We start from the raw sequence: 72,089 nt of genomic DNA, 5'->3' as shown, positions 1-72,089 counted from the left end.
AATAAATTTGAATGCCTTTAGGTAGAGCATATATTCTCCAGTTTGCCAAAGGCCTACTACTCCCTATTATTTTTTTATTTCACCCTTCTTGCTTATAAATACATTTGAATTTACTACTCCTGCCCAAACCATCATGAGACTTAATAATAAGAATGTGGTTCTTATTATTACTACAAACTAGTGAAAATGCTGATGGGTCCATTAATTAAAGGCTGCCATAGTAACATAAGCAGAACATCCATGCAATAAGACTGATGAATGAAAGATTTTTTAGAATAGGAAAATAATCACACAAGAGGGAAAAAAAAAACACCTTCAAAATAATAAAATAGAAAATTATTCTAGAAGTTTAGGAGATGGGTCTCAAGAAATAAAGGTTACATACTGGAGATATATAGGAATATCTTTTAAATCTAACAGGACACCATATACATAGTTAAATAGTCAATATGTGCTTGTTAAATAAGCATTTTTTAAATAAGCATTTTAATACATAGCTTCCTAAGAAAATTGTAGATCAGTTAGGTATTTTGTGTTTCAAATTTGGAAAAAAATCCAAATGAAAAATGTAGAATTAAAGGTGAATTAGTGTGTTTAGTTTGTATGCTTCTGATCACTACTGATCAGACTTGCTTGCTCTCCACTGAGAAGTAAATGTCTGAAATTCTAAACTTACAACATAAAATCATTTGCATTTTAACTGAAAATTATAAACAAGGTTAGAAGAGAGGTATCAATGCAATAAAGAAAGAGTAATTAACTCTTTTTTGGTACCTCCTAAGAGGTTACTTTTTTATGTTGGGACAGCAGGAGTGTTTAGACCAGTTTCTATGATGAATGGGAGAAGGTGGGTTCAGCAGTATTAGGGATTTTTCAGAAAGCCCTGAAACCATTTTTATGCTTCTTCAAGTTTTATTTTTTGAAACTTCAACTTTTCCAAAACATTTTCCCCTTAACTTAAGCCTTTGTTTTCTCAAAGGAAAGTTAATTTAAAAAAGATGTTTTTTCTAAGTTCAAACTTGTATTATACAAATAAGACAGATTTTTGTTTGAATTTAATTCTTATTTGTTTCTATGAAGGAAATCAAATTCAAAAGGCTGAGCTAATACATTTTCAGAATTGAATATGACACAGGCTAAAACCTTTCAAATTCTCTTCTCAGTTTAGATTTTACATCATTTTATTTCTTCCTTTTTCTTTTCTTTCTTTTTTTTTTTTTTTTTGCTTATTATTTATTTGATTTCCAGGTTTAAAAAAAAACAAAAAACATACCAATGAGTAACAATCTGAAACATATATAATGAAAACTTAGTTCAAGTTCACTTTAGAAAGGTTTAAGTTGGCAAAATCTGTTGTCAAACACTCTGCTAGTTTCTAGGATTTCTCACTGAAGAAGGAGCAGAAGTAGCCTAGTGTCCCGGTGTTAGAATCCTCCGCTGAGCTACAAGCACAGGGCCAAGCAAGCCCTGCATGTCTACTACCTCTGTTTGTTTTCTATTATTTTACTGTGTACCATGGCCATGATAAAAATAAGGCACAGTCATGGATTATGGTAGAACTGCACTAAGAAAAATTTCTCAAATAGAGAGCCTTTTAAAATTGCTTAATAGTGTCCTCTATATCTGCCTCACTCTCAAAATCAATACCCGCACATGATGTTTTTTATCCATTCATTCACTAATTTTATTATTAATTTATTTATTAATTCTGACATTTTCTGACCATCGAAAGTGTGCCAGATGCTATCGCAGGCACTGAAAATACTATGATATAATCTCTAACCTCCAGCAAGTTACAACTTTATAAATTAGGTGAAAGCATAAAGAGTTATCACCAGAGAATGAAGCATAGCCTTACTAGAACATAAAAATTAGCCTGTCATTGAGTATGCTTATCTTGGATATATAGGCATCTTAGTATTATTTCAAAAGCAAATGGAGCAGTATTGGATTGGAGCTAATTAGACTGCCCCATGAATTTCCCAATGTGCAGGTATCAGGACGGCTGATTGTGGTCTCTGCTGCTCTTTTGTGGCACCATCAGCAGCGGCCTCACTCTTGAGCATGGCTTGGCTGAGCTCTGCTCACATGCACTGCCAAGCATAAAAGAACCACCAAACATAGCTTCTTTTCATCCACAGGTAGAGAAAGGTAAACTGATTCACCTCAAAGACAAAATGCAGACCAAGAGGAGTTTGTCTTTGGCTTTTCCAGCCTGCCACTTCTGCTCTTTTTTACTCTTTATCAGAATCAGATCCCCTGATGCCTTCAGGACACAGTACATACCCTTCCCCCAACCCTCTCCTTTTCCAAAAGCAGGAAAGAATCCACCTTTGCCACATGGTAGTTTGTTGGTTGCCACTCATAGTAGACAATTTTTATTCTGGGCTACACAGCAACTGAAGATTTTCTTGAGTTGAGAGAACACCAAATTTTGTGAATCTTGGGGGAAGAGAGGAGAAGGAGCTAGATGTTCCTTCTCCCCACACTGTGATGTCAAGGAGCTGGCATGAAGCAGTGACACTGTGAAGCAAGGACAGCTTCAGGGGCTGCTAGAGCCAGCAGAAGCAGCAACAAGTATCCAGTGGCCACCGGTAGTATGTACTTTACAAAGTTGGTGTGGTGTGAGTTGCACTATTATTGGTTGAATTGTATCTCCTAAAAGATATTGAAGACTAACCCCCAGTACCTGTGAATGAGACCTTATTTGCAACTAAAGTCTTTGCAGATGATCAAGTTAAGATAAGGTCACTAGGGTGAGCCCTAGTACAATATGACTGCATCCTTATAATAGGTAAATTTGGACACAGAGACAGACACACAGGGAGAATGCTATGTGAGTATGAAGGCAGAGATGGACGATGCATCTACAAGCCAAGGGACTACAAGCCAAGGGACTGGCCAGCGAACCACCAGAAGCTAGGAGAGAGACATGGAATAGATCGTCACTCATCAACCTCAGAAGAAACCAACCCTGCTGACACCTTGATCTCAGACTTCTAGCTTCAAGAATTATGAGAATAAATTGCTTTTGTTTAAGCCCCTCAGTTTGTGATACTTTGCAGAAGCCCTAGCAAAATACTATGTGCATTTATACTCGTCCTGATTTTCCAGCCTTTCTGATGGTTTATTGAGCTACCCAATGTCCTTCTAATAATTTCCTTACGTTAACTAGTTAGTTTCTTGTTTTCACCTTAGGACCCTGATCGATATCTCTTTTGGTATCCATTCTTCTTTTCCAACAGCTTCAATTTCTACTTCAGGATTGACATAGAAAACCAACATTACTACAGTCTCCAGGGTGGAGCACTTGACCTCTGCTTAGCCAATCAACAGTGACTGGTTTCCGAGTGGGCAAATCCCTGAAGATGATCCAATCTCAGTGAAGTGCCAGACATTTTCTAGAATGCTGAAGCAAAGATATTCTCTTCACTACTGTACATAAATAAAGATGTCTATAGCCTAGCAATATTAGCAAGCTCACCTCAGAGAGAAGCCAGCCACACAAGGCAAGAAAGAAAGAAAGGACCCTATTCCTTGGTGATATTATTGATCCACTGGACCAGGCTACACCTGAAGTCAGCCCTCTGTATAGACTTTTCATCACAGGAGCCAGGCAATTCCCCTTATTGTTTAAGCCAATTTGAAATTGATTCTCATCTATCTCCAGCCAAAAGCATCGGAACAGGCACGCTCCATTTATACTTTAAGCAGGATTCACAGAATTTGGATAAATTTCTAAGTCATGTGCTGTTTAAAATATTGCACCTAATTTTGGAGTGAAAACTCTTTCAAAACAATGTCAACAAATTATGAGCAGTCAGATGACATTTTAAGTTAGAAGAGGGATTATCATCTTACTGCTGAGATGATGGTATTGACCCTGAAGGAAATAAAAATAGTAATGACAATGATGATGGTGGCAGCTATCACTTTTCAAGTGCCCACTGTGCATGAGGAATTTGAGGAAAGCTTCTGAAAAACAGAAACATCAGATCTGGGACATGAACAGTACACTGGAGTTTGCCAGACACCGCAGGCTCTTGGCGATAATAGAAGTGCCCAAAGCCTACATCAAACTCCTACCTTCCTTCCCTGTCTGATACCTGCCTGATCCTGAGTCATGCAACACAGGTACAAATGGTCCTGTGATCTTGGCCTTCCCATTATCTGGAACAAAAGAAACAGAGTCGGAACTCCATCTGTCTTGAGGGAGGGTGAAGTAGCACCAATTTTTCTTCCTAGTGGGGTTTATTATGTACTCTGGTTACTCATGTGTGTACTTAGTCATAATTCCCTCCCTCATCTTCTAAGACTTGTTCCTTATTACGTGTTGTTGGAATAGTATTCTGGTCCCTAATGTACATGCCAGTCCGCTGTCGTGACTAAAGATCTCTGAAGCTTCAACCAGCTGCCATTTAGGGGGTTCCCCTTTACACAGAAAGACCTGCTTGAATCTAACTATATCTCCTTTTGGAAAGTGAGCAAAGCTCCCACCCAGTGATCCCTGAAGCCTTCCTAATTACTAAACTTGCCTTTCAGCCATTGATTCTGGCCTGCCTCTTGTCTGAGTTTACCCCTTGGCTACTATGATAGGGATCTGCTGACTACCCCTCTTAGGGGATGGCCCCACTGCTGGTGGGCTCTGTCTGCCAGTACCTGCTCCATTAGCTGTGCTTTCATCCCTCCTCCGGCTAGAACTCCAGCAAATGTCATAGCTAAAGGCATCATATTATGAGACTTCTTCCACCAACAAGCCTCTTATAATTTTAGTTCTTCTTATATCACATCCTGGGAGTTCAGTGTTCATTTTCTTGAATTCTCTTCATTTCTTGTCCCTTGTAACATCACCACTAACCTGGGTCTCCTGTTTCAAAATGATACAGTCCCCTCCACCTTCTCTGACATGTAAGGGCTCAGTTTCTTTTGTTTTAAGTTCCTCAGAACCCAAATATTTACCACAGAATTGAGGGTCAGGAAAGCAGGAATTAGAGAACAAACCAAGTAAAAAATAAGGATGCGAATGAAATGCCCAGAGAAGTGACATCAGAGAGACTCAAAATAAGGAGAAGCCTAGATGTGTGGGGGAGGATATTAGACCTACATGAGAATTACTAGGTAAAAAAAAATGACCATTCCAATTCAACAATACATAGTAGCAGGTAATATCATCAGCAGAAATGCTTATTATGAACACTAGGAACCAAGAAGTTAAAAAAAGAAGAAAAGATGATTGTGCCATTATTATGTAAGTCACTTTGAAAATATTAAATGTTTCTAAATTAAATGGTTTTCATTATTTATAGCAGTTTATTATGTTTTATAGCACTTATGATCAAACGCTCACAAGGTTAAAAAACTAAAGGACTGAATACTCAAAAAAGTTGTATTAGATTCCATGGATAAGAAATCACACTGGGCATTGCAGAGATAAATAAGGATGTGCGCATGGAGTTCAAAAGTGTAAGTACACACTCAACAGTCACATAAGGCAGAATATGGGTATATTTCTTAGAGTACCAAGTGTTGGAGGTGACATGTAGTTGAGTCAAAGAGGAGTTGGCTTTTGAGATTAGACAGAATTTAGATAACAGAATTAGGAAAAACGGCACAGTATCACATCAGTTTCACATTAAGTGTGCTAGTTTCTATGCTATTTTAGTTTGCCCTCACTTTTTGCTCTGTCTGCCTACTGTTAATCCATTTGGGAGCAGAAAAGAAAAGTTTTAGAGAACACCCTCAACACATGATTCAGGGACTCTGTGGAGGATAATAATAACCATGTTTGGCCAACTTTGAATATGTACTTTTCCCATACTAAACATACAGAATAAAATAAATGTTTATCATCGACAGAGCCCCCTCTTTACTGGATTTTTTTTTATAAACAGTTATCTAACTCGCTTTCTCCCTGCATTTGGAAAACTGTAAAGTTCACGCTTGTCTTCATTGACAGCATCTTGGTCGGGAATTCATTCCAACTTTATTACAAAACAGAGTGATATTTCCCAGAAAAATGGAATATATTTTGACCACTCCAAGCATTGCCACCTTAGCAGAATATTTCATTCTGTTTTTTTGCAATACCCATGACTGGATCAGAGCTTGAATTCTAGAGTCTCACACCGTTGAAAACTCACAACTTGCAGATTCTGGCTTTCCTTGTGGTGAATCAGAAAACAAAAATGTCACTTTTTGTAACTCTGGGTTTATCCTATTGTCACCCAACCAGATGCACATTCTTTGAAAAAACTCTCTTCTTTTTAACAACCATGAATGCGAAGACGATGGCTTGCTGATATGATATTAAATGCAGAATATTGAGTCTGTGAGTCTATTAAGGGTATCCCTTGTGGTGTGATTTGCTGATAAAATGGTCACTAATAAAGAAGCTGCAGAAAGATAACTTATTTTATAATACCGGGAAAGTTTATTGCTGAAAATCTATTTGGGTTAACAGATACTTCTTTTTTTGTTGTTTTGTTTTGTTTTTTCAATTGTTGACATTTCAGGGTTGACATTTAATATTATTTTATATTAATTTCAGGTGTGCATCATAATGGTTAGCCATTTATATAGTTTACAAAGTGATCCCTCGATTACTCTAGTACCCACCTGGCACTATACATAGTTATTACAATATTGTCAACTATATTCCCTTTGCTGTACTTCATAGCCCCATAAGGTTACTTTTGAACCCAATATTGATGTTCTTATAGCAAAGTAATTCTTTAAAAGTTTGTTTTTGCTTCTCTGACTTAGAATTAGAAGTGGAAGTCTATTTCATTGTGCCTTATTTCCCATAGAGTTAATGCCAGGTTTCATCAGTACTAAACTCAGCCCAGATCCATTTAGTGGACTGGCTATGGCCAACCAAAAGGTTACTTTAAATTACAAAACTTTCAAAAAGTTGTGTACAAGAGTCAAGCTTAGAATGACATAAAAGTGGGGGACAAAAATAAAAAACTTTTTTTGGCCATTTCATGATAAAAAGTTGGCCCAGTGCAATTTTTGTGACCTTGTGTGACATTTTTCTCTCATCTTTGGTGGATTAACTTTCTATTTTTATATGTGTAAAAATCAGACAGCATATAAAACAAAAACTAAATATTTCAACATTCATTTAAAAAATGTTTATGACATTGTCAACTACGAGTAAGTTTTGGTGCTAGAGGTATGATATTAAAAAGAAGGCATGGTTTCTGCCCTTGTAGAGCTCGCAGTGAAAGGGTGAGACAGGCAAGTAAATGAGCAGAAACAATCAAGTATGTTAAACGTTGTTCATTATCCATAAAATAAATCAAGAAGCAACGTTAATTACCAAATAAGGCAAAAGAATTTTAAATATTATTTCTCTTGGAAGAAAATCTGCACACAGATTTTGCATTTCATTTGATAATTTATAATTTGTCTTTTCCATAGCAGCAAGCTGCTATGTTTTTATATTATGATCAGAATTGTAAAGAAAGCTGTCAATGATTCATCATTACTGGCTGGGATCTTCTAAAAGAACTTGCAGCTGATCATTGAAGGAGACGTCTATTAGAAATTTGATGTGGGACTAAATAAAAATTTAGTTTCTATCAGAAAAAGTTGTAAGTATATAATTTAATAAAAAAAAACAGAAAAAACAATAAAGCATGCTTTAATAATATAGAAATTTCGAAATAACTCTGCAAGCAAATTGAAATTTAAAAGCTAGATTTTAATTCATGTATTGACTTTTTCTTTGTTCAGAACTTCTGGGACCCCCTAGAGTGAGGAGTGTAAGACTCAGGTCTCTCCTTTAGTAGTTTATTGTCAGGCAGAACAAAAGACAAGTACACAATCCCAATACCCTGCCAAGGCAGAGAGAAAAGACACTCCACAGTCAGTAAAGAACATTTGTAAAACACAGTTGTTGAAAGAGCATGGCTGCTTCAAGAGACTGAAATTAATATAGGTTGGTAGAGCAGAGGGTGTGTGCAGGAAGATGAATTAGACAGATAATTAAGGGAAGATAACGAAGTACTAGAAAATCAGGACAAAGTTTAGATTTTAACATTGTTAGATCATTTTTTAAGAAAAATCTTTCCAGTTGCATGGTGGAGAACTGATCACAGAAAGAAGACTGTAATCAGAGATACAAATTGGAGGCCTTTGCAGTTATTCAAGTGAGAAATGATCAGGTCCTGAGCCTAGATAGTGGAAACTGGAAGGAAGGGATGGCTAGGTAATGAATCAGAAGTGAGAGATGAGAGGATGCTTCCACATTAAGTTGTATGATGGAGTGGGTGGTGGGGCATTTAATGAGACAGAAATTGTGGAAGATAAAGAGTTGGATTTTAAATGTCTGCATGTAAAATGTCTGTGTGAGGAGAATTCTGGAAGGCAGCTGGAAACATTGGCCTGAAGCTTCAGAGAAGAGATCTAGACTTGAGATTAAAAATTGTGTGAGAGAAATCACCCAGCAAGACCATGTGGAAAAAAAAAAGAGGGTCAAGGACACAGGACTGGTAAACACAGCATTTAAAGGCTGGGCAGACAAAGAGGAGTTATGAAAGGTGACCAAGAAGTAGAGAAAATAAAAAGTAGGAAAGCTTGGCCTCATGAGCGTTTGGGTGAAGAGAACTTTCAGTAAGAAAACATGATGGATAGGGTTAGTTGCTGTAGAAAGTGAGTGAGGTGTGTTCACTGGGTGATCTTGGCGAGAATAGTTTCAATGGGAGGTGGGATCCGAAGTCAGTGTGCAGTTAGGGTGAGGAGGTTATTAGAGATGAGGAAGAAGAAACAAGAAATGTAGACCTGTATGAGTATCTGCCTTTAGGAAAGCAGAGAGGGGTTAATAAATGTACAGGCCTACATATTTATGTTTTGGAGTAAAGTAACACACGCACACGCACATACGCGCACACCCCACACCAAGAGAAGCCGTTTCATTTGTTTTATTGCTCTAGCTTAAGAGTGATAGAATGATGTTGGCATGTAAACTCCACATACTTCTGTTTATTTCATTAAGAGAAGATCTTACTTTTTAAATAGAGGCCTACTTTTTTGAAAACAAACTTTTTACAGTTTTCATCTGCAGGAAATGTATAAAAGTTAAAGTGAATAAAAGAATGAGTGGACATTCATTTTTATATGAACAAAGATCAAAAATGCTCTTTAAAAATAGTAGATTATCTCATCAGTGGAAGGAACTTTAGAATCCATTAACCTATTTTCCAGATGAGATAACTGAGGCTCAGAAAGGTCAGGTGACTTATCTAATGATAGGACCAGGACAAAAAAACTTTATCTCTTAATATCCATTCAACCACAACCACCCAAAAGATTTCTTCTTCCTAAACCAATGCAAGTTACTGTTGGTTATAAATGGAAAATAATAATTCTGTCCAGAGGTTTCTTGCCAATAATTGGAAAGGCATACAAAGTGCATTAAGCTCTAGGAAAATTAACTGTATTCATTGAAGGCATTTGTCTTCTAATTCTACACTTTTGTATTTCTATTTACATCTTAATATTTTGTTGGTTGCTCTCTATATCGTTATTCTATGTCATCTACTTTCCAGTTATTCTGGTTCCCCAATTTTACACACACACACACACACACACACACACACACACCTGTGTCTCATAAACTTACTCCTCTTTTCATAAAGCTGTCTTAACCTCTGCCACTTGAGTGTTTGGGCTTTACCTGGTCACCATGTGGTGTGTGTGCTCCTGCATGGAAATGGTCTGAGCTTCTTCATTTGGGGACAGTCCCTTTCCCTAAGCCTTGCTCCCACAATTAAAACAAAGGCCAGCCTCAAAGGACCACCACTTAAGGGGTCCTCTATGGGATTAGAAACAGGACATTCTACCACATGTTTTTTGTATTGGTCCTATGTCTGAGAGGTCCTTGCACATGACATTAGAATTAGAGATACTTAAGAAAAAGAGAAAGAGAGAAGTAAGAACACCCTTAAAGTTAATCCTGCTGTTGACAGAAAGCAGAATTAGACTTTGGAAAATGTCCATTCTTTAATATCTCATATTGGTCTCATTTATGTAAAATGATGCAACTCACATTGTACTTTGTCCAGTGGTGCATTTAATCCCCATGAAAGAACTAAATGAATCACTGCAGCAAGACTCTTGCCTCCCAAATGACTCTTTCTTAAATTAGAAATGAGTAATTATTAAAACGATAAATAACTATGAGTTTCTCAGAATAGATAAATTTCCTCAAGTCGTGAGCCAGTGCTCACAGGATTCCCCCATCCCAAATCCTGGAAACGCTAAGCGTCTGGCACCCCCATTCTTGCGTTCAGGAACTGAGACATTTAAATGGGCATGAGTGGAAAAATCCACATTGGCTCACAGGATATGAATACAGTTTCCTTGCTTCAAGTGGTATCTTAATGGGAATTGTGTTTTGCACTCCAATTAAAGAAACCAAGCCCAGGAGAAAGCCTCTAACTTTCAATAACTGTACATAAATAGACTTGGAGAGTGAACAATTGCCTTGCCAGTTTCCCAGGCCAGCCTCCAAGGACATCAGACCACTGAACCAATCGCATGAGAAATATCACTCATGTGTAGTACCATGGTGGTTTTATCTTAAAAGCTGGTATTAGCCATTCAGTCAAGAGTATATTATAACCAAATAAAGAATGATTATTATTCACCATGATAAAGTTAGTCCAAGGCAAATGTCAACTTTGTTTGAGAAAACTGATACTTTAAGGCAATTCAGATATCTTCAAGAAAAAAGTAATTTGTCCTGCCTCTTTGTTCTTGTAGGAGTTCATTGTCTCTCTTCCAAGCTTCAGGTATCTCTAGTCACTAGGAAATGTCTTGAAAATTAAGCTAAAATCAGTAAATAAACAGGCTAATGTCAAATAAATTGCTTTCCCAAGCTCTGGTCATGATCCATGAGCATGGATGAAGAATGTAACTGTCAAGCATTGTTCTCTTTAGTCCTAGCTTGATGAGTAAGAAGTTGAGTTACAGTTGTTTTGCTGAGATCAGCTGTCTTCAGGAACTTGAGTAACTGTCCCCAACCCAGGGTGTATACAGAAAATAGAAGGCCTTAGGTAACCCAGAACTTAGCAAAAAACAAGAATGTCTTTGTGATAACCTACTCATCTTATACAGCAGCAAACTGTAATTGAATACAGACCAGAAACTCTCCTCCAAGTAAGAGCATTAAAATGTAAAAATAACCAAATCAGTGCTGTGCTGGGCCAGGAATGTTTTGTGGGACGAGCTTTCCAGCTATCACGATGACCTCAAAAGATTCTAGACAAACCACAAACATTCTGATTTCTCTCGGAAGCCCATTATGGATCTGCCATCCACGCATTTGGCTAATTATTTCGAGAGTAATTTATGTTTCAGTCTAAACTATCTTTTGAGGATAACAAGTATCATATATATACTATTCACTGTGTGAAACAGTTCATTCTTGTTTGAACTAAATTTCTGTCTCTCAAATTTTATAGGTTATTTTCCTTATCCTATTAAATCAGATTTTATAAGCAAATCTGTGTTCTTTTTCTCCATAGTTGGGATTTTTTTTAGGTTTTATAGATCTCTTTTCAACTTCTGTTGTTTTAGACTAAAGAGTATTTTTTATTTTGTTTTTCAACAATTTCACTAAAAATATCAGGTTAACTTATAAAGGTCAAAATCTCAGAAATCAGGTCCAGATCTTTTTTGTTCACTTCTTGGCAGGTAATTCTTGCAGTGAACATGTAGATAATAATCTAGAAAAAGGTAAAATATACTTCAGTGTTTCTGAGGAGCATTTCCAGGCATTATGATTTATTTGACTCTTTACCATACAGGCAGATTCATCAGTTTTACAAAAAGTTTCTCAAATTATCAGCTACCCTCCACCCTAACCCCATTTTGGTTGCAGGGGGAAAGAATAGTTATTGAGTGATTATATCACGTGAGAACATTTACTCTTTATATTCATGATCTTATTTCACCCTTATCACACCTCTGAGAAATGGGAATGATTATCTCCATCCTACAAATAAGCAACCAAGGTTTAGGGAAAGGTTAAGAAACAGGCCGCTGGGAAAACTGGAAAGCCACAGGCAAAAGAATGAAACTAGGTGTTGTCTATCACCACACACCAAAATTGAATTGAAGTGGATTAAGGACCTGAATATAAGACCTGAAACAATAAGTTGCATCAAAGAAAACATAGGAACTAAACTCATGGTCTTTGGACTTAAAGATTTTATGAATTTAACCTCAAGACAAGAAAAATAAGTGAATGGGATTGTATCAAACTAAAAAGCTCTGCACAGCAAAAAAACAACAACAACAACAACAACAACAAAAAAAACATCAACAAGGTAAAGAGACAACCATCTGAATGGGAAAATATATTTGTAAGCAATGCCTCTGATAAGGCCCTGATATCCAAAATATACAAAGAACTCATACAACTCAATAACAACAAAAAACAAACAATCCAATTAAAAAATGGGCAGAGGACCTGAACAAACACTTCTCCCAAGAAGACATACAAATGGCCAACAAACCTATGAAAGGACGCTCAACATCCCTAGCTATTAGGGAAATGCAAATCAAAACCACAATGCGATACCATCTCACACATGTTAGAATAGCTATAATCAATAGGACAAGTAATAACAAATGTTGGAAGGAATGTGAAAAAAAAGGAAACCTCATACACTGCTGGTGGGACTGCAAATTGGTACAGCCACTATGGAAAGCGGTATAGAGGTTCGTCAAAAAACTAAGAATTGATCTACCATATGATCCAGCAATCCCTCTACTGGGTATTTACCCCAAAGACTTAAAAACCTTTACACACCAGTGTTCATAGAGCACTAGTCACAGTGGCCAGGACATGGAAACAACCAAAGCGTTCTACGATAGATGATTGGCTAAAGAAGCTGTGGTACATATATACAATGGCATATTACTCAGCCATAAGAAGAGATGAAATACTGTCATTTGCAACAACATGGATGGACCTTGAGATAATCATGCTAAGTGAAATAAGCCAGACAGAAGAAATTGAAAATCACATATCATTTATATGTGAGCCATAAACCTAAAAGCAACAAATGAATAGGACAAACAAACAGAGACTCGTGAACATGGACTGTAGACTGGTGGTTACCAGAAGGTTGGGGGGAGGGAGGAGGTAGTTGGAGTAAAAGGGGTCAAATATGTGGTGACAGAAAGAAATCTAACTATGGGCGGTGAATAGACAATGCAAAATATATATGACTTACAGTTGAATTGTACACTTGAAACTTACTGGATTTCATTAACCAATGTCATCATAATAAAAAAGGAAGAAAGAAAGAAACAGGCCAAAGTTCACAGCTGTAAGTGGCAGAACTGAAATTCAAACCAGTTAGTCTGAGTGCCCAGCTGAATAGTTGAAAATATTTCTAGCCCTGCCATTGAAGGGATTCTTATTCCTTTAAGTTAATGCTCATCTTTTAGGATATGGGTATATCTTTATCTTCATGGTTCTTTTACACCAGCTGTGCATTTTAATTATCTTAGGTAAAAACCATAACCACAGGAACGTATCTCCTACATCTGTCTCTGAAGCCTTTCCTCTATTTGGCAGTCCTATTTGGAATGAGATTATAGCACATCCACTCCCATTAATCCCATATGAGTTAATGCAGCAATGTTACTAATTAAAAATGTGAGATGCTACCAGTTTTCAATTTGGATGGATGAAATTGTATATATGATTATTTTCCACTTGTAAATTCAATCTTTTATCCCCATGAAGCATCTGCAATGAGAGAAATAAAAATACTGTTGCTAAATATTTGGGGGATTATTTTGTAAGCCAGTGAAAACAGAATCTTTCATTTGTCTCACCAATGGTGGGAAGGTTTTCTTTTTTATTTTCCTGTATGGGTCCCCTGAGAATGAGTGTACATAACACAAAATAATATTCCTTTAATTTTTTTCCAAAAGCACTATTATTTCCACATGGTGACATTCATCTCCCTTTTCCAAAATGCCCCCAAAAAGCTCCCCAGACAGATTCAATACAACTCAAAAGCATAAGGGATGGCTATTTTAACTTGTGTACTAAAGTCTAAAGCAAAATAACTTTTAAAATGATGCACATGGTCACAACTGTAGATTTTCTCCAAATTATAATGTTTTGAAAATTAAAACAAATTTCTTCACTTTCTTGGGCCTTTGACTGTGAAAATGTGAACTCATCAGGACACCTGGGCCAAAACATCAATGCTTCAGTCTCTCTCCATTGTCAGGGGGATTTGGGGTACAACGTTACTGGTTGCTGAGAATAGCCAATAGCTAAATCAGAATTTTGAACTATTCAACATCTACTAAAATATCTATGCTCTTCACTAAGTGTGATACAGGCAGTTTTTCCTAAATGCGATCATCTTATCTGACTTGTAGATGATCCTGGTCAAATAAGTTTAGGGAATGTGGTACATTTTCCCTCTTCTTTCTGATTGACAACACAGACTGCCATAGTAAGGGAATGCAGTAAACAGCTGAAATTTCTTTAATTCAATGGTTGCTACCTTCCTTGACAAGGGAACTCTTTATCCTATAACATCCTATGAAGCTAATATTCAGTGGGATATTAATACACACTTGGGAATAACACACTTGGGAAACTATTGATCATCAGGGGAAAGGGCTGAAGAGCTTACTCAGAAGTGGTTCAAGACAAATTTTTGTCTCTTATATTGTACAGAAAGAAGTCAGTTGGAAAATGTGAGATGGGAATAATCCTTTTTCCCCCTGTCTCAGAGGGAGATGGGAAGAAGAAAATGAAATAATGGGTGTGAAAGCACCTCTTCAACAACAAACTTGCAAACAAAGTAGTTACTATTCTTTTTTAAAAAAAAGAAAGTAAGAGAAAAATTAGATGACTTTTTTGTTGTGGCACAATGGGTTCACAAGTCAATGCTTAAGCTGGTGCCTAGGAGAGGGGTTCTCTAACATCAGATTTTACAATCCTGAGCTTTATTTCCCTAAGGATCTCAATGTAACCTTCGGACATGGCCTCTCTGTTTTTCATAATGTGCCTGAGACAGAAAGCCAGAGTTTTTGTTTCATACGTTAGCATGTTTGTGAGCCAAGATTCAGAACCACCAGAAACACAGGAGGTAGCAATATCTCTATCCACTAGCTAAAAGAAAAAAAAAAATCTCCAGGGATCGCTAATAAAACAGCCAAGATTCTCAACAGGATAGGCAAGAGAACTAGTTACCGAACAGGAACTTTAATGTCCAGAGAATAACTGATATATATTATTTTAGTTATGTGAACTATAAACTAAAGCCTGTCTTTTGAATTATTTTGAAAAGCACTACTAAATGTGGCTTTCCTTTCATTTGTAATGATAAGTTATCCATGTTCCCAGAAAAGGAATGAATAGTAAATAAACCCATCATGACAATTTGGTCCCTTCACAGCCAATTTTAACCTTCTATTCTTTGTTTGAAAAATATTTTTTCACGTTAATATTTAATAATACTTTATACTTATGACTTCATACTGACATGGTATCCTATTAACTTTAAATCTTATAATAGCCCGTCTACTCAGATGTGTTTAATTTTAACCACATTTCTCACACTGAGATCCAAAAGAGAGGTTTACGATACGTTCCTGAATCCTTAATGATAATTAAGGGGACAAATGGACTGAAGTAAAATAATAATAAATAATATGTGTTGAAGATACACTATGTGTCAAGCCCTGTTTATGGTTTTTTGTTTGTTTTCGGTTTTGGTTTTTGTGGGGGTTTTGCTCTGCAAGATACTATTTTTCCCATTTTACAGATGAAGAAATTGAGAGAATCAATTTAAAAACAGGAATCAATACCTTTTGTAAGCTTAAGCAGCTAAAAAATGGAGCTTGGATTTGAATCCAGAACAGTTGCCTCTAAGACTGACCTTTCTGCAGTGAATACTGCTGCCTCTCCAAATCACCAGCAGTGTGATCCTACGTTATGTCATGGCACATTTTCCTTTTAAAATTGTGTTTCACAAGCTTTGATTATGAGAAAATAAAATAGCTTTCTCGACCCTACCCCCAGGGAATATTTTGCACAGATTAGTATCATCTATTGGGCACTTATTCCTTTCGTGGCAAAATTCCTTCTCACTTCATGTATTAAAACAGCTTTTCAATGCATATCTTCCTTCTGGGTACCCATGACAAATGTATTGTTTCTAAGGACATAGGTTCGCACTATGAGCTTTTTTTTTTTTTTTTTTATAAAATACTTTTTTTTGGTATATAAAATACTTTTATAAAGTACCTGGATAACCCTTTACTTTCTTTGCTGATTTTCTAAACTTTTAAAAAATAACATCACATAATTTTTGTCCTGACTTTTAAGTATTCAAAATCATTTTTACTGTTATCAATCTTTAAAAAATAGTCTTAATACAAATGATAACACCCAACTTTATGGTTTTCAGAATTCATACATCAATATATTTTGGGGTCCCTCATGGGCCAGACCTGCTCTTGTATGCTAGAGAGAAAGTGATTAATGGTGGAAATCTCTGTCCTGAATAAGCTTGCAGTCTAGAGCTGAAGGCGGCAGATAAATTATAACTGCAATACAGACAGAGCAAGAGAATTGTGTTAAAAACAGAGACTCATGGACATGAACAATGAACTAGTGGTTACAGGACGGGGGAGAGAGAAACAAACAAACAAACAAATAAATAAATAAAATGTTAAGAAAGAAAAAAATAAAATATGACTGGAAGGGAATAAAAAGAGTATTGTGCTAAGGTAAGTAAAAGGTGCAGTTAACCAAATCGGAGGTGTTAGAAAAGAATTACTGCGAGGGCTGATATCTAAGCTGAATCTTGAAAGATGGATACCTGTGGCTTAGGCAGATAGATAAAAATGAGGCAAGCCCACATAATCATTAACATACATGTGACACATGGGATAAATGGTAAAGGCTCTGCATTACCTGAAATATATTTTCGTTGAACGTAAATAATTTTCTCAGTTCCAGGTTTTGGGGCAAACGTCAATATTTCAATTTGCCATTCTTCAGAGCCTTTTCTATGTTTAAAATCGAGAAAGTAGTAGATTTAGTGGGAGCAGAGCAGGAAATAACTAAAGATCTGATGAGACAGGATATTTTCCTGGAATCTAGTTCCGGTGATCAGATCTGTCACATCAGCATACATACAAACTGAACAAGAAGCAGTTCCATTTATGAATTCTGTTTAATAGCCTTTTGGGATTGCAAGATTTTGAACTTTCATTATATTCTATCTCATGTGTTTGCATATTTAATTTACCTGCTCTTTTTTTCTATTGAGAACATGCCTTCTCTTCACTTATTTTTTTAGAAAAATAATATTTTTCTGTATTGCACTACCATTTTAAAAGAGAAATAATAATGTTCAAAGGTGACAGTTATGAATTCAAAATCTTCAACTTTGTATAACTACATTCTACATTCTCTTTATTCCTCATTACTGATCTAGTCTGCTAAAATTAGTTAAGAATAACATAAAATCATCAATGAACAATAATGTAATGTTATTTTTGCCACCATTAAACATTATCAAATATGGAGATATTCAGACTTTTTATGGTTCCTTAAGAGAAAATATAATAACTCTATGGGAGCAAACATTGAGAGTTTTATTTTTAATTACAAAATTATGTTGCTACTAATTGTTTGTAATAAAGTATTAAAAAGAGTGTGAATATAAAGCCCTTCAGAGAAATTATTCTGGTAGCCCACCTAAAGTCAGTCTCATTCAGTTGTCTAGAAGCCAAGTGTTTCTTACTTGGAAACTAATGACAGCGCATGCAAGTTGTGACATGGTTTACTTCTTTCATTTTAAACAAAGGTGACTTTCTCAGAAAGAACTGGCTTGTGATATGGCTTGTGATACATCTATAGCACCACACCCTCTTTTTTGTGCAGAGTGGATTCGGTCATTGCAATTCTTTAGAACAGCCCTTTGGGGTTGAATATTTTGGGGTAACTGAAATGATCTTATCCTTACTTTACTGTAATCTGAAACAGTATATTGGTAATCACCTATGTCATTCTCTATGTCATTGCTGTACATATTGCCTTGAAATGTTGTCTGAAGGGCTTTTGGATCGCCATATTTTGTTGGGTTTTAACTCCTTGAAGAACTTTGCAAATTGTTTTCCCTTAATGTTTCAGCCATTGTATCTAAGTAGAAAATTTGCCCAAAAAACTAAGATCTATAATTAATTAATTCAGTTCATAATATTCTGTCACCAACTTGCTGAGAAATTATGTAGTATAATCAATTAAAATAGAAAAACAGTCAGAGATTCAGTAATAAAAAAGGTAAAGAGTTATTTGCTTAAGTGATCTTGCATTATCAATCCTAGTACAAATGACTAATGAATTTGTTGTTCATTACATTTAATGTGTTTGAGGCCAATGACCAAGAGGATGAATATTATAAAACATCAAGAATTGTTAATAATCAGTATCCTAGTATAGATACATTAGGGAGGATAATAATTTCTTAACTTTAAGAAAATGCTTTGTCACGATTACAGCAATTAAGTATAAACATATTGAATGAGTTCCTGCTCAGAGCTGCAAAAAAAAATAAAATTCACTCATACTTGTGAAACTTAAGCACATCATTGAAGATGGTAATGAATTTAACATTTCAGTTAAAACCAACAGATGATTGCAATCAACCAAGATGCATAAGCATTAGCCTAAGTGTATTTGCTGTTTTCTCATCTGTAGAATACATTTGCTAAAAGTCACTTTTCAGATATAAAAATATAACAATGATAAAAAAATAATTATAAGTGCTGCTATTACTATGCTTAATATTTTATATCATTTAATTCTCAAAGTAATGTTATAGAGCTATAGGAAGAAAGTATTATATAGCCATATCTATAACTACATGTATATACATATATATTATATTAGAAATAATTTTATAATCACAGACTGGTTAATTGTGAATCCAAGAAACTATTTAATTGCTTTGTTGATGTGGGATATATTTTGAGTTCTGCTTTCTCCTCCTAATCTAATATAGGAAAATTCACTAAACTGTGTCTAATTAATTCCAAAACAAATAGCTGGATATTCAAAACTAAAATATCAAGCTGGTTGTGGAAAAAAGTGAACATAACTGTTTTGACTTCCTCGAACATTTAAAATCAATTGTGTTTGTAGTAGTAAAACTAAATGTATAATATACATTTTTCTCTTGATCGTAAATATTTGCAAAGTTCTTTTGCAATTCAAAGGAAGGCACTGGCTTCAAAAAAAGCTAACCATATTAATCATCTTAATGGATGATACTTCCTATGATAATATATTCCATCTAAACTGCATTTTCTCTGCTATATAAAGGACAAAGGAAAACTGTTACACTGTTCAATAGAAACTTAGCAAATACTAAAATTTAAATGCTTTATATTTGATAACAAATATTTTATTCAATACATTTCTATAATATTATAATCCAGATAACTTATTTGGGTGAACATTATGGGAACCACAGAGTGGTGGTACACTTAATACCCTGAGGAAACCACAGATGACCATCATGTTTAAAAAAAAACAAACAAACCTAGTATATTGTTGGCATACAAATCCTATGGAAGCCAGGCACAATGATTCATATAGTGAAATAGGTAATGATCATACATTTCCTGAAATTCTACCTCTTCCATGAAATCTTTTATATTTACTAATTAGAAGAGAAGAGTTTTCTTAGCTAAGTAAGCACCATCATTTCCTCTAAATTCATTTTTCCTTCAGCTTATGTGTTATGACACACTTTCTTCATATGTAGTTGCACAATGTTAGCCAGTTAACTACAAAGGGACAAATGGATGATCTGAATAATTTTTTAGCCTCTCAGGCAATAAGTTTGTAAGAAACACAACCATGTCTGTTCATCTCCTATGTCTGAGTCAGCCTTGCTTTGCCAATTGTCATTCACTTATTGGGAATGATGAAAATGATGGTGAGGAAGATGGCAATAATATCTGTGTAAAGGAATGAAGATAATAAAACATATATTTAGAGTCCTTTTGTTGAAAAGCATAAGCTATGGGCAAAATTGGCAAGTAATTTTAGATAAAGTAGTGAAGGACTTTTTTTGATCTGCCTGCTGAGGATGTCTTAACTCTGAGAGACCATATAATGGAATTGGATCGCTATTTCTTTGGATTTCTTTAGCTCTGTGACTTTGGGCAAGTTATTTAACCTTCGCGAGGCTCAAGATCCTCATGATAAATAATAACAATCTTCGAAGGTTGATATGAGGCCAAGAACCATCAATCATTAGGCAGATAAATAAAAGAATGCTTATAACATCCTCGAATCTGGTACATGGTTAGCCTTCAATAAGTGGTGTCTATGATTATTAGGAATCAAGAAATCTATATTGAACGTCATACAAGACTACAAATGATTCACTGTTAGGTTCTAATGACATCTAACCTCAATTTTGTGTTTACCTTGTGCCAAACAGTGTATTATCATAGGTACTATCTCACTCTTTACACTAACATCCTACTGAGTATTTTATTAAGTAGACTATACAGTTAAGGAGGAGTAGAGACAGAGCTCAAGCATTGGGCTCTGTATCACCATCTTTTGCTAACTCGGCCCCAAAGAGCTTTCACATCTGACTGGAACCTAAAATCTATTTATTTTCCCAATAAATAACTTGGCATTATTTTTCTAACATTGTCTTGCTCTCCAAAATTCTACCAATAATTTTGGATAGGTAAACACAAATTTCCATTTTGAAATTTGACTAGGTGTATTTTTTAGACATTAAAATTAAAGAAATAGTCATAGAGTTTTCAAAAATGGGGGCTTTTTTGAAGTAAAGTAACTGTTCACTTCAATTCTAGGTAAAATTACTCCCCCTTAGAATAGTGCCTGGCACATAATGGGCATTCAGTAAATACCTGTTCCAGTCATTCCATAGCGTTCTGAGCTGTGTACTATCTTCTTTTTTTATTGAGGTATAACTGACATATAACATTGTATTAGTTTTAAGTGTAACATAATGATTTGATATGTATATATTGTGAAATGATCACCACAATAAGTCTAGTTAAATTTGTCATGACACATAGTTATAAATTTTTTTCTTGTGATGAGAACTTCTCAGATCTACTCTCTTAGCGACTTTTAAATATACAGTTCAGTATTATTCCCATGCTGCACATTACATCACAGGACTTATTTATTTTATAACTGGAAGTTTGTATCTTTTGACCACCTTAACCCCTCTCCCTTTCCCCAACCCTGGCAACCACCAATCTGTTGTCTGTATCTTTCTTTTTTTCTAGATAATATCCCTAATTCATCCACTCTCATGATTTCATATTAATTTCATAAACTCTTTGAAACTCATTTTTCTCTCCCATAAAATGGGGAAAATAATGTCCTCCATAAAAGTTTTCTTATGACAATTAAATGAGACAATAAAACATTTGGCATGCCCAGAATAATTAATGCCTAACACATGGTTGTCAACTAATACTTGGAACTATTATTATTGTTAAGCACCAATTATGTATTGCTGACTTCTAAATCTCTGCCACCAGCAGAGATTTATGCCATCCTCCCCCACTAACCTCTCCAGAGTTACTTCCTCTCTCTTCCTACCTTTCCAAATTCTACCCATCCTTCTCTCACCCCAGTAGCCATTGGTAAGTTCTTTTACTACTCTACTGATAATGATGATGATGATGAAGACAGTATTTAATATTGATTGAGGGCTTAGTATGTGCCAGGTACCTAGCTGTAAGATTTATATATGTTGTCTCATTTAAGTCTTATAACAACTCTATAAGGTAAACACTATTATTTGCATCTGAATGAAGCTGAGGCGGAGAGAGTTTTATAATTTGACAAGATCAGAGGTTCTGTTGTGGGTTGCAGAGCCTGGTTTGAAGGAATGCCTGCCAACCTCCAAAGTCCATGTTCTTAACTGCTAGACTGCACTCTCCCCTGTTGTTCATATTGATTGTCCTCTACAAGTTCGATCTTTGCTGTTTACTGCATTTTATCCTTATTAACTCTTCTGTGTATGTTTGCTCTCCCATTAAGATGGTTGTTCTCCATTTACCTCCTCGAATCTCTTTTCTGTTTTACTCTGGATCTCAAGGGGCTAACTGGGCTGCATGATCCACTTCCTTACCCCTGGCTTCCTGGTGGGTTGGGTCCATGAAAGGCACCAGTAGTAGATGGGTGATTAGGAAGAAAAAGGTGGAGTAATCCTCTTACTCCCATCACTGCACCTTCCCTGACTCACCAAGTTTCTCTACAGCAACAGTTCCTTCTCCCAGATCTCCAGGGCCCCAACATTCTGGTTATACCATCTTCCTTGTTTATTCTGGCACAGTGGTGGTAAAAAGCTTCTTGCTATTCCTAGTCCCTTGGTTTTTTCAACATTCCTTGTTGGCTTTCTTAATCTTAATCATGCTATTGTAAATAATTATCTCTCTAAGATAGTTTCAGTTAAATATTTTTAATATGCCATCTGATTCCTTACTGGAACCCTTATGGATCCACCGCCACCTCAAATTTTGAAAGGAAGTCTTAAACATAGGAACTATTCAATGATTATTGATTACTTCTCTTGTTAGTAAAGGAGTATGCATATGCATGTGTATACAATGTAATGGACTTCTGAACATGACTCTATAGCAATGACCATCTTTCTTCTTCTGATTTGCTTATGGATCATTATCAACTGTGCCCAGAAATCTTAATCACTTTTAAGCATCAAGTCATCATAAAGAAAGAATGTGTAGAACATGCTTAGGAAGTTTTAATTTGATGTTTTACAAGGATTTCCTGGGAACTGCCTTTTTTCTTCAGGGTGTATGATTCTGAAACTGTGTGTTTGTTTCATTGTCAGGGGTGCTTTCCCTTGGGACCATGAACCACCCTTCTCTGGAAGGTTGTTGTCAGGGCTAGTTATTCCTGAGCCTGTCCTTCCTGTCAGACACAACTTCATGCTTCTTACAATGATCTAAGGAAACTCTCCTCTTCCAAGCCCAATTCCAGTCTGTTCAAACTAAACCCAACTTTTTTCCATCAAAAAGATAACCTGAATTTGAAAATAATAATAATAATAAAAATGGTAGTAAATGAATGTAACATTTATCTTTGGAATTAAGGAAGGATTTTCAGTTGGCTAATTTTCTGTCATAAAAACATTGATTGCATTCTTGAATCTAGACAAGGCTATTATCATACAAAGAAAGTAAACCTACAAAAAATTTTATTCTGATTTGTGTGGCAGTAAAACCTTATTTTTTTAACCTCTAGGCAAATCTATTTATAGTAATTCATTGAAAATGAAAAGTAAAAATTTTCAGGAGAGAAAAAAATATGTGCTTCAAACTAGTCTCGGTCATTTGGAGAATGCTTGGTACTCAGAAATATAGGAAACACTGACGATTTTACTTGGTCAGTGACATCACTCAGTACAGTTTTTCCAATTTCTTTCCCCAGTATCAAACTTCCAAGATGGCAGAGCCACCTTTTAATTGGAGCACACAGACCAAAAGGGAGTGTAACTACAAGTCTACTTTCCCAGCCACAGCCTTGTCTGGCTCAGGGGTCCCTACCCATCTCCCTGCCTCATGGGTAACTTTGAATTTGCGGGGGAGGGGGGTGAGGAGTTTGTTGAAGAATGGTTTGTAGATAACTAAGACAGGTGAAGGTTTTATTTGCTGGTGTAAGAATGAAAATAAAACCTAAACATTGGGGTTGATCATCAAAGATGTTACAATATAGTTAAGTACTTATGACTTTACAAACAATTTTTAGGTGTCTAGTGTTTTATATGAATGTGTTTAGTGACTTCATTTGTCCTAATAGTTGAGGAGGAGCTAGATGTTTGATTATTTTAAGGAAAAAACAACAGCAAGAACATAAGAACCCTTTCTAGACTGGCATTGCTGGGGAGGGATAGCTAAGCTTGCTGCAGTCACTAATTCTTCAAAATAATTAGTCAAGAATCAATCCAGGTTTCTATCCCCATTTACTAAGGAATATGGGGCTGTGTATTGTGAGCAACATGCAGACAATTATGAGTTTTTCACAGTCGAAATAACAAAATCTGACAGATTAATTATAGCAGCAATCCCCAACCTTTTTGGTACCAGGGACCGGTGCTCCTACGAGAATCTAATGCCTGATGATCTGAGGTGGAGCTGAGGCGGTGATGCTAGCGCTGGGGAGCGGCTGCAAATACGGATGGAGCTTTGCTCTCTCATCTGCCCGCTGCTCACCTCCTGCTGTGCAGCCTGTTCCTAACAGGCCACAGACCGGCGACCTGGAGGGTTGGGGACCTCTGAATTAGGGGATCCTCATGGTGTCTTACATGTTAGTAAGGATACTTTGATCTCAAGATCTGATTTTTCAGTTCTTCAGGCCTAAAATTTCACTAGCTAATGTATCCAGGATCTGTCAGATCGGAGAATAGCAGTTCTTAACCTTGATTGTGCAACAGAATCAATCATTAGCAGAGATTTTAAAATGTATACATTTCAGCCACATCCTGAAATTCTGAATCATTGGGTCTGGGGTGGAGACCTGTTGAGTGTCTCTCTATTTTTAAGCTTTTAAGTGATCGAGACACAAAGTTAAGAATCACTGTTCTAGAACAGACCACTTACACTGCCCAGTCCTGAGAGCAAACATGTATAAAGATATTAATTTAACCTTTTCTTCCTTCTCCTTCCCACTCCTTTTTCCATCCTTTCTTTTCTCCCTCAATATTTACTGAGCACTTACCATGTGCCATACATATGAGGAATATCCATGACAACAGTTAAATATCCAAGTTCAGTAGTAACATTTTTCTCTTTCCAAAAGATTAATTTACTTGGAAAAGCAAATGAAGGTTAGAAGAATGCCTGGCAAGCAAACACGTCACTCATTAATTAATTTAACAAGAATTTGTTAAACCTTTACTATGTACGCATCAGAATAAATGTCTCTGAGGTACTTGATGTGTCTTTCTTTACTATTCTAAGATATTTTTTACTTGCCAACTCCATCAATGCATTGTGTTGGCAAGTTGGTGTAGCTCTGTCCAGGATAGTAACTGGAGAAATATAGACATCCTTCTCTCCCTCTTTTACCAGACTGTGAAGATTAATATTCTTTTTTTCCCCACACATTTGTTACTATACCACATCCTTTCTTCATTTCAAAATAATTTCATAACTTATTATCTTGCCTAAGGTTGTAAGTCTTACTGTAATTACTTAGAGAGGAAAGTACCTTGTTTATCAAACTATAAGTCACCTTCTTAGGTGGCACATCCAGGAAGGTTTCGTACACTCACTCAGCTAATCCTATTAGCAGCCTTAGTCTGAGAGGGCGGACCTTCCCTGTGGTAGGTGGGTCATTCTCAGTCACATCAGGTTGGAGAAATTGACATCCATTTTATTTTGGGAACTGTAGCATTCTGTCCAGGGGGGCTACTCTAAGAACAAATCCTATCATCGCAGTGACCCCAGTGAGTTCCTCCTTTTAGAAGTCAATCATGAGTTTCACCCATACCTTGTCCACTTTTTAAATGCATTTCTATGTTTTAACTATCCCGTATTTGATGAAACATCTCCCAATATAAATCCCCAGTCCAGACCTCTTTCCTGAAACCTAGCCTCAAACACAGCTGCCTACTGTCATCTCTACCCAAAAGATTCACATGACACTTATGTCCAAGATGAAATAAGTCTTCCTCCCAAATGTGCTCTTCTTTCTGTATTCCCTGCCTTGGCTGGTGGCAATGCCAAACCAAATACCCAGTGTCTCAAGGCAGAAACCTAAGAGGCATCATAGATTCTTCTCACTCCATTCTATTTCTTCTTCTCCCTACAAATCCCACTCAATGTATCATCATGTAGTTTGGAGCCCACCTTTTTAACATCTCATATCTATTTTGTCCTTCTCACTGCAACTACCTTAGTTTAGGGTCTTATTAACTTGCTGCAGTATTATAATTAGTTTCTCTAACTATAGTCTTTTTCTACCTCAGTTCAGGCTCAACAGAGCCACAAAAATAATATTTCTAAAACAAAATTCGATCACGTTTCTTCTGTGTTCAAAAATCTTCCCTGGTTATCATCACACGATAAAGGTAGGAAATAAAGGGAACAACACACATAAAAGTAGAAAGACATAAAACCACATGGAATGTATGATGAAACCATATGCATTTTGATAAGGCCTGATCCCTCGAGTATGAGGTAGAGGATGGAGAAGGTAGGCAGAGGCCAGATTATCCACAGCAGGCCAGGTGTCTGCTGTTCCTTCTTTCCAAGATGCCTTCCGCTACTCCCTTAAAAGTCCTCAGAAGTCACTTTTGGAAAGCATTTTCTAACACTCCTGCACAGAAGTTAATCGCTCCTTCCTAAACGCTAATGCTGTGTCTCATATTGTTGCTATTGTTGTTCTAATCACAATTTAATATAGTTACTTGTTGCTTGCTGTCTCCCTTGTAGACTATGAGCTCTTTCAGGACAAGGACTGTGTCTTATGCATTTCTAAATCCTCCTATGACAAGCTGCCCAGTACATAGCAAGCCTCCAATTACTGATCTCTTTCCCTCCGCTTTCTTTTTAATTTCATAAAACTACAGGCAAAAATTGATGAAATCTTAACTAGGAGTGGTGGTTGGAATGCAGAGGTAGAAATAAATTTTAGAACTATTAAAAACGTTGAACAGACTAAGTCATTTACTCAAAGGTGGAAAGAAATTGTCAGATCTCTTTTTAAAGGAAGAAAGGAAGGAGCTCATCTTCCTTGTCTTCAGTTATATCATGTAAGTTTTAGTATTTGCAATTTTAATTATTTTGTTCATTATTTTTATAGCTCATGGTGAATTTAACATTGTTTGCATCGAGTCAGATTAAATTTAATTATAGATATTTTGACATATTTTCAATGTTTTAGTATCATTTTTAGAGGTAGTTTAAAAAAGAGAGGTGGCATTTGTAATTATTTTAATTATTTTGTTCATTATTTTTTATAGCTCATGGTGAATTTAACATTAAGTTTGCATCAAATCAGATTAAATTTAATTATAAATATTTTGACACATTTTCAATGTTTTAAGATCATTTTTAGAGATAGTTTAAAAAAGAGAGGTGGCATTTATAATAGACTTTAACAAAGTACAGATAATATACCAAAGCATTGAAATTACAAGTCAGGAAAGATAATTTTGCTAGAATGTTAGCAGAATTCAGACAGGTTATATTAAAAGTCAACAGAGATAGCAATGAACATAGAAAAGATAATACTGGTGAAGGCAAGAATGCTCTTCTGATGAGGACAAAAACTTGCCCTGAGCGATCCCAGTAGTCAAGCTGGACGTAAACCACATGAAGCAAGTATTGGACTTCCTTCCAAGAAAGGCAGTCCTTGGTTCAGAAAAGAACTTGTCACCTTCTGAGGGCGTGGGCCTCCCAGTCATGGCAGGGCTGGTGGAAGAAAAGTTCTACGTGAGACAGAGGGCGTGGAGTCAGGAGCAGGTCTGAACCACAAGAGAGAAGCTGGATTTAGTAATATCTACCATGTCTCTCAGTCTGAGTCTTTGAGATTCTGACCTGCTAGTCCTGAGTTCTTCTGCAAGCCATTTTTCCTGACACAAGACTGAGAGCAGTATGCACCATATGAGCTAAAATGATACATTCGTACCTGATCTCTCCTCCCTCCCAGCATATAACCACTGAACCATGCCAGAAAGAAAATTTTATTCCCTCCCATCATAACCCTCTACTGTTGGGAATGATTCTAGGTACTCTTTTGGAGCAAATCATATCTTAATCAGCCTTCAGCCATTGGACCAGTCAGGACTACAAGACTGGTATCTTCAGTCAGTCAGCAAAACCTCAGTGAGATGGATAATTACATCACACTCATTGGATCATGATTTGGCACCTCTATGTCAGCGTCTGTCTTCAGACATTTGCGGGCTCTCACATGTACTATGGGTGCAGATTTGGTGTGCAGAGACCCCTCTTTTCACTGCTAATAGGTTGTCTTTATATTCATACAAAATCATTGCCCTGAAGCAGCAGATGTAATGACCACCAGGGCATTTTGGGGCTGCCCTAGTGTTTCAACACTTACTCCAGGCCCACCTCCAATGCCCTCTGCTTTCTAATGTCCAGGTGCCAGGAATTTTTCACATGAGCAGAAAGGAAAAACATTCTTTAGTTCTGTCTCTGTCTTCTCTCCACCAAAATTGTAGAATTACTTAAAAGGTTTGCCAAAGCCAGGTCTCTGGACAAGGCACAAAGATTCAAACAACCTGTTACTTAACAGATGATGTGAGTGCTGCGTCAAACTTGCCTTAGAGTCAAGTGCATTGAAACGATGAAACTTGTGATAAAATAATTTCCCCTTATATCTTTAGTTTTATCTTCTAATCAATATTATAAATTTACAAGGAATAAAACTGACTAGATTTGAATGTAAATAGATGAGATTTTAGCCAGTTTAAATGAAAAATTATACAAATGTAGTGATGTCATATATTCAGATGTACCAAGAAAATGTAGCTTCTAATTTTGTCTATAACTAATATATAGTATAATTTTACTCACAATCCTAACTACTTCGTGAATAAAAATTAACTAAATTTTCAGTATAATTTCATATTAATATAATTTGCTAAATTTTAGGACGTCAGGTAACTATCTCATTTTGATACAAATGCTTGAACCCCCAGAGAGCCCATTGCCCCTTGAGAGGGTGTCCAAGTGTATGAAGGGAGATGAGTGGCTTACATGTCATTGTGGGGTTAAAGGGAAAGGACATCTTGGTCTCATGCTGGTCCTTTGGTGAATGCTGATAGTATCTGCTGTTTTTCAGAGCTGCCTATTATTATCTGGAAGCATTTATCCAAATGGCTTCCATACTTAGCCTGCCACTGGGTCAACTTAAGATCTGGTAGTCTCGGCTTCTGCAGAGCCCACTGGCATGCCCTGGGTGATGGTTTCCTACTTCTCCATCCCCTCCTCAAATGAGCCTGATGGCTCAGCAATTTACCTACAGTCCTCTAGACTATAGTTCCATCTTCAGTAATTCTCTATTCAAATGTATTCAATCTTCTTATGAAGTGATCAACCAAAATTTATTTTCAAGTATTACCTTTATAATTTCTAGACATGTGTGGTTTTTTTTTTTTAATTTCATTTGTTCTCTAGCCACATTTTCAACTTCTCTTTTATTTCTTCAGATTAAGTATAGTTTGTATTCGGTCACAAACAAATAAAACTGGTTATCTTTCAAATCTGGTGCCAATATCTGCTCTTTGAAATGTTCCTTTATGTTATTTTTTAGTGTTTTGTGATTTGTGACTGTGAGTCACTCATTTTGCTAAACTTTTTTTCTCTAAGCATCCTTTGAGGCTTGTATTGAACTTCTAATTTTCAAGAGTAGATTTGTATCTACTTCTGCCAATTACATAGTAGTGCTACCAACTGGAAACTATTTAAATTAAATTCTCAACTTGAAAGTATGAATTCTAAAGGCTAACCTTTTTATAATATGATTATGGATCCTCAATGAGAATTTTTTTTCCTCCTTTCTAGAACTAAAGATTATACAGCAGGTTATTTTGTACCTCTCCTGTACAATGAGGTTTATTTCTTATGCATCCTTTTATAGGGGGTGCAACCATTTGAGATACTCCCAACTTTATACAAGGATTTCCCACCTTGGCAAAATCCATCTTTTATTCCCTCAACCCCAAGTAGTAGTCAGAGAAAAAGCTCTATGTTCCCAGGTTTCGTCAGAATTCCCCAGGTTGGAACCCACCTTTAGCGTTTGTTGATCTGTCAGGGTTCCTGGTTTCCTTTATGTGCTTGGTGAATTCCTTATTTTTGTGCCAGTTCATTGAAGCATTTTTATTCTATCCAAGAATTTGTTTTAATCAGGAGTGTCATCTAGGGTATCTACTCCAGCATACTGCTGGAAATGTTGCCAGTCCTTTTTCTATCATAAATAAGAATAAACATTTATATGGTTGAGATTTTATATCCTGGGACTTTGGAATCAGACAAATCTAGATTAGAATACCATCTGCTTGACCAATATTTGTCCAATTACTACCATGTTCTAGATTCTAGAGTTAAAATAGTATATAAGACAAACTCCCTACCCTTCGATATTTATATTTTAGTAAGAGAGATAATAAACTAGCAAGTAAATAGATATATCAGATATGAATAAATACCACAAAGAAAAATAAAGCAGGTCAGGAGACAGAAAATAATTAGACAGGATATAGATGCAGTGCTATTTTAAATAATTTGGTTAGATAAGCCCTCTTGGAAGAGGAAATAATTTGAACAAAGTCCTAGATAAAATGAGAGAATAAGCTATGTAGATAACCAAGGAGATAAGCCTCCCAAGCAGAGAAGTACAAGTGCAAGACCTTGCGTTAGAAACACATTTATCCTGGCAGAAACCATCAGGAAGCTGAGGATGGCTAGAGCAGAGTGGTGAAAGTTGAGATTGGAGAGATCTGTAGGGGCCAGATCACATAGGGCCTCTTGCATCATAATATGGATTTGGGGTTTTATTCTAAATATAATGGAAAGTCACTGGAGCATTTTGTGCAGGGGGTGGCATCGTCTAATTCACGTTTTAATAAAACCAGTCTAGATAATATATGGGGGATAAACAATTGAAGTAGAGCAAGCTGGGTAGGCTAATGGAAACCACTTAGGAAGTTTATTACCAACCTAGAGAGAGAAGATGGAGATTTGGGTGAGAACAGCGATTGTAGAGGTGCTAAAAAGAGGATATGATTTGAAAGTAATGTTCACAGGATTTGGTGCTAGATTCGAATATAGAAAGACAAAGATGTACAGGAGAATGAATATTTAACATTTGGGGCTGAGCAACTAGGGGTAAATGAGATGGGGAAGAGTGGGAAAGCACTGAACTTATTAGGTGAAGAAATCAAGTTTGGTTTTGTACACATTAAATTTGGTATATCTATTAGTAGAAATGATGAATAGGAAATTGGATACTTACGAGAGTGAAACTCTGAGGACCAGCAGATAAAATCTTGGTCAGGAGCATGTGGATGGTTTTTAAAGCAGTGAGACTGGACGAGGTTGTCTAATGCGTAAGTGTAGATACAGAAGCAAAAAGCTCTGAGGATTAAACCCTGGGATGTTCCAACATTTAGACACTTAGAAACTGAAAATGAGAGTTCGGTGAAGGTACAGGAAGATACGGAGATTGGGGTATCTGAGAACTGAATGAAGAAAAGGATTTTTAAAAGAGGGTTTCCAATCAACTGCTTCAAACACTGCTAAGAAGTCAAATAAGATAAAGGTTAAAAATTGACCGTTGCACTTGACAAGATGGGAGTCTCTGGTAGGAATGAAAATATGGATGAAGTGTTTTGAGGCGAGAGTTAATATTGAAACTTCTGGAGGGTGTTTTAGAATAAAGGAAAGAAAAGTAATATGGATGTGGATTACAGGAGCATTTTTTTAATAAGATGGCAGATATTACACCATGTTTGTATACCACTGGGAATGGCCCAGCAAAGAAGGAGATATTAATAATGCAAGGGATATGCAGGTCAAAATTGTAGGAAAATAGTTTCCAAATAGGACTGGTAGGATGGGACCTAGAACACAAGGTATTAGCCTTAGAAAGAAGCACAGACAGTTCATCCCCCCTTGGTTAATTCATATCTCTTTTCAGACTTAATCAGAAATAGCTTTCCTGAACACCCTCCCTAAAACTGTAGCCTAACTCCTGATCAGAGCTATGCTTTCAATCTACTTTGCTTTCCTTCGTAACGCGTTTCATGTCTAATATTATATTGAATATGTGTTTATTGATTTATTATTTGTCTTTTACCCAAGAATGTAATCGCCAAAAGGAAAGAGACTTTGTTTTTTGTCCCTAGAATTTATAACTTTGCCTGGAATATAGTACCTATTTAATAAGTACTTGTTATATATTAAATGAATGAAACAGGAAGAAAAGTAGAAAAATATGTATACATACACAGGTTAGTTAGTAGATTTGATGGAAGAAAGTATAATTATTTCTCTTCCCATCACTTCTGTTTTCTTAGAGTCACCAGCTTGGAAGAGAAAAGAATGTATGAAATACTTGCGCCAGACAATAGAAGGAATACACTATGAAATGCAGTTGAATAACCAGGAAATGTTATGGGATTGTAAGATCTGTGGTCAAAATTGTAAAGTGAGACCAGTTGTGAGTTTTCTTTCACCCAGAGTCTGCCAGTTAGGTGCAGGCACAGAGAAAATGGAGAACTGGGTTTAGTTAGTGTTGGAATTGTTACTGTATGTATATAACTGGGATAGAGAAAGGGTCCTATTAGTTTCTGAGGGCAGCTGTAAAAATATTACCACAAACTAGGTAGCTTAAAACAATAAAAATTTATTCTCTCATGATTCAGGAGGCCAGAGGTCTGAAATCAAGGTGTCAGCAGGACTGGTTTCTTTTAGAACAGGGGTCCCCAATCCCAGGAAGAGGACCTTACAGGTCTGTGACCTGTCAGGAATGGGGGCCATACAGCAGGAGGTGACTGATGGGCAAGTAAGCAGAGCTCCATCTGTATTTGCAGCCATTTCCCAGAGTTAGCATCACCGCCTCGCTCCACCTAAGATCATCAGGCATTAGATTCTCATAGGAGCACCGGTCCCTGGTGCCAAAAAAGTTGGGGACTGCTGTTCTAGAGGCTTTGAAGATACTGTCCCAGGCTCTTCTCCCAGCTTCTTTCTGGTGGCTTCCAGCAATCCTGCTGTTCCTTGGCCGTGGCAGTATAACTCCATTCTCTACCTCCATCTTCATCTGACGTTCTTCCCTGTGTCTATGCCTCTGTGTGTCCTTCTCCCTTTTTTTATAAGAGCACCAGTCTTTGGATTTAGGGCCCACCCTAATCTAGTATGCCCTCATCTTAACTAATTACATCTGCAAAGACCTATTTCCAAATAAGGTCATATTCATATTCTAAGGCTCTCTGTGGGCATGAATTTGAGGGAGACACCATTCAACTCACTGCAGGGGTTGAGGGCATATGCAAAGAAGTGATTATCACAATGAACCAAAGGGTCTAGTAGGAAAAAGAGACATTGCAAGAAGCAGTGGGGTGGATATGAGGCACTGAAAAATGGTTAGGTAGATGGATTGGTGGGCCCTGTGTGGTCAGAAAAATGGAGTAAGGGTACTACAATAAGTGGGTTGGAAAAGCAGGAGGTGGAGAACAGAGCTTGAAGTTTTGGAGGCAGTGCATTAATTGATAATGTCAAATTCTAGGGCATAACCAATGGAGGGTTTGGCAGAAGTGTTGTGAAGGAAAAGAACATAAGATATCAAGGAACCATCAGGAGACCATGTTAGCTAAATCACCTATGGGGGTGGCAATATCTCCAAGAATGGTGCCAGACAGAAAGGCAGTAAATCAAGTGCCACTATCCTTAGTGACTGAGAAAGACTAACCAATTAATTACCTCGATTCTCAGATAATTACCTCAATAGAGATGGATATCAGCTGGTTTCTTATGACATCTGAGCACGAAAAGAACTGGAGATTTTAAGGGAAGAGCAAGGAAGATATCTACCCACCTCCATTTGCTGGGGGTCCTGGGGCATGAGAACATAGCAGCCTGCCCTTAAGAGTGACCTGTGGGCTTCACCATCCTCAGGGAATATTCAATTTTCTGATAGAATGAGAATGTTCAGAGCATAACTTCTGAACAAGATGTGCAGAATATTCTGTTGACAACAGCATGATGGAGAGGTCAGGGACTGATTGGAACAGTGAGAGACTGGATCAGCCTGATAGTGATGGAAGTGAACAGGGCAGCAAAGCCCTCCATTGTAGGGACAGACTTATCTAGTTAATCCTTCTCTTAATTTGGGGATGTGATATTCCCTACATTCTCAGTCTGCACGCCATGTAACTCTGGAAGAAATGTTGTGCCCTTCCAAATTAGCTTCTGGCTGTTGCATTCGTTGGGTTGTATGTGGTTTGCTGTGCTTATTAATATCTGCCTCTTACTAGGCTGGGAGCTTGCGGGCCTTGAGAGCTGGGCTTGTGAACTATCCAATGGCTTTATTCATAGTACCTTAAACATCTAGGAATTTCAGTATGGCTGTGTTGGTTATGGTTATTTGAAAATCTAAAAATGAAACAGTCTTCAGTTCTCTTCCTCTGCTTTCCTTCGTCTTTTTTGGAAGTGGAGTGGAGGCGCCCAGTGTTGTTAGATTTTTCTACCCTTATAATAGTCTCCCAGCCTGTTTACTTGTTCAGGACACATCGTCACCATGTGACAGGACATGTGTACTTTAAAATGACAAAGTGTGTGGATCCTAGCCAGCAGGGTCAAGAAAATACTTCGTAAACAAAGCTGTAAATAACATCTGGGCTGTCCAAACACAGGAGGACCTGGTAGCTTTTTCTTTTCCCTGTTGTTTTGTTTGGTCGTGGCCATCTCCCTGTAGACCCAAACAAGTCAGGGAGCCACTGTCTGAGCCCCAGATTACTTCAGGCTAATTCTTATTGCTGAGACTATATGGCAGACTGTCAATGGGAAAACCAGACCCTGTATAGTGAAAAGACAGGAAACCAGTGAATCACAGCACTGAAGAAGAAAGCCAAAAGGTCTAAATAATCAACATAAAGGCTTTGAACCATGATGGGGAAATAAAGCTTATAAACAGTTTTTATCTCAGAATACAGAAAATATCTTATGAGAAGAAGAATTTAAATTGATAGGAGACTTCTCATCCGAATACCTGAAACCACAACTTTCCTTGTAGACATTAGTCAATGTTAGCTGTCTAATATTCAATTCATATTCTTTCTACTGCAGTTGATTTGTAGACTGTTATAAAAATGTCCTTTAAAAGTTACATCAAATGAAAGATAAACGTGATTTTTAATATCTCTAAAGAAAACTATGTTATAGGTACGTACTGCAAAAAATTCTACCATGACTACAGGTGCAAATTCTCAGCGACCTGTATTAGTCATTGTTCCTTTTCTGGATGGTGTAACTTTTTCAGGCAGGATGTGAGCTCTGCTCATGAAAACATTACAAGTAAAGGTGACTTTGAGGGGAAAAAAAAAGCAGTAGAACCTCAGAAGGTGGCTTTTCCCTTTCTCTGTCTCAAAGGGTAGGGCCAGAAAAAGATCTTTTGCCAATAGCCCATTGCACTTCTACTCAGCCATTGTTAGAATTACAAAATTGAGAAGGGAAAAGATGTGGTGGCAGGGCCAGGTGGGGCTCGAACACCCCACCATTTGCCACAGGCTTCATCTAGCTGCATGTGTCACCTGTGCAGCTTAATGCTGAGCTCTGGACACCTGCCCTAGGAAAAGGAGCCAGAATTACAGCTTTCTTCACTGGCACTCATGGAAAAACTAATAGAATTGCAAAGAGAAGTAGATGAATCTTCTATCAGGGCTGAGAACTTCACTAGCGCTCTGAAAGCACTACTTTGTCACTGATTCAATTCCATTCAACAGCATAGGATAACTACTATGTGCACTGTGAGTTAACACGAGGACAGCACTGGGCTTGAAGTCAGGAGATCTGAGTCCGGAGCCAGGTTCTCCCACTTACCACCTTTGAACTCAGGTCAATCACTTGATCTTTTCCTCCACGTGTCTTCTCATCTGTGAAATTGGTGGCAGCGAGAATTAAATGCCATAAAGTGGGTGCTATTAGGTGCTCAACTCTTATATTCCTTCCTACTCTCTTGTGAATTAGGGTTTTGGGAAATGTAAAATAAGTTTAAGTCAGGGTTCTGACTCTTAAAGAGTTAATTATCTCAATGGAAAGATACTGGCTTAAGTCCTGGGAGAAATTTGCACATGTACCTGGAGACGACATGAGGGACTCAGCTCAGTACTGTGAATCTGAATCTCTGTGGTACAAGCAGGAATCTTCATGTTCAGCAAGCTCCCCAGGTGATCTAAGGTGTTCTACTGAAAAGCTAGCCTCAGTCCTCTTCAGCTCCATGAATGCTGACATTTTAACAGAGAATCCTGAGACACAACACCTCAAAGGCATTTCGGGAGTTAAGTTAAGCACATACTGTAGGGTTACAGATTGGAAATAGGAAGGGAAAGAGAGGGAACCTCCTACCACAATCTTCTCTTCCTTAGTATATAAGCTCTAACCACAAAGCTCACATGGCAATTTTTGTGTTCTTCCTTCATGCTTCAATCACTTTCTACTTTGCATTAGAAATTATATATAATTTATTCTCTCCTCGTATCCCTCAAAGTGCTTGTCACAGAGCAATGAGAAATAAATGTTGAGGCAAATTGGTCAGTGAATAATGGAATAATGTATTCATTCTTCCCAACTTCCATAATACTTAAACCCGAAAAGAAAGAGAAGATTGGACTAGGAAGCAGAAAGGCGGTGTCTCTGAAGCTAACCTGGCCGAGAGCACAGCATTTTTGACTCACGAGGAGGCCATTTCCCAGGGGCTGAGAACAAGTGTACATTTCCCTGTCTCCTCAGGAAAGGAATGAATGCTGAGGTCTCAAAAATGCCTTGCTCTATTTTGCCAGACTCACAAACACAACAGATCAGATGCTGGTGAAAATCGATTCACCAAAATAATTTTCAAGAAAAAAAAATTAGTAATTGAAGTGGGCTGTCTTCCAGTGACTTAGTGGCTTAAAAAATTCAAGTGGCCATGGTCTCAGGACTTTCAGCTGGAAGCCTGGTGCCCTTGTCTCTTGCGTGCAGTCCTGTCCAATGGAGACCTTGAATAGAATGATAAGCTTTTATAGTGGGAAAGTTTTAAAACCAAGAGACTGTGTAAACATAGAAGACTAAAAGCAGAAGTTTCGATGGAATCAAGAGCTTATTTATAACATTTCGTGTGGCATTTGGGTGAATTTCTAGGTTTGAATTGCTTGTTTGGAATCCACGTTGGCATCTTGCTGAAGGCATGTTCCCTAGATCCATTTGGGGGATTTAAGTCCCATCAGCCAGGCAAGTTCAAAGCCAGGTTGACAGGTTCTTGTAGAATTTCATGATGGAGCATGTTCTTTGAAAGGCAGTAATGCAAAGCAAGGTCTCTTGTGCCAGTGTGGAGAGGTCAATCCATTAAAGCTTAAGCCCTTGTGGGATCCAGCCAGATCTGTTGTTATTAAAGGAATAACTTCAGTAAGAACAAATAACAGCACTTAACCTAGTGTCAGCTGAGCTGTTTCGATGAGTGGTTCACAAAATTCACTACCAACCTGAATTAAATATAAGAATTCACCCAAATTTGTATCAGCATCACTTGTATAAATATATATATATTTACATATATGCCAGCTCCACCCCCTAGAGACCCTAATTGAGTAGGACTGTGGTACTACTCAAGAATATATACTTTGAAAGCTCTCCATATGATTCTGAGGCCCAGCTAGGTTTGGGAACAACTGGTGTCTGTAATAAACATTGTCTAGGAGTAGAAGCCCAGGTATGGAACAAGCCAGAGGTAGCATTACCACTCTCTAGTGAATTTTTTACTTTGAGAAATATTTCAGGTAATGAGTTAAATTTTGTAGAAATACTCATGTGCTTTACATTCATATATACACATGCACATGCACCAGTGGTAGAAAAACTCTAGATTTGATTCATCTAGTTGCTAGCCAAATTCTTTCCATCCACTGAACTTCCTCAGAGATCTTTGAAGTCAGCAATTACTTTGTTCTCAGAGGAGTCACTCTGTGGCGAGGAAAATGTTGCAAGTTTGGCAATGTATTAGGACTTTCCAAATCTGGGTCATTTCAAAATATCTGTCTGTATGTTGTTTATCCTTTTGCAGTATTTATTCTTTATTCTTTCTAATAACCAGAGGATAATCTATTGATATTAATCATCTGGAATGCATAACAAAGGCAGTAAATTCACCAGTAGGAATAACAGCAGACAGCTACTGATAACTGATTTCCTTTTTAATCTACCTTGTCCTCTTTCAGAAGCACAGATTTACTAACTTTATAGAGCCTTTCTCACAGTGCCCTAAACAGAATCATTTCTCGGTGGTCCTCCTGACAGGTTACCATCCATGTTTCCAGCGAATATTTTACACACAGCCTATTTCTATCTTCTAGAATTACTAGTCTCTGTCCTGCTGTTTTATCTCACATATGTTTGTCTCTGACACTTATAGAGTGAGAAATCTTTGGGTAACATCTCCACTGATAGTTAAAACATGTGCTTATTTTTATGTTCTCTTAGATTCCTCATCTGCAGGAAACCACAAGATCCTAATGTTGATTTCCTGTATTGCTGTAGAATCTCATGATGCAAGGATTTCACTTTTTAATGGTCCCTTCTCTCTTTGCATAAGCCCGTCCATACAGCAATGTTCACTGTTGTGTCTGAATGTACACTGACTCATAACTCAGGCTGCTCCCACCCATTTCTACTCTCCAACTCCACTGTGTGGCGTTATCTCAGCCTAACCCTCCAACCCCAGATGGTGTTGAACCCCTGGATCATACCCAGTCCAAGCCCCATGTATCCGCCATGATTCTTACTATGTAATGGATTAAGTGTTGATATTTATAGCAGCTTTATTGATAACCCTGATGATAAGATAGCTTTGGTGTCCCCCAAGCCATTTATGTTCCTTCAGGGAAGACTTCCGCTGGATTCCCTCATCGCAGCACATTATCAATCAGGGAAATTCACAAAGCTGGAGCATGTGTGTGTCTGAGCCTGTGGAAGAGATAGGCAAATTGCAGGGGAAAAAAAAGGGACAGTTTTCATATATTTCAATTTTATTGTCCTTCTACCTCCCAAATAGAAAGAGAGAGAGACAGAGACAGACAGAGACAGAGAGACAGAGCACGCTTTTTTTTTTCCAAGAGCTTTTGAAATTTTGCTTGGCTTATACCCCTGAGACCAATGGACAGGAAATGAGAATTGGATAGGAAAAGAGCTGAAAACATCTTCTGCAAATTTTTGTTGTGTGGGATATGGTAATTTTCCATCCAAAATGTTTTTAAAATAGACTTAACAGGAAATATTGCTTTATATAGAAGGAATGCTATTCTTTAATATTTGTATATGGTTATTATTATCACCACCAATTAAAATCAACATATTAATAGCTCTCTTGAATAATGGCTTTCATCTGACCACCTGAAAAGTTTAGAAAATTTTGATATAAATTTCCCCACATTGTAACTCCAGGGATGATGTACTATTGAATGAACATGTTCCATAGAATTACAGTGCTTAAGAGGAAGACATTTTTAACTCTTAAATCCCTTACTCTTTTAATTCCACTTACTGTAAAGGAATAGTTCCAAATTATTTAATCTAAACACAGAAAATAACTCTTCTAATTCTATTTAAGATTTAAGATTTCCTAATTCCCTCTGTCTTCTTTATCATTTATGCATTTGCCTCTCAATCTACATTAAAATGGAAAAAAAATGAAATAAAAACAATGTAGTGAGTTTTTCATAAAGATCTGTTCTTCAGTTTGGGATTGTTTCCTACTTAATATTTTGGTGTTCAGGTGCCCTTTTTCTGATGTGATGGATGGGATAGATGGAAGATTTTTGTTAATTTTCCTCACTTGACAAAATAAAAACTTAACACTTCTACATTGGTCCCCAGATTTAATTTTGAAATTTTATTTTTTAAGGAACTCAAAGCTCCTGAAATCAGCTCTCTGCTTTTAGAATTCCATGACAGAACACACTGCTAAATATACTGATAGTTATTGCAATAAGCCAGACCACGCACGGTTGCCTGCTGGAGACATTGCTGCTATGACTTAAGAAATAGATTAGGTGACTGCTGCTGGTGTCCCAGAGGTCATAATTCTTCTTCAGATATTTCAAAAGGATAAAAGGTAATTAAGTTAATAATCCCTGTTGTTATAAATACTCGATGTGGCATTGTTCATTTATGGCCTCCTAACATCCATGATATCGATTTACACAAGAATAACTCGGGGGAAGTTCTGGTATTGAAGACTCTAGAAAGGAACAAGGATCAAAGACTCCTAGATTAAAGGGTTGATTTAGGATAAATGTTAAAAGGCATAATGTGCACAACACACTTATTACAAACAAGAAATCCCAGTCTTACCTACTGTTCTATCTGGTGGCAGGGATTTCACTTCCTGTAAAAACAAAACAAAAACAGAAACATAATTGAGTGAAGTAAATTGTTACTTGTGCAATTAACATAAAAGTGCTTATGTTTAGATACCTTTAATTTACATTTAAAATACAGTTTAATAGTTAATGTAGGTAGGGCCACACAGGAAGAAAAATTCAACTTCTAAATATGTACATATTTGAATAACATGTACAATAAATGTGCATGTATATTTTACGGTCCTAAAAAGTTTGCTTTTCTCTCTGTTGTATTTTGAGATCACAGTGTTTGGAGTCTATATCTGGCCTCTTTTGAGAAACTTAGAGAGTACAATTTGAACTGCTAGATGGCCCCACTTCGTAAACCACAGACATCCAAATTAGCATAGTCTCATAGGGTCAAAGACAGAGAGAAATTGGTATGTGGTCAAAAAAGAATTTTAATAAAACATGAAAATACAACCTATACCAACTCTGCAGTAAGTCTGCAGACGACTGCTTCTCTGTGTCATCTCATATATGACAACTGCTCTGGCAAAGGGCTGGTGAGAAACTTCTGAAGAAACACAAAAACTTATGCAAAGTAGCAGAGTTTCAAATCTATTATCAAGTTGACATAGAAGGATTATTTCATAGAACCTTTGCTTGAACTAAGTCTCAATTTTCCCACTTATTGCCTACTCCTGGGCATTTCGACAGGGGTACTATCACTTTCCAGAAGCCCTGGGTGGTATTTGTGTTCGGCTTCTGGTGCTTGAGAGGGATCTGTTCTCACACCTCTGTGATTGTCTACTTTGTCTTGCAAGTAGATTTGCTCTGTTCTTTTCCACATTCAACATTTATTTTTGGTTGATTGACATACAGGGTTTTGTCCATAACAGGGGTCTAAGACTACAGCCCGTGGACTAAATTGAGCCTACCACCTGATTTTGTAAATAAGGTTTTATTGGACCACATCCATAACCATTTAGTATCTACAGATAGCGTAAGCACTATCTGTAGATACTAAAGAAATTGACTACATAGTGTATGGACCACAGAGCTTAAAATATTTACTATCTGGCCTTTTATAAAAAAATATTTGCTGACTCGTGTCTATGAGGAATAAAACGTTGTAGGAAGGGATTATTCTTTTACATAGGCTTGGGTGCTAATTCTTTATCATAGAAACACTTCACAGAACTTTTTTTTAAAGTTATTGCCTTTCGATGCATGAGAAAAAAATATTCTATGCAAAGAAAGACACCTGCCCACGTTTCTTACCACTTTACTTTTTATTACTTGGTTTTCATGTAGATTCACAATATATGCTGGGAGAAGGGGAGATATTTGGGACAAGTGTGATCAATGCTGAAACAAGCAGACCTTTGGCAAAACTTGAAGAAGGTGCATCCACCTTCAGTTACTTTCCACCATCCCCTTACTCTTTCTCTGTGCTCTGCTTCTCCTCTTTTTCCTTGCCACATTCTAGGTCATACCCAGATTCTTTCTTTGCTTGGATTAGCTCTCAATGACTCCACACTAGACTCTTAGCTGCTAGTGACTTTGGTGTTACTCTTCCCATGGCATTTATATTTTTACAGATGAATTTCTGAAACTGAGGAGCTATAGCAAAAAGTGGAGCTTGCCAGTCAGGGGCTGAGTAACGAGTTACTGTCATACTCAGGTTCTCTACTGGGCAGCTCCTAAGCCAGTTGCTTTCCAGTAGCCAGCAGCCACTCTAGAGGCAAGCAGCTTGAATGACACACCAACTTTATATTTTCCTATTATGTCATGAGTTGAAAAAGATCGGAAAGCACTCACCTTTAGGAATAAGTCGCTATGTGTTTCACTTACTCCAAAGGGGGAATAAGGCTTGGGAAATTACAGTTAATGTTTGTTTTGTTTTGTTTTGTTTTCTGAAAGTTAGAAGACTTTGCTTATAAATAAATCAATAATCTATAGAAAAAAAATTAAATGAAAGAGTCCAACTTTAGGTTACTTACGATTCTCAATCAAGAACAAAACGAGTTTTACTAATTAACCAGTTGGGATTGTACACTAGCTACAAGAATGTAAAGCACACCTCTGTCCTCTCCCTGCTGTGTGCTTATCACTGCTCCTAACACCTGGCCCATAGGAGCTAAATATTCAATAGTTGTGCTACCCCTAATGCAATCCTGGGAACTGCAGCATTGTCATCACCCGAGGATTTAGTAAAACTGCAGAATCTCAGGTCCACCGTAATCTCATGAATCAGTTGTTCTTTAACAAAATCCCCAAAGTTCATATGCACTGAGGTTTGAGAAGCATTCGGTAAGTAATCAAGTGAGACTAGAAATCTGGTTGTGCCATCTAAAAGTTGGAAGATGTGAAGTAAAAATAAATATTTTAGGAAAGGTGAAAAAATCAATAAAGTTAATATAAAAGGAAAAGAGTTTTTTTTCTTTCGAATAAAAATCTGCAAGAGGAGAGCGTCTTTTTTAAACTCAATACTGGGCCAAGCTAAATGAACTGCATGACACAGCCTGGCCTGCGGAGAGTTAAGGAGGAATCCCAACTTGTTCCCTAACATGTACCATTTCCTTTAAAGTGCTGTGGAATGGTGAAAACCTGATGTGTTGAGCTTAGTCTAGGCTCTATTTTTCCTAGCAGGATATTTCATCATCTTCATGCTCGTGTGGAGTGCTCTAGGCTCATAGCAAGAAGGCTTAGCAGGACACAGAGATGATTTAATGGACCATGCGAATCTCCAAACTGGAGCCCACTCTCAGAATAGAAACAAGCACCTGGGATCTTTGGAGTACATTGTCATGGGGCCAGAAGATAGGATGATACTCTCCACGGTTTAGTGAATTTGGAGATGCTTTCTGTTGGACCACTTTGAATTCTAAAAGAAAAAATTTAAAAAAACCATTGCCTAGCCAAAATAGAAAGGAGAATTGCCAGATATTTTGGAGAAAAGCATCACATTTGCAACTCTATAGAAAATGAGGTATATCTGACATGCTTTGATCCTTTTCCATCTTTGAAAATAAATGCTTGAGGAGTCAGGGGCCAGAATAAACACCGTGGTAGAAGAACCATATTCTGCTCTGTCCCTTCCATGCAGTAAAGTGCTTTGATCTTTTCTGGACATCATTAGGAATGTGCAAAACCAGTTATTCTGACTCTGAGAGAAGATCATTGGCATCTTCTGTTTAGATTTCCCCCATGAAAACAAAGGCAGAATCCAACTACAAGGAAGGATTCTTGGAGATGGCCTGAGCCACAGGCATCCCTGTGGAGAGCTGACAAGGACCACAGTCCTGCTTTTGAACTTTGCTACAGCTGGCGCCTGCACGTGAATGAGTTGAGACAGTAAGAACAGAGCAGACACGATACAAGTCTGGATGCTAAGGCAGAGAGAAGAGATGTGGCGAGAAAAGGCCTCCAGAATCCATAATCTAGAAGTATAAGTCAGCACAAAGTCCAGAAGCCCCTCTCTCGCTCCCTTGGCAATGTACTGGAGGCATTTCACAGCCTGTTCTGAACCTTCCTGTCCAACATCAATATATGTCGAAACACCATTACCATATTCTTTCCCAGCGCAAATTATTGCTCCCACTGTTTCTTCTCTGATACTTTCATTCCCCAGCACAATGAACTGAAAGTCATCTTTCAAGATTAGAGCCCACAATATTTCCTTACAGATGTCATCCCACCCCTCCCAAGGCCAGAAGGGCAGGTTAGAGCATTCGTTCACTGGGTTCCTATAGCAGTTAATACATAGTTCATTTTTAGAATTTACTGCATTGTTCTTTAATTTCTTTTTTATAGCCCAGACACACTAATGTGGTACCCTAAAAGGAACACCATGTCTTTCTTATCCATTTCATATGCCTAATTATTGGCAATAATGCAAGGCACAAAGTAGGTAATCAATATTTGCCAACTTTGAACAAAATTATCCTTTTATTTATAAATTCCCTTTAAACAATCTCTCAACCCTCTTTAACATTTTTTTTTTTAATAAATATAAAATGAGGGTGATGCATCTGCTCTAAAATTACTTAAGAAGTTCATTTGGCTAAACATGAAATGCCTTAAAAGCCCAAAGTCCATCTCAAGTCGTTCACCTTCAATAATTTTTTTGCTGACAACTCTGATCCCTAGGGCTATCTCCTTTATCTACAGGACAGTCGACATGATACAGAAACACCAAGGAGTGCTGTCTTTCATTGCTCTTTAATTGTTTCATATCTATAAGTCTTATCTCCTCAGATATATTGTAGTTCAATTCAATTCAAACAGATTAAAATCAGCAAATAGTTATTGAGTGACCAGCGTGTGTGAGGATCTGTGCTACTTGAGTGCTGGCACCAGTTCTTGTTTTAACTTTGTTTGTTTTCATTTATTCAACAAATATTTATTGAGCATTTACTTACACATATGATCACTGTTCTGAGAGAGATTACATTTCCTTTTAGGTCTTAATGTTTCCAAGAAAATTACCGGTGTTAAACAAGGTCAAGGGAAAATTGACCAGGCTATAGCAAGTGATTCTGGATGGAGCATCTTGGTGATCCCAAGCTCAATGTAGATTCACATGCTGCAAATTTGCATGTGATTCAGGTAATCCTTGGCATGAGAAGGTTCCCGCCAGGAGGTGAAACATGGCAGAAGAGGACTGCGAACAGCAGTCTAAGTCAGAAGTCATATGGCCTATGGGTTTCAGAACCCCGCCAGGTAGCAGAGGCCTAGAAAACAAACCCCTGCCCTGTGATGTAAGAAAACTGTAGCCCCTGGAGAACACCTAGAAAATACTAAGGAAAGTAATTTAGCCAAAAACTTGGGACTTTCAGCTGAACCCTCATAGACTCTATGAACCTCTGATGAAAATGCCAGCAACAAGACAGCTCACACCCGGAACCCCAGAACCTATACCTCCCAGGCTGTTATCAAGCCCAGAGGAAGCAATAGAAGCCCAAAAGTTATGACTGAATCATTGAGTTCCAGATCTGGGGAACAGAACTCAATTCTAAGTTCCCTCAGATGGCAGCCTTCCATCCTTTCACCTGCCTTAGTTCAGTATGGGCGTGAGCTTGCTGGTAGGGGACTCAGAGTACCCAACGTCAGCTGAGTTGAGGAGAGAAAAAAGGGACCAGATGGGACCAATACCAGGAAAGATCAGAAGGTCTCAGGAGCGGGAACCAAGTGACCAGGTACTATAAATAGTTCCCTGTGTCACAGCACTTACTGCAGTGCATTGAGATTGTCTTTTTCCTTGTCTGTCTCTCCCACTAGGCACTAAGCCAGTCTGCCCATGATGACAGAAACTGAATCTTATCTTGTTCATCATTTTATTCTTAGCACAAAACACAGTTCCTGCTACAGAGTGGTCCTAATAAATGAAAGAGTGAATTCATGTCAAGTGTATGGTCAAGTAAAGTCAGTCAGGTAAAGAAAAGTCAAAGTGCTGAGGGTGGAGATGCACTTCAGGCCAGCCAGGCAGTGGGTCATGTCTAGAAAGCCAACTGAAGAAGTACCGAATAGTGGTTACCATTCAGTAGTGTCTGGGCTTTGGAGTCAATCCCAGATTTGAATTTTAGCTGATTCTGTTAGTTTTTACCTTGTGAACTAGAACAAGTTGTTAATTTGCTCTGAACCTCCGTTTCTACTCCATGAAATAGCAGTTTATCCTACCAAGCTCATGGGAGGATTTAATAAGGTAGTATAATAAAAGGTCAGTTTAGTGCTAGATCCAGTTTTCAACAACTGGTTGCTATTAAGGCAGGCAGGAAGCAGCAAATCCTGTAATTCCAATAGCTAATAAGCGTTATCCAGAGTTGGGGAGATTTATCCAGAGATAAAGAATCATGTCTCCAAGACTAAAAAAATAAATGATGAGGAGCTCAAATGGAGACTAAACACACAGGCCAGAGATTGAGGTGTCCAGATCCAAGCAAGGGATCTTATCTATCAGAAATAGAGGGATAGAGGAAGGAGTAGAGCTTGAACCCGTACCAACAGCTTTCTAAGGCCAGGAATCCTTCTGTGCCTTAGAGCAGGGCTATTCATGATGAGTGGGCAGACATGAGCTCATCAGAGAAGGTAACGAGTACACTTGGCAACAGCAGGTATGAGAAAGGATGTGAAGTCAGGCAGTTCATGACAGCCAGGCACATAGAAGGTGGTCAGTAAATAGCTGTTGACAATTTACTTTCATCATGAGCACAATCGTTCCTAAGTGGGGAAGTACATAAGCCCTCATTTTGATTGTGAAACTAGATAAAGTTGAGCCTGTTATTTGCAGACATTCTAGAGAAAATAGTGTTTTCTAAACTATCCCCACTGTTTCATTTGTGGAATCACTGAGTGCTTTATGGAATGTTTGACCATTTGTCATTAATCTACATCCAACGATATAGGAAGCACCTCCTTTGCCAGCATGGAAACAATATTTCTTGGCTGAAATGGGAGAGAGCCAAATTGAGGGCTGGAAGAATGAGTCTAGCACTTTTACCACTCAGAAGACCTTCTCTCTCCAGTTACCCACTCTTACTAAAGTCGTGTCATGATTTTGCTTACAGAGACAGTGGTGATTCTGAAATTCTCCAGCTTCTCCCAACCCTTGTTCAAGCATGGGGTCTTTGGGGGTTGGTTTGGGCTGTTTTTCCTGAGTAATGAATCTGTTTCTGAGCATAAGAGCAACAGACATCACACAAAATGCAAAGTTTTCTTATAAAAATGTCAGTTGCAATAAAAGGAATCTGGAGCCAGCCTGGCAGCCTGGGAGCTGTTACAAGATGAAGTCAGAGTTTCAGCTTGTGTCTACATGACACCAAACATTCAGCTAAAAAGTGAAAAAACTCAAGCAGTCATCCAGATGCTTCGTCTGCTTGATGCCAAACATCCTGATGATTTCAACAATCCAGATGTTTGGCATCAGGCAGACCAACATCCAGAATCTGGCTAGGTGTTTGGTATCTTGTGGACACAGCTTTGGACCACTGGGCAGTGAAGCCCAAGAACTTGGACGTCATTTATCCTGACTGTGAGTGGAAACCGTGAATCTCATAAGACCTTCATAAGAGTAAAGCAATTCAGTTTAAAAAGTGAAAAGAGCCTGGAATCTCACAGTTAGGCTAATAGGGCTTTATCAGAGGAACCAATACAAAGGAAAGAAAAGCAAAATAAAACCCAGTACAGTTCAAATGATTTCACAGTCCCTCACTCAGCCAATGGACCCCTTTATGAGTTCATTCCTCAAGTTCTGGGGAAAGGGCAGTAAGAGAGCTCAGCTCTTTAGCAAGTCAAAGTTTGAATCTAATCTTGTATTAATATCAGGTATTACTTATTAAACTGGATCTTCTGCTTCTCAAAAGTGAATCTGAACTTCTAGTCTGACTTCAGAACTTTTTCTGTGTGCACCAACCTGGTCATGCTGAAGGTATTTAACCTTCAAGCTGACCTTTTCTTAGATATACCCCCTTAGTATGAATGTAAGCAAGGACTGAACTGGCCTCTGAGGAGACAGACAGAGTAAACTGGGCTTATTTCATTCTCTTTTCTAGATGGGAACTATTTTCTTCATCCTGCTCCTCTGTATTCTGGTTAATGATCTATGCCTAACTCTCTTCTCCCTCTTCTCCCAATAATCCCGAGAAACGAGAAATGCAGAAAAGAAGAAAAGGGGTGGAGTGGGAAGAGGAGGGGCAGAGAGAGAGAAGAAAGAAAAGAAAGAAAGAAAGAAAGAAAGAAAAACAAAGAAAGAAAAGAAAAAAGAAAGAAAGAAAGAAAGAAAGAAAGAAAGAAAGAAAGAGAAAAAGAAAGAAAGAAAGAGAAAAAGAAAGAAAGAAAGAAAAAGAAAGAAAGGGGAAAAGACCAAAGGTCCCGAGGACAGCATGTGCAGAGTAGTTTAAAAACAACATAAAAGGAACAATAAGAACAACCTAATAAAAGGATGAAACACAGTCATGCGACAGAGAAGAGAATCTGAACATCTGCACTTTTTCTTATTTATAACCATGTCAGGAAAACAGGAAAAAGAGTGCGCAAAACCTCAAGCGGAATTTTCTAGTACATTTCATTAGGAAGAAAGTGACCATTTTGATTGTCTTCTATAGGCTTGAAATATACAATTCATCATTGTCTCATGCATCCTATGATTGTGAGTTAGTCGTTATTACTCATTGTTATGTGGGGGAATTCCTCTTCTGCCCACATCTGGACTTTTGCCGTTACAGCAAAGGGTAGATAGAAACAGAGCCCGTCTGACCCTTTGTCATTTCTGGATTCGATGTATCCTTCTCTCTTTTGGGATGTCTCCTTTGCTATCTTTCTATTGTCCTTGTTGTTTGTTATCCGTCGGCTGGTTACGGTTTTTAAATTTTATTGTGACAATGGTAATGGCAATGATTGCTCTCAACCCAAATTAGCTAATCAATACGATCATTGTTAAGTCAATCGGGAGATTAGCAATAGCTAATATACACATAATTTGGGTTGCTTAGAAGAGACAGACATCTGTTTTCCTTGGCAGCAGTCTGTTTCCAGGCCTTTACTTGATACCATGTGTGTGCCTAACTCCTGTTCATAATAGCTTTTATCCTTGAGGTTTGGTAGTATAATTAATTGATGCCTTTATCTTTTCATGAGAGATGCCAACTCACATCAAAAAAAAAAAAAAAAGAGAGAGAGAAAAGAAAAAAAATAGAACAAAACATACTACAAAGGCTTGGCTTTATATCTGGTAGAACAAGAACCTCAAAGCTGGACTCAGTATTAGAGAAAAATAAAGATTGCTTTCATCCACATTGCTAAAAAATTTGCCTATATCCTCTCATTTTCCCTGTCATCAAATTCAATGAGTATTCAGGTCTGAATATTAAAGTCTGACTTTGGCCTTTGAGAAATACAGTGTCAATCAAAATAGAATAGATGAAGGACAAGGTGTTTGTCCTGATGAAACCTGGGGATGCCAGACATCATGATGGGAAACATTTTGCATTGTGCTGGGAGGTTACCTGCCTTCTCCAGAAAGAACTGGAGTGTGCATTTTTATAAACTGTGGATTAAACAGTCAAGTCAGTGTGTTTGTTTGTTGTAATGCTCTGCAAACTGGGATACCTGCATATTGGGAAAAGAATACTATCCTGTCCTACTCCTTAGAGAAAAATCAATTCTTTAATAGGTAAATAATTCTGCTGTGTTCAGAGGAGTGCCTAGATTTCTTAGACAAGGGTAATTAAGATTATGATTATTTATTCATCTCCTCATTAAGCATTTATTGAATAGGAAGGCAGCATGCTGTTTGACAGGAAAAACTCCAAACTAAAAAGGATGATCAGGGTTCTGGTTCGGTTCAGATGGGATGATTAGATAAGCTCATGAAATATTTAAATGAAAGTAAAAGACCATACACAATTAAGTATATAAATGGGCATTTGGTAAGACAACTCTGTCTAAAGGAAAATAGCATTATACTTCCAGGATGTAAGAATAAGAAACACTTTTCGAAATGTATCTTCTTAATTATTTTCATTATTATTCATTTATAATTATTAATACTTAGTCTCAAAAACCAAATCCAGGTATTTTTCTTATGTAAACACAAAGACAAGCATCAAAACTTAGGTTTTAGATAGCCATTTCCCTGGTAGCTTAAATTATTTTTTTTTTCAAATCCAACTATTTACAAGTATATCTTAATATTTATATTTTCTTTACTTATTATTACTAGTATATAAAAAGAATAGACTAATAATAAGCACTGATGTATGCAGCCAGCTTTGTCAAATCTTAATATATTGCCCTCTTTTTTAAAAATCTTTCTTGGGGGGTGGAGGAAGACGTTCCATAGTCAGTTGAAGCTCCTTATATTCCCTTCTCCGAATTCCGCTCTCCTTCCTCCATCCCCCTAAAGTTAATAACTATTCTGAATTTGGTGTTCCCCATGCATGTTCTTACACTTTTACATTACATGTTCATATCTATAAATATATATTACATGTTTTCAACTTTATTTAGAAGGTATCGTACTTTATTATGATGAATCATTTGTTTTTTTCACTAAACATTGTTTTTGTGATGTATCCATGCTGATATTTGTATATGTAGCTCATTTATTTTAATGGTTGTATATAGACATACCACAATTAATTTATCCTTTCTGTTCATTGACACTTGGTTTGTTTCAAATTTTGTTATGATAAGCAAAGCTCTCATGAATATTCTTGAACAAGCCTCTTTGTGTGTATGTGCTAGAATTTCTGTAGGGGCAGAATTGCTGGATCGTTTAATATGTGCATCTTTTACTTTCCTGTTTTCTAATCATTCTCCAAATTGGCTGTACTGATGTGTCCACCCACCAGAAGTGTATGAGAATTTCTGCTTATCCACTTCTTAGACAATACAGGTACATTTAATAAAAGTATTATCGCTGTTTCTACACTCAAAATCCCTGAAATGTTACTAAGAATAAATGCACAATTGCTGCGTTATTGAAAACAACATATTGTACATTACCACAAATGCCATGAAAGAATCTCCAATGCCTACAAGCCTTCCCACTGAGGAAAAGTTACCAGTTGCTCTGTTGCTTCCTAAAAATTTTTTCAGGATGTTCATTCAAGTCATGATCAAGTTTTAGAACCAGAAAACATTTTAGAAATCATTCTATCCAGCAGCATTATTTAAACACAAATAATTGTACAGAAAGTCACACAACTATGATAATAATCACAGTATTATAATTTACTGAGAACCTACTATATGCCAGGTACCATTCTAGGTGCTTCACAAATATTCGTATTTCTTATGACAAGAGCCAGATAGAATCAGAAAGAGTTTATTCTACAAAACACGTTTACATGGCATTTGAGAGCAAGACACCATGTTATTTAATGTGAGGGGAGCAAAATTGTGCCAGACTCAGTCCCTGCTTTCAGAGGCATACAATCTGGAAGGGAAGGTGACACCGCAGTGTAAATTAGCATGTGAAGAATACTGGGTGAAAGCTCAGACCAAGGCAGGCAACTGAGAAAAGATCTTTTTCCAGTTGGGATCATTTAGGAAAGCATTCTAAAGAAACTGGTATGGGAATTGGGCTTTGGAGGAACACTAGAACTTGAATGGGTACCATCTCACCTTGGCGGTGCTATCTGGGCATTGCCCATTTAATGACTGAGGTGGGTAGTGAATGGAATCTAAGAACCTATAACCATACCCAGTCATTGAAGTGGGGCATATCTACGGGGAGGTGGGAGGACAAATCAGACTAGAAGGGGAAGATCAGTCTGAGGAAGATCAATCTGGAGAACCAGGCAGCTAACAATGGGGGGAATCCAACAAGAGTATATCACAGGAACACAGCAACGAGGCCTCTGTTCTCTAGCCCCTGTTGAACTCTTCTTTTGACCTCCTCTCCTTTACTCTGTTCTGTTGGCCTCTCTCCTGCTTCTGGAGCATGGCAGGCTGGTGGACCCAGCAGTATCTTTCATCCACAGTTTTCTCTGCTTGGAACAAAATCCCCAGTTTTATGTGCACCAGGCTTCTTCTCATCATTCAAGTCTCATCTGAGATGCTTTCCCCAAACATCTGATCTAAACCAGTCTCTGCCTCTCCTTCCTCCATCTCAGCAGCCCATTTTATTTTCTTCGCAGTCTTTCTCCAAAATTATCTTGCTTCTTTATTTAACCACCTGCCCCCGTGAAAGAGTGAGCCCACGAGAACAGGAAATTGTAATTCTCGTTATATATTCTGTGGCCCATCTCTGGCACATAAGAGAGCGTCAATAAACACGTTTTGACTGTTAAATCAATGAACCACAATATTACAGCTTCCAAAGAGGTAAGCAGGCGAACAGAACTACATAGTCTTCGGGGAAGTTAGAGTTTCACAGGGGTAGAGTTTCGGGGCAGGATTATATTAAGGGGACACTGAATAAGTTGTATGATATAGGACGATACCAAAATGTGGCACAAATTCAGGTACCAAGACTGAGGGCTAAGGTCCTTTGATTCCAAGGAATCAAAGCAGAACTGAGGAGGGCGAACAGGTTAACTTATCACAAAGGGATTTTCCACCACAGTTTGAGTGTCAGGCTAGAGCTCCTTAAATCCCCTCAGCCTCAGGTTGGGGATGAGGGACTTAGTATCCTGAGACCTCATGCATTGGCGGAGGCAGAGAGCTTTCAATATTTCTTAAAGCAGAAATATTGGTGAGGGGAGAGCAAAGATGTATATTCCAAGTGGCAGGGACAGCAAGAGCAAGGCAGAGAAGTGACGTATCTCCAGCTTAGGCAGTTTCTGGTAAGCCATATATCACAGAAAATTCCTGTTGAATTGATTTCAGCTTTAATTTGGTGACTATGTTAGGGCAGAGAGCCTAAACATGGGCAAACTAGTTGGAAATTTATTCCAAAATTTGGTTCATTGCATACCAATGAATAGGGGCAGATATGGCAAAGAGAATCAACAGGTCTTGATGACTAATTGTTTGCTTGGAGAGAGGGTTTAGGTAGGGGACAGTATAGGAAAGAGAGAAATAAATCTTATTCTGATCTTCAGAGTCTGGGTGACTGGGGGAAACCATTACAGAAATAGAGAAATCGAAATATAGAGTTAGGTTAGGGTGGGGCTGGAAAGTTCAAAGTAGATATTTAGGGTACATGAAGGCTTGAATTCATTGGTGATACTTAAGAGGTAGTCAAAATGAGACTGGGGCTCTATAGAAGCCTGGAATGAACATACATAGGTGTAACTAAGTTACTTCAATCATTTTCAGAAAGAGGCAGACTGAGGATTAAACTAAATAGAATTGGAAATATCAGCTGTGTAGCAAGAACATAGCAGGACCCAACCTATCCGGTCTCATTATTCAGCAGCAGAATTATACCAGGATTCATCTCAAAAACTAAACATGCTTTAGACCACAAATTAATTCCCACAAGGCCCTCAATACCTAGCATGCTCTACTCTAGGCAATTTGCTTTTCTTAGAAGGCAGTATTGCTAAGTAGGTAAGAGTATGGCAATGGAGTAAGATTGTCTGTGTTCAAATCCAGAATTGCTACTCGATAACCAGGTGACTTTAGTCAGGTTACTTAACCTCTCTGTTTCTTTATCTGTAAGACAGGAATAATAATAGTACCTTCACAACCCATAAGATCGTTGTGAAGATCAAATAAACTAATGCATGTAATGCATATTGCTTAGAACCTGATATATAGTAAATACTCAATAAGGGTCCCTGAAGTTTAAAACATATGTTATTTTCATTTATGAATAGGGCTTGCTTAGCCTGGGTAATCTCTTAATTCCTAGAAAATCGTAGAATATTTTCAACAAAATAGAAAATAATTCCCATTCCTGTTCATGTCACCAAAAGAGGCCACCTCCTTTGATTGAGATTCAAAAATATACCACTTAGGCATGCTGCCACTATGCCAAGTCCTGTGGGGTGCCACAGTGTAGCAACTCAGGTGCACTGAATTCTCACAATTGAAAATGCTCTGGGAGAATTTCAATGCCATTGTTTTGGAGACTTCCTTTCGCCCTGCTTTGAATTTGTCCCAGTTCCAATTTCAGACAATAAATCATAAGCCTTTAAAAAGAGAGTTCCGTTCAATATTGAGAAAAGGGAAAATGAATTCCTGAACTAGATATTCATTATCACTCCCTGACTTGAGTGACGTCTGAACTCTTTAGCTTGGTAAATTCAACTGTGGGTTTTGTTTTGTTTTTTTGGTTTTCGGGTTTTTTTGCTTGTTTGTTTATTTTATTTTGCTTTAAACCAGAAGGTTTATTGAAAATGAGGCCATCTTTCTGTTTTGTTTGTAGTTGTTGGACCATCACAAGCAAGGAGGCCATGGAATTTATTATATTGCCATTTTTATTACCTTTAAAAAAATGAACTCTCGCAATACTAACTTTTACAAGGATAATCTATCTATCTACCAGCAAACATCAGCAGGCCAGACATACTGGCAGTCTCTAGTCAATCTGTAACTGAAAACTAAAAATGTAGCAGGAAATCCTAATAATGAAACTTGCAGGATTATAGAGCTGATGAAGCAGAAAACAAAAAGTAGGTGATAACTGCTCAGAAGTGCAACCTTAACAGTTGTCATGTCTTTGAGGATTTTCTTAAGGCGTGGGCAGATCTTCATCTATTTTTGAATTCACTTTAGCCATCCAAAACAACTCCTGGCTCAGAGTTATTTTCCATACTCTTCTAAGATAACACCTGGTAGCTACCATCAAACAGAACTATTCCAATAAGCGTTTTTTGTTCAATAGTCTTTCCCAAAGTAATAGAGAGTTCAGGTTATCATATCTTACTGTCATGTGATACTAAATCACATTCCAAAGAGAGATAACAAGACTGCCAGAGGGGAGTGGGCGTGGTGGGTGTGGACTTTGTCCCAGCCAAGGTTCCTTTCCCTCCTAGGGGGCTGTGTTTCAGGCTATGTGGTTGGAAGAGGTACCAGAGCTGGGTAGTGTGGGGTAAAGGAAATAAGAAAGGGGGTTCTGCCATTGGCTCAAAAATGCCTAGGCCCATCTGGGTCCCACAGAAACTATGATTTCATCTTATTTTGCCAGTGTATCACAAAGTGGCTTTGAGAGATCATGCCCTCCCGACATGTACCAGCTTTCTCTCCTATGAAATAGAAAATTTTACACTTTCTGCTTAGTGTAGAATGGGGAGATGTGTCAGAAAGGCAAAATCTTCACACCGATACTGTTTTCCAGTTTTCTGCAGTGGGTCTTAGCAGCCAGCGGCCCACCTCCCATGGTCACGGACACCCTCCCCGCGCCCCGGGCTCTGGCTGCATTCAGCCCCACACAGGCTCTGGCTGCAGGGTGAACTAGTAAAATGCAGACTGGACCAGGCCTACGGGACACGCTTCCTAGATCTGTCTGCTCACTTACTTTGTGTTGCCCTCACCTACCTCACGCTGGCTGCTGCCCATGTGCCTGGAGACTCTGCTGGTGTCTTTCTGAGTAACCATGGTCAGAACCATGGTCTCAGGCAGCAATTCTTTCTAACCCTCCTTTGGGAATCTAGAGGACAGCAGACTTGTCTGCAGCACTTCCCTAAAAGCCAAGGAGAACCCAGGGATCGTTCAGTGAAGATTCTCAAGCTCAAGTGGTACTGAACACAAAAATAACTCTTTTAAAAGAACATGAAGTCATTTATGTACAACTGGAATCTGCTCTCACCAACGCGCCCACCATGTGCGTTTTTGAAGTCATGTAAGTATGGCAATTCTGAACAGAAAATGGCTTGTTTCTAGGATTGGAAACTACTACATATTTACGTCTTATTCAACATGTGAAAGCTTCATAGCTATTGAACTAAGAATATAGTATATAAGAAGACAGAAATCAGGGCCTAGAAAATGTGTCTCTTTGCAGTCTCTGATCATCCCAGAGAAAGGCAAGTACACCTTTTGCATGAGAGGAAAAAAATCTAAAACAGGCTACAAAGGTGATGCAGTCTACCAGAACTCAGACTGGATCAGACCTATAGGACACGCTACTGATGCACTGGCCTGCCTGCTCAGGCCTCTGACCATCATAAGGCAAAACCAGTATGTACTTGCTATGTGGAAATTCATCTCATTTCTAGCATCCCCAGCTCCTGGGACACTGGGGCCATCATGGAGCCAGTCCATGTTTCCTCTCTGCCGCAGTCTAGGTTAGCACTCAAGACAAGCCCAAAAGAACCACTGGGCTGGCCTCAGAGCACCCCAAGCTGACTCCTAAGGGTCCCTTCAGATGAACCAGTTGGCCTTGTTTACTAAAACGAGAGAAAGCTGAGGGTCCTACGGAATATGATTATATTCATACATGTAGGGAAAACCCTCTCAAGTAAGCCACCTGCATCTGGTCTTCTCTTGAAATGAAGAATATTTAACTTTCTCTTGGAATTAAGAATATTTAACTTTGTATGAAACATACGTGGATAAAAAAAAAAAAGAGGTTCTATGGAAAGTAATCTCACAGGGTGATCTGATCATAAATTCCTAACTGAGCAGGTCATGGTGGGTTGTCACATGCCAGGCATGTAACTTTTTAGTAAAAGGTTTATATGTGCCTTAAGCAAGCCCTGTCCATTGTTTCTGTGCAACTAAGTTAACCACCCTCATGAAAGCACATAATCTCGTTAACTGTTCCGTAATCCAATCCCTGCCTTGCTTTCTCCCATCTCCATGTAATCGCCACGACATTGCCACCTTAATTTCAAAAGCATAAGGGAAGCTGTTAAACTGTTATTCTCTGGAGCATTTCAGATCTTGCTCCCTGGCATATGTCGTCAATTTGGCACCAATAAACTCTTATAAAAATTCTCTACAGGTTTGGATGTTTTTATGTCGACACATTAGAATATACTGATATCTGGAGTACCTACAAATACAATAAAACATGTGTCATATTGTCCTCCAAACTCATGGAACTGTGAACATTAAATATGCACAGCTTTTTATATGTCAAGCATACCTCAATAAAGTAGTTTAAAAAATAAAAAATAAAATGTATTCTATTCTACCATCTAATTTACATCTTTGTTCATGTGATTTAAATGATTTTTAGGATTTCCATTAACATCGTTCTAAACATGTTCCCCCGCCCTCTTCCCATCTCACGTGTTTGTCTATGGGGTTTTTGTTCCCCCCTTAGAAGATATATTTCACATTGGCCCTCATGTCATTACTCATTTTATATCTTTCTCTAAACCCTGGTGAAGACATTATGTGATTGTGGAATCTGTGCCTCGCTAATACTTGTCAGCTGATCATTTCATAGTGCTTGTTATAAAAGATAATCTAAAGTAGGATTTAAAGTTGGATTTAAAAGGTTGAACCCTAGTTTTTTTGTAATTCTTACACCTACACCTACATAGGTGCATACTCCACCTATGTCTCTGAAACCAACAGGGATAAAAAAAAATTGTATTCTTTTAATGTCCCTAAATGTGCTAGTGTTCATTTTAACTCTCTTTTTGCACATTAGTCTACTACTACATCTTAATGTGTGTTTATAGTGAAAATGTGGCCATTTGCTCAGCCTTACTTTGCAGGAGGTCATAGAAGAGAGTCTGTTCTGGCCTTCTGAAAGGTAGACTCTCCCCCAGTCACTGGAGTGAGTGAGCGATTGCTATGAAAGGATGTTTCGAAATAGCTAAAGATTGTCTTGATTCATAACTCAGCTCTTTTAGTATATGGTTTGAAAAAAGCTCCTGGTCATTCATCAACCCACACGGCAGCAGCAGTGGGGTCTTTGTGGTAAACTTTGTCTCTGCGTGTGTACATCTATGTACATATACATAGGGTTATAAATAAACACATGTGCCTAACTTGACCCATATTTTAAACATAATCCACCCTCAATATTACATGATTTCAGGAGTGTTTGGAAAATATTTTGCTTCAAGGACCTCCGTGATATCAAATTCCACAATGAGAGACTCATTCCTTTACCTGAAATTTCTTCTTCTGTTGTGATACAAATAACCGTGGGATAGTGCTAATATTTAGAGCCATGCCCCAGTACAAGTAAAGTTATCTCATTCTGTACTGAGAGTTGGGTTTGATTTCTAGGAAAGCAGAAAGGACAGATGACAATGGCTGCCCCGGGGAACCCAAGAAAAGGAGAAGGATGTCCAAGAAGAGAGGATAGAGTTGCACCAAGACAGTTTTCACAATTATCCCTGGGGCCAGAATGGCAGGCATGTTTCAAAACAGAAAGGACCTAACTAGTGAAATCAAAAGAGACCTTTAGCCTCAGAAAGAAGAGAAAAGGAAAAAAGAAATAGCAACGTCAATAAACAAGAGTTACACCTCTCTTTTCACGAATCTGCCCCTCCTCCCTCAAATGCCTTCTGTGTTTCTCTAACTTATTCTTGTCTATGGACCCCCAACAAAGTCTGGTTGCCTTTTATCCATGTGGATTGGCCATTGGCCACAGCTTACATTTCCCTTGTTAAGAAAAGGAACAAACCCCCAGATTGCCAAACATTTATAAACAAATGAATTTAGAGTAAATGTTCAAAACAAGCCTTTATGGCAATTATAGACAGTCAAGGAGGTGAAAGTGAAACCAACCCAGGCAGAGAGGATAACAGGGTAAAATAGAGGCCCGTAGCCATGGGACCTAAAAGCCTGGCCAGTGAAGGGAAAAATGCGTGTCCAGTACTTAGGTCTGGCAGAAGCTTCACCATCTGAATGACAAGTCTCATCAGGTTACCTGAATAGAGATGTTTTCAGTTTCTCCTCTTAGAGCATAAGGGCAAGGTCACTTGATGCATCACGCCCTGGCCTCTCAGAGTCCTCCCGGGGCCCTAATGAGAGACAGAATAGAAGATTTTAAATGTAAAGATTGGACAGTCTGTGCCGTGTCCATGAAAACCTGGCTATGGTGGGCTTATTGTTGTCATGATGACCATTATTCTTTGGCCAATCTCTTTCATCGCCCCTCAGTGTTTTTGTGAGACAAAAGAACCCAGCTGAGACTTCAACAAAAAAGAATGCAGGGAAAGGGGAGAGAATACCTTGAGCAAGAATAGCTTAGAAGGAGCCAAAAGTGGAAAAGGAAGTCTAATTCTGTCCTGGTGGGAGGGAGAGGGGGGTAAAGTTTTTTGAGAAATGTAAACAAATCAGGAAATCCTGGCACTTACTCCAGTTCCGATCTGGGGAAACGCACCGGTCCTTTCCCTGGGACTGAGCTGCTGTTTGTGAATGAAATCCAGATTAAATTATTCATTGAGCCCTGCCAGTTTCCAGCTTTCCTTTTGCCTATGGCATAGCTTAAACCTTAAAATAATAATAATAAAAAAAACATATGCATGTTATTAACTCTCCATATTCAAATGGAAATTCAATGCTATCATAAATCTCTTTTCTAATGTAAATTCCTTTCTCTAGCATGAAGCTGCAGGAAAGCCATTGTATCTGAGCAATCTAAACTTGAAAGAGAATTTTTGTTAAACCAGTTGTGATAGGGGAAACATGTTTTTCACTGAGTCGAAAGAAAGATTAAAGTTGGTTGTAAAAAGGGGTGGGGGACTGAGGGAGAATTATTGGTTGCTTGGATAATGATTAGATACAGAACTTCAAGGACAAATTAAGAGGCACAAAAGAAAGAGTCATGCAGATAAGTGAAAACAGTTCCAGTGATATTAAATAAAAGATGCATTATTTATCTTAGGTTGTAATCTCTACTTCCATATTTGTCTCCATCTGAGCGACCCCCTTCCACACCATTAGCTACCCCCAAGTGGGTTCCAAACTCCACTGTACAATGCGTCATCAGATCACAGTATCTACAGTTCCCTTTCTCACTTATCAGAACCTTCCTCTCTTTCGCTAATTGTATTATGTCTGGGTGCCTCTGCTAAGGAAGCTTTGGTCAGGAAGAATGTGGGCACGAGATGAAGAGGAGACATAGGTTTTGTTATTGTTGTCTGTTCATTTCTTGTTTTGTTTTGTTTTGTTTTTCTGTTTGGAAGTACGTTGGTACCCTTTGGTTAATTTAAAAATATTTTCACCAAGTACCACTAGTTTTTTGATCTGTCACCTTTCTCCCGTGCTATCACCCCTCTTTCCCTCTCATACCTACAAACCTACCCCAGATCCTTCATTGCAGAAATTATTCTTTCCAGTGTAGACTTGGTCTGGGCATACAGCAACAAAAATATATCCACATAGTACAGAGCTACAGAGAACAAATTTAAAGGGCTTCCTCAAGCTATGATACCAGTAGAATCTCGCAAATGAGAGACAATCTTCTCTTGGATGGTGGAGAAAAGTGATGTTGAGAAGGACACCAGCCCAGTACATGGCTCTCCTCTACGAGGTGGCCCTAGCCCTTTCACTGCGTGTGTATGTGCATGGAAACCTCCAGAATGTTTTGATGTCAGGGCTTCAGTTCTCAAAGCAAAGATTTCTTCAGTTGACTGTTAGGAACAAAGTGTAAGATATACAGAGAGAATATCTCTGTCCTAGAAGGGCATTTGTGACAAAAACTAACATCGAAATTGGAAATATAAGTATTAATAGCAGGACAGAACTTGACTTTTACGGGTTCTCTATGAAGGGTTTGAATACACATGCATGTGTCCGCAGTCAATTTATTACTAACTATTAGAAATGAAATAATGTAACTTAGAATCTTCTTTAAAAAAAACCAGCCTCTCTGGCAACCAGTGCTTAAAACATAGTCACTTCCCCACAGGGACCAATTTCTGCCTGATCTCCTACTTAATGTTCAGCATTCAAAATAGAAGATTTAACGTTCTTTCTTTAACGTGGATTGTTCAGAGATTTATGGCACCTATAGAAATGTTCATAAAGTCTGAGGCTGTGAAAGGCTTCTGGCGTCTGTCTCATTGTTATCAGAATCATAAAAATCATCACCCTTTTGTCCATGACCAGTCTTGTCTTTCTAGATAACATAATCCAGAGAAAAATAAAGTTGCCTCTGAGCGTCTGCTTCTAGTAGACTATGATGTTGAGTGTGAGCGTGTGTGTGTGTGCGTGCGCGTGTGGAAAAAGAGGTGATATCAGATCACGAAAGGGAGAGAGAGAGAGAGCAACAAATCAAACTGTATGTGTTTGAGGACTTCAAGAGAAACTTCGTGAAACTGTTTCTAGGGCAACTCTTTTCCCATGTTAAAAGGATGCTGTAGTATGCACATCATTTTCTTCACCCTGGTTCTCTGGCCCAGCCTACCCAGGAGTCGTAGTCTCTAGAGTGTAGACAGAGAAGGGAAGCAGGTGCTTCAACTCCCAGCATCTGGTTTAGATGACCACAATGTGGAGAACACCTGCAGCCTGCATTTCAGCCAAGTCTGGCCTCCCATTGTATTCGATAGGACTTTCTGCCTTGAGCAAGAAAAAGGCATTGTTTATCAGATTTGCCAAAGGATCTCCGGGGAGGTGGAGAGAGACAGGATAAACAAACCTAAAACAAAACTGGGCAAGTGTAAGCAAAGCGCTGGGATACTTGATTATTTGTGATGATCCAAGGTAATCTTTCAACCTGACCCAAAGTAAGTAAAGCAGAGAGAGAGAAAGAACCAAACATTAGCATGGACCAGTTTCCTAACAATTTTCCAAGAAAACTGATATTGGATAATCTTGTTTAAATTCTGGTCTTTAGAAGCAGACAGAAATCAAAACACATTCGTTAAGGGTCTAATTTGTTCAGGACTTTGTGCTATGAGGTTTAAAAATGAGTGGCAAAAAATAAAAGAAGATGAGTGGCTGCTGCCCCGCCCTAGAAAAAAAACCTTACAAAAAAGACGATCTTGCTACTTACGTACCAAATGTTCCACTGATGCATTTTATAATTTCATATTTTGTAATAACTGTGCATTGGGTGACGTGGATCTCTGCAAATCATACCAAAAGCAGTAAACAGGGTTTAAGTTTCCCTAACTAAAGCAAACACAACTGATCCCACAGCATAATAAAAACCCATGATTAGTACATTGGGACAAAAATAAAATTAATGAATTTATTCCCAGAGACTCAGAAAATAGTTTAGAGATACCAATATAAAATGTGTCTTGTCAGTAAATAATTCCAAAGGAGCCCCTTAGTTTTCTTTCCTTTGTATAGAGCCCCAACTAGCGGGAAACTGGAAAACTGCGCTTAAAGAGAAACAATTTAAATGGGAGACAACCACCCATCTTCTATCAGGTAGGGAAGGGTTCAGAGGATCTTACAGATGCTACTCCTTCTGGATGAGGAGATAGGAACAAGGTGCTAAAAGGCAGGAAGGGTGAAAGTGGCTAATACTTAGCTTTTTACGGAGTCAAGGGCAAACCGGCACTGATGAAAACATGTACAATCTCTTACATTTGAAATGAGTCAATATCTATTGCTAATTTGAGAAAGGAAAATATTTCTCGAGTTCAGAACTTATTCTCTTGAAGGCATCTTTTCAGAAGAAAGGAGAAGATACTCTGTGACACAAAATTGCATATACTGGAGGAAAGAGAGCTGGTTTCACAAATTAAATGAGCATGCTGTTACAATTGTGTCACACTAGTTCAGAACATAACAGATAAGAATGCCTTCGTGTCTGCGTCAGGGTGGGGTTGGTGAGTGGGAAGGTAGAAGAGCAGGTAAAGGCAGCAAAGAGAAGGAAAGGACTGGAACCCCACCAATTAATGAAATATCCACATTTGGAAAAGTGGCTGATGATAGAGATTTTCCTTTAACAATTCGAATCTTTGAAATTGTTGGAGTTTTAGTTTGTTTCTTTGTTGCCTCTCCATTTCAAGGAATCTCTCTTTTTTTTTTTTTGCTTGGTGGATTTTTAGAGGAGTCTTTGGCTCACTTACTAAAAAGTACCAATAAAATGCAGGCAGCCTGGAAAGGTTATAAAAATGCAAGATGAATTCATCAATCTGACAAAGTGCAGTCTGCGTGCAACGGGGGTTCGTGGACAAGCTTCAGAGACTTCGTGGAACTCTCCAATGTGCAACTTGTGTGTCTGCGTGTGTGTACGCATTTTTTCTAGAATTTATAGCTTTTACTGATTCTCAAAGGGGTCTATAAGCCAAAAGCAGAATTAGCAACATCACTGTACAGAAATCTATACAGATTAAAAAAAAATCACATTTTAATGAGTACCCCTCAGAGTGACTCGGACTTCATAAAATTCTCTTCTTAGAGAAACCTAGCAGAGATAACAAAATATTTCAGTATATCACAAAGCAGATTGTAGCTTTTTTGTTCATGCAGTGACTCTTTGAACAGAGAGTTATAAAAAGTTTCCAGTTGCGTTTTGCACTGGTGTGATGGCATGGGGGTAGCTCTTTAAACCTCAACATAACTTACAGACTGTCCTCGATCAGTTTCCGAGATGATCGATGTGCCTTAACCAGCTTTCTTCAGTATGCATTTAACAATGTGGTTTACGCTCAAAAATCCAAAAGCAATAGCAATCATTTTTTTTTTTTTTCCAATAGATTAAGCCGTGGAAAACAGAAAAAGCAGTGTTTAAATTTAGGAGTTGGAGGCTTACTCAGCACATTTGATTGCTATCAAAATTAAGTCAAGAAAGCAGAATTTTTATACCATTTACTTATGTTTGTGGTGGTTATAAAATAAACTCTCCAATCCTTCATTTCATTTGAAAAGGAGTTTGTTTAAATACTACTTATTTGAAGATCATTGAGTCTCTAAAGTTCAAGGATAACAAGTGATAACACCATGGTGATGCTATCTAACTTCTTTTATGGCATTAACATTCCCATGATTTTATTTAACAAATAACTTAGTTGTGAAGAAAAGATGTTGTATTAATCTGTCTGTCCTAGCCTTCACCTCCCAACTGGACAGTTAATCGTACCGGGGAGTTTTGAGACTAGAGAACACACATTATCTATAAGTAAGCCCCTTGTCAGTTGACATGTGGTCCTATGCCACTAAGATTTTCCTTCTGAGCTGTTAAGTCACATCCCGTGTTCTTTCCACATCAAATAGGCATAACTATGTTTTTAAAATCCGTGAAAAACATGATGAATAGCTAATCTAAGAAGTAATACAAAACTTACCTTCATTTTTTTTTTTTGGCTGTTACTTCTGAGACTACAAGAAACATAATTGATATAAATTTTTGTGTCCTTATCGGAACTATTAGACAGAGGTCTTTGGGAAAAATGGTTTTAAAAAATTGAGGTTTGGTGGTTTTGCTTTTTACTCTTACCCCCTTACCAAGATCATTTAAAAGGTTATTTTTAATATTACAACCACAAACTATTCAACCAGACGAAAATGAAAGTAGGCCACTTAGAGTTTTTTATCTAAAAGAAAGCAAAATGTCTTAAGCTAATAGTTTTAACCATTGGGAGTTCACTGGCTGCTAAAAGCAGTTACTTTGAAATTAAGAAGGAAGTATTTTAAATATTACATCTGAATTTGTAATTTTTCTCTTGCAGGATATAAAGTATAGTATTTTTTTTTTTTCCATTTCCCTTAGGACTAAACTGACCTTCCTGCCTGAGTAGTGAAACCCCAGACTTGGACTTGAGCCAGCTGCCTTTCAGCACCACATCATTAAAAACTCTTGGAGGTGCTGTTTAAATGTAAATTTCCCAGCACTCCTTCACCAGACAGATAGGCAATGCTAAAGCAGTCGGGGCATGTTTGACACAACCAATTTTAAAGAGGAAGGAAAGGGAGAAAGCTTTCAAAAATATATATATCAAAGTGAAAGTAAGTGAAACAAGGCCATTCATCTGACTTAGGGGTGTCAAAGAGTCAGATACCCATACACCTTACATGAATTTCTAGATAAAAGTACATCTGCAAGTCAATTCAAAGAAGGATGAGCAATCCTTCAGATAAAGAAGGTTTCCTTGCTTTGTCAGAAGGCAAGCAGCCCAGAAAGAAAAGGCAGCCACTTACACTCCTTATGTTCTAATGATTTAGAATTTCCTCAGGCATTGTCAAGGTCCAGGATGGGGCAAGGATAATCCAAAGAGAATTACAATGCACATGTACACAGAAAAGAAACCAAAAGAAGAGGAGGAGGAGGAGGAAAAGAGAGAGGAGAAAGGAAACACAGAAATAGAAAAATCTATATTTCCATTCGATTGATACTCACATTTTAAGCTCAATATAGGTGGAGACATGCAGGTGAAAATAACAAGGTCAGCTCATGACTGGGGTTCTGAAGGTGGGTCATAGCATCAACAGAGTGAATGCTGAACTGCACTTTAGCTAACAGGCCTAAACTTCATTAAATACTATCGTCTCCCCTCTATGATGTCAGTTGACTATTCAACCAGAAAATAAAGCAGAAGCAGCCACATAATTTGAGAACTTTTTCCTCCTTTCACAGAATGATATCGACAGGTACAAAAACACAAGTCTATGAGCACATGTGCACAGTCAATTCTCAACTTTCTGTAATTATGTTCCTATATCTACTGATAACACAAATTAGTTTCTAATTGATTTTGGAATGCATTTTAAATTACTATACTTTCTGATATGCATTGAGCTTAATCTCTTATTACTATCTTAGCACATGGAATCAGGGGCTAAATGATAATGAAGGAAAATGACTGAAGAACTGGCCTGAGATACTGAAAGTAATCATGAAAGTTTACAAAATAGGTGAACAATACCAAGATAATGAAACCATGCAAACGTTTTCTTTTTATCATCTTCTTTACTCTTAATTCCTTGCTAATGACTGTTTAACCTTATATACATTTTTAAATAACTTTCCACTGTGTTTTTTCTCATGGATTTCCACAATGTTTAAATATGCTGAGTGAAATATTAATCCTTAATTTCTTTGTAGCAGAAGTATATATCTTAAGAGTATTACTATTTTTTAATAATTGATAACATTTTTTACTTACAAACCAGGGTAGAATAAGTGACAATTTTTAAAGTAATTGACTTTTCACATATACAAGTTTCCTTCATTCATTCTATAAATGTACTTGGCCCTTGGGATTTCTTTTCAAAGAAAAATATAATCAGATCAAATACGAAAAAAAAGAATATAAAGATTATAGTGGTATTATATTAATACCACTTTTTTCTATGTATTTTACAATGTATAACCCTATTTCTTTAGAATTAATAAGTTAAATTTATGTCTACTCTAATGACACTTGTACAAAATCTTGAAAGAAAGTAAAAGTTGATTCTGAACAAGTCCCATGACTTGAGAATTTTGCATTTTAGTTGTACTTTTTTGTCAGTAGATAACTTTTAGCAAATCAGTGTAAATGTGCAAAGAAAATACCGAATAGGTTTAAATAAGTTATCAACAAAAACACAAGTATAGAAAGGCAAGTTTCTCCATAAATAAGTTTGTCTTGGGTTTGGTAAGTCTTTGTCAAACCCACAGCAGAGAGAAATATCAGTTATGCTTTGTTAAAGTCAGAGTTCCAATTCTAGAATTTTAGTCACTTGTCTGTCCTATACTCCTTATATTGATTTTTAAAGGAATTTGCCATTATTATCTGGCCCCCAGACTATATTTTAATCTAAATTTTTATTGATATAGTTTTGCAATAAACTTGGGAAGGATGCCAAAACGTTAACATTAGTATCAACAAAAAATAATGTAAATGCTTTAAAGGAAAGAGTGAAGGAAAAGAAGGAAGAGGCACTATTTTGTCTCTGAACCCATATTATTGTCTTCTTTAGAGTTACACTACAGGTCAGAAGAGAGAAAAAAGTGACATACATGCGAATCTTAGTCATCTTGATCTAGAAAATAAGCCAATCCCCATTTAAAATGTCATAGTATTTATTATTTTGAACCCATCTAAAATTACTTCTTACTGAGATTTTGACTAGGCATGTGTAATTTGAGTAGTCATAGACATTTGTTTAATATGAAAATTTCAACCATTAATATAGTTATGTAACTTCTCTTAATTTTTCCTAAAACCTTAAGTTTGATACTTTTCTACAACTATAAAATTAAGCTCTATATGCACTGTGATTTTTCTCAGGGATTCTTTAAAATGATTTTTTTTTTTAATTACTAAATCCTTTAGTAATTAAGGTTTTAGTGAGGGATTCTTTAAAATGATTTTTTTTTTTTAATTACTAAAACCTTTCTTATACACTGAGAACCATTTAAATATGTATTGGGCTAAAATTGGTCTCATGAAACCAGTCTTGTATTTTTTTATAGGACACATGTAACTGTGAATAGAGGTTCCAAAAAAGAATAGTTGTTAGAACTCTACTCCATATTCCTTCAAATAATATTGCAAATAAATTTTCTTATGGGACTGGACAAAAGGGATGTCCTTATTAACCTACTTCTCCTCCAATTTCTGGAGGCAGAAAAGAGTCATTACTTAATATCAGGTTTTCATCTGAGAACTGGTAAACCATTGCAAAATTCATGTGCCAGTAGCTTCTGGGCCGCCATAACAATGTACCAAAAACTAGGTGGCTTAAAACCACAGAAATGTATTCTCTTGCAATTCTGGAAACTGAAATCAAGGTGACCTCTGTACCATGCTCTTTCTGACAGCTCTGAGAATCTTTCCTTGCTTCTCGCTTCTGGAGTTTGCCAGCAGTCCTTGGCATTTTTTGGCTTATGGATGCATTATTCCAGTCACATGACCATCTTCTCCCTACATGTCTTCACATAGTCTTCCCTCTGTGCTTAACCATGTCTAAATTTCCCCTTTTCATAAGGACACCAGTCATATTGGATTAGGGCCCACCTTAATGATGCCCACTGTAAAGAACCTATTTCCAGATTCACATCCTGAAGTTCTAGAGGTTAGGACTTCAACATATCTTTTTTTTCCTTGGGGGTGACGAGGGAAGTGAGGTAGAGCGCAGTTCAACCCATAACAGTTCAGTTGGTATATCTTAGTTTAGACAACTAACCTGTTGGGTGTTTTTGGTTGAGTTTGATTTGGTTTGGTTTGGTTTGGTTTGTTTTGGTTTAGTCCTTGAAAAAGAGTCTTATTGGGATACATATAAAAATAAAATTCATTTATAAAAATTATGGCAGGAAGAAGAACTTGGAAGTTGAAATTAAAAACTAGGAAATTTCCTTGAAAAAGTAAATTAGGCTGAACTCAATGAAATTACTGAAAATTTCAATCATTTTTTACCTATAAAAATTTCTAGTTTCAAACGTTCCAAATTAATAAATTAATAGAATAGAAAGAGCATAAAAAAGTATCAAGCTGGAGAACAACAACAAAAAAAGACAAGGAAGCTGTGTAGGGGCAGGAAATAAAATTTTAAATAAAAATTTTCTCATTATTTTCGTTTTTAGAATTTGTTAACAAAATGATACATCAATCAATATCTAAAAGCAATTTTTATCACAGCAAAACTACGCTATTATTTGTTCTCAGTCATTTGATCATTCTATCTACGAGAAAAATATTAATCTGAGAAATCATAGCTGTTTTAATAAAATAATATTGTAACAATATTCTAAATTTGTTTGAAAGGATCATTGTTATTCACCTTTGAAAGGGAGGCAAAATAAACCTCTCAAAGATAAATTTAAAAGTTAAAATTTCATATCCTTACAAGGAAAATACCAAATTTTTCAGGTCATATTGCTGTTGCTAAAAGCTAATCTAATATTCTGGAGGAAAAAATAATTAAGACACTTCATTCTAAAAACTCGCCATTTGTCTAAATATTACATGTTAATCCTGACAAGAATTCCCATAGAGAAAAAGAAATGTATATTTACTTTTTTTCTAACTTGAATTTTGCAGTAGGACTGTATGTAATAATTTAATATCCAATATACCTGATGAAGAAATGGGACCTGCTTAATTAAACAAGCAAGATCTAATATTTTAATTATTTTCACACAGAGGCCAACTATGAATTTACATATGAATAAAAAAGGTTTTCAGGAACAAATAAGTGGCTTTTATGTTTTTAGGTATGTTGACACTGACCAAGGTCCCACCTCCCTGATTTCTGAGAGAGTCTTAGAAAGTGCTTAAATTCAAGGGTGTGGTACTCAAGCAATACAAGGACATATAAAGTTTAAGATTTCATAGAGAACATTAAACTATCTTATTTGAACAATATCTGAACTTTCAGTATCATCATAGTGTTATCATTATAACAATTATTACTATTTCAGTTGCAAATAACAAAAACTCGACTCAAAAGCACTAAAGCAAAAAGAGTGTTCAGTGGCTTATGTAACCAAACCATACAGGAAAGACTCAATTCGAGATTCACCAGAACGATGTTACCAGAAACTAGATTTTTGTCCTCTAGGTCTAGACTTCATTTCTCAGTGTTGGCTCCATTCTTAGATAACACACAGTTGCAAATGACTGACAGCAGGTTGAAGATTACATTCATCTAGGTTTAAATCTATTAAAAGGAGCAAACGTCTCTGTCCCAGAATTCCCGGCAAAAGTTCAAAATTTGCTCTGATTAGTGCATCTTAGATCACACATTCATCGCTGAACCAATTACTGTGACCAAAGGAATAACATTTTAATCTGACTAATGTTCTCTACCCTTGGGATTCTACCACAAAATTAGGGAAAGAGTAGATTCTAAACCAAAAAAAAATGATATATTGCCAGAAAAAGGAATGCAGTGCAGGGAGGCAAGCTAAGACTATTGATTTGTTTGAAACACTAACTAAATGAGTAGAAATTATAGGAATCTCTATCAGGAAGAGACATTGCATTCAAATCAGTTTGGTTCTTTTAACTTAAATAACACTTTTAGTTTGAGAGTGAAGATGGTAAATTCAGTCAAAACTAAAATGGGCTATTTAGGGAACCTTGGACTTCACTCTCAAACTATTTTGGGTCTGTTGCATAAACACAGTTCCATCATATCTCAGATATCATTTGAATGCATAATCTACACAGCATTTGAGCACCTTTAAACTATATGGAAGAGGTTTCGAGCATAGCCAGGGTCTGAGAAGGACTCGTAAATGAGGCTATTGATGCAAAGCTCTATGGATTAAGTTCAACACCTTGAATTACATGGGAAATGAACAGGAGCTGGGGGCAGCTAAGGGAACACAGGTGTGGCATGTCCAGAGGAGCCCACATTCTTAAGTCGACAGGCAGCCATATACTATGCAAGCTGCATTCCCCGGGTGGTCCAGCTAACAAAGCTTCCTGTCATAAAGCTATGGCTCAGTACAAGGCAAGTGTATTGTGAATGCCAGGTTCAAAACAGTTCATTGAAAACTTCTTGGTTAAGTAATTAAAGCAGGCTGAGCTTTGGGAAATCCTCCAGGAGGGAGCTCATTTTGAGAACAGCTTTTCAATTCACATGTTTTATAAGCCAAGGGTAAGCTTAGTTCAGATGAACTATGCGCGTGTGCACGCACGCCACAAATTGTGGAATTAAAAAGTAGAGTTGAGGTCAGGGCTTGACCACAGCAGACATGAACTGGCTTAAAGAAAACTAGATAGTTCATTTCCCAAATCATCTGTTTATTAGATTGTTTTGCTTGGTTGCTACCATTTGCATCTCCAGGTTCAAATCTATTAGAAAGATTGCAGGCGAAGTTGCCTACCTGCTAGCCATATAGCTTGCCTCTTTTTTCTCCTTTGGGCAAAAGACAAAAAATAAATCACATATATGTGTTTCAAATGAATGAAAAGCAAGCAGAATTTTATCTCCTGCCAATCTGAAAAAGTAAAACAAAATAAAATGTTGTCGTTGTTCCTAGAGATCTTTAAAAACATCATGGACAAACACCCACCATCTGTCTCACAGGTCAGATGATCAGAAAGGATAACTTTTCAAAGTCCCTTCCAATTCTATTATTCGATCTGTTTGTCAAGTATGTGGTTGTATGTTTTACTTTTTTCACTTTGCAGAAATCGTCTTCGTGGTACTTGTACCATTCTCCTATGATCCTGCTGTAACAAAGCCACAAATTTAGTGACTTAAAACAACACAAATTTATTCTCTTAGAGTTCTGGAGGTCAAAAGTACAAAATCATTTTATTGGGCTAAATTCAAGGTGTTGGAAAGCCTGGTAGCTTATGGGATTCTGAAAGAAAAAATTTTCCTTCCGTATTGCTTGGCTTAGGTCCTCTTCCTCGTTTGTCAAAGAACAGCACTCCCCGCCCTGCTTCCATCATCTATCACCTTTTCCTCTGACTTTGACTCCTCCTGCACCCCTCTTACAAAGACTGGGTTATCTCTCAAATCAAGATCCTTAACTTAATCACTTCTGAAAAGTCCCTTTTGCCATATAAGGCAACATTCATAGGTTACAGGCATCAGGACACTGACATTTTTGGGGTGCCATTATTCACCCTACCACAGTACTTCTTCAGAGAATTGTGTCGATGTCACTCTATGACGTTGTTCTCTGCTTTCAATTTTTTAAAAAGAATTCTACATGTGCTAAATATTGGCAAAAAATGTAATATCTTCAGAATAATAGAGTATAGTTTATGCTCTTGACAAGCTTTAACCAAATTAGGAGACATACTCATGAGCAGTTAGAGAAGTATTAAATAGTAAGTAAGAGTGATGCACAATGTCATCGGGCACCCGCTGTGTGTCAGGCACTATGTGAGATGCTGGGTATGAAAAGATGGATGAGTTATGGTTCCTACCCTTAGTAAAACAGGAGTCCAGAGAGTAGAGTGATATGAAAGGGAGAAAACTCTGAATTTATAGAGAAAGACTGCAGTTTTATACTCACAAATTATCTTATAGACAGGAATAGAGTGATGAAAAAAGCTGTGAATTGACATCGTCCAGAAATCTGGGCTTTTTCAATGACTTGGAAAAAGTTAGCTGTGTATCCTTGGAAAGATCACGTCCCTTCTCTGATTGCTCTGATTTTCAGCAACTTGCTGATAAAATGGTCTGTGAGTTTCCTAAATACCTTTTCAGCAACTTGCTGATAAAATGGTCTGTGAGTTTCCTAAATACCTTTCCAAATTTCAATGAAAAACGATATCAGTACTGGAATTGATGGAAAACACAAGTCTAAGAATTGAGAAGATAGAGGAAAGGATTCAAAATTATTCACCAAAAAAAAAAAAAAGGAAGGCAACAGGAATTGTTATAGATAATGAGGTAATAAAGAACAGAGTAGATTCTAAAAGATTGGACTGCTTGGTAAAGCATTGTCTGTCCGCCCATAATAAATAAGACTTACTTTTCTGGAATGACCAGCATACATATGTCCAGTGTAGCTTTGCTTGGCTACTGCTTTAATTCAGCGTGATACTTATCTTTATTAAGTTAGCACTCCTGATTGTTGAGCTATCTAAAGAACTTAAGAGGTCAGTTGTTCTTTGCAGATAAAAGTTAACTCCCACCTAATAGCTAAAACTTTCTAGCACTGGACACAAAGATTTCTTTTTAAAGCCTGAATATTCCAGAACATTGATGAAAAAACAATTTTTTTGTCTACATATTTAATTTATATGTTTAAATTTATTTTAGAAGTAATCTCCCAATTAT

At 37.4% G+C, this 72,089-nt stretch overlaps 1 long non-coding RNA gene across 1 annotated transcript; it reads right to left on the bottom strand.

The window, feature by feature from the left end:
• Positions 1-35,672: 35,672 nt before the first annotated feature.
• Positions 35,673-64,919, bottom strand: LOC120604457 (uncharacterized). The gene is made up of 4 exons (XR_005653349.1): positions 64,753-64,919; positions 58,381-58,474; positions 40,159-40,192; positions 35,673-35,708 (listed from the first exon to the last, which is right to left on the bottom strand). It is a non-coding gene; the product is annotated as an uncharacterized LOC120604457 (long non-coding RNA).
• Positions 64,920-72,089: the final 7,170 nt, after the last annotated feature.

Source organism: Pteropus medius, unplaced genomic scaffold, assembly GCF_902729225.1.
Source record: "Pteropus medius unplaced genomic scaffold, Ma_sr-lr_union100, whole genome shotgun sequence".
Taxonomy (NCBI): domain Eukaryota; kingdom Metazoa; phylum Chordata; class Mammalia; order Chiroptera; family Pteropodidae; genus Pteropus; species Pteropus medius.
Note: the sequence above shows the minus strand (reverse complement) of the source record. Positions and strands in the feature narration are given on the sequence as shown.